This window comes from Melampsora larici-populina, assembly GCF_000204055.1.
Source record: "Melampsora larici-populina 98AG31 unplaced genomic scaffold MELLAscaffold_68, whole genome shotgun sequence".
NCBI classification, from domain to species: domain Eukaryota; kingdom Fungi; phylum Basidiomycota; class Pucciniomycetes; order Pucciniales; family Melampsoraceae; genus Melampsora; species Melampsora laricis-populina.
The window spans coordinates 391,640-460,478 of NW_006768832.1; the positions used below are offsets into that span (position 1 = coordinate 391,640).

The 68,839-nt window shown below is 41.3% G+C and overlaps 14 protein-coding genes across 14 annotated transcripts; 6 read left to right on the forward strand and 8 right to left on the reverse strand.

Moving 5' to 3' along the window:
* Positions 1-7,127: 7,127 nt before the first annotated feature.
* Positions 7,128-8,146, reverse strand: MELLADRAFT_94260 (uncharacterized protein; the record flags this gene model as incomplete). The annotated part of the gene is made up of 3 exons (XM_007417103.1): positions 7,128-7,241; positions 7,331-7,633; positions 7,703-8,146. 3 exons carry the CDS (start codon positions 8,144-8,146, stop codon positions 7,128-7,130), a joined length of 861 nt encoding a protein of 286 aa, XP_007417165.1.
* A 3,826-nt stretch (positions 8,147-11,972) lies between these two features.
* MELLADRAFT_94261 (uncharacterized protein) lies at positions 11,973-12,501 on the reverse strand (the record flags this gene model as incomplete). Its single annotated transcript, XM_007417104.1, has 3 exons — positions 11,973-12,060; positions 12,133-12,286; positions 12,360-12,501. The coding sequence occupies 3 exons, from the start codon at positions 12,499-12,501 to the stop codon at positions 11,973-11,975; spliced, it is 384 nt and encodes a 127-aa protein (XP_007417166.1).
* Positions 12,502-15,429: 2,928 nt separating this feature from the next.
* On the reverse strand, positions 15,430-16,131 carry MELLADRAFT_68515 (uncharacterized protein; the record flags this gene model as incomplete). The annotated part of the gene is made up of 4 exons (XM_007417084.1): positions 15,430-15,504; positions 15,597-15,714; positions 15,774-15,871; positions 15,955-16,131. The coding sequence occupies 4 exons, from the start codon at positions 16,129-16,131 to the stop codon at positions 15,430-15,432; spliced, it is 468 nt and encodes a 155-aa protein (XP_007417146.1).
* A 1,737-nt stretch (positions 16,132-17,868) lies between these two features.
* Positions 17,869-19,304, reverse strand: MELLADRAFT_112629 (uncharacterized protein; the record flags this gene model as incomplete). The annotated part of the gene is made up of 8 exons (XM_007417128.1): positions 17,869-17,955; positions 18,025-18,100; positions 18,171-18,324; positions 18,393-18,538; positions 18,618-18,688; positions 18,765-18,882; positions 18,952-19,029; positions 19,195-19,304. The coding sequence occupies 8 exons, from the start codon at positions 19,302-19,304 to the stop codon at positions 17,869-17,871; spliced, it is 840 nt and encodes a 279-aa protein (XP_007417190.1).
* Positions 19,305-20,612: 1,308 nt separating this feature from the next.
* Positions 20,613-21,318, forward strand: MELLADRAFT_94264 (uncharacterized protein; the record flags this gene model as incomplete). Its single annotated transcript, XM_007417105.1, has 2 exons — positions 20,613-21,083; positions 21,139-21,318. The coding sequence occupies 2 exons, from the start codon at positions 20,613-20,615 to the stop codon at positions 21,316-21,318; spliced, it is 651 nt and encodes a 216-aa protein (XP_007417167.1).
* A 1,122-nt stretch (positions 21,319-22,440) lies between these two features.
* On the reverse strand, positions 22,441-24,811 carry MELLADRAFT_40205 (uncharacterized protein; the record flags this gene model as incomplete). Its single annotated transcript, XM_007417067.1, has 9 exons — positions 22,441-22,685; positions 22,763-22,793; positions 22,883-22,977; positions 23,131-23,433; positions 23,507-23,792; positions 23,886-23,951; positions 24,040-24,323; positions 24,419-24,511; positions 24,613-24,811. Coding segments are annotated over 9 exons (1,602 nt in total), but the record flags the coding sequence as incomplete, so codon positions are not given.
* A 1,303-nt stretch (positions 24,812-26,114) lies between these two features.
* Positions 26,115-27,173, reverse strand: MELLADRAFT_94266 (uncharacterized protein; the record flags this gene model as incomplete). The annotated part of the gene is made up of 6 exons (XM_007417106.1): positions 26,115-26,218; positions 26,278-26,360; positions 26,442-26,575; positions 26,636-26,711; positions 26,791-26,877; positions 27,010-27,173. The coding sequence occupies 6 exons, from the start codon at positions 27,171-27,173 to the stop codon at positions 26,115-26,117; spliced, it is 648 nt and encodes a 215-aa protein (XP_007417168.1).
* Positions 27,174-27,483: 310 nt separating this feature from the next.
* Positions 27,484-27,936, forward strand: MELLADRAFT_68519 (uncharacterized protein; the record flags this gene model as incomplete). Its single annotated transcript, XM_007417085.1, has 2 exons — positions 27,484-27,496; positions 27,563-27,936. 2 exons carry the CDS (start codon positions 27,484-27,486, stop codon positions 27,934-27,936), a joined length of 387 nt encoding a protein of 128 aa, XP_007417147.1.
* Positions 27,937-30,145: 2,209 nt separating this feature from the next.
* MELLADRAFT_68520 (uncharacterized protein) lies at positions 30,146-31,614 on the forward strand (the record flags this gene model as incomplete). Its single annotated transcript, XM_007417086.1, has 8 exons — positions 30,146-30,322; positions 30,403-30,503; positions 30,583-30,706; positions 30,795-30,865; positions 30,942-31,087; positions 31,157-31,310; positions 31,386-31,461; positions 31,531-31,614. The coding sequence occupies 8 exons, from the start codon at positions 30,146-30,148 to the stop codon at positions 31,612-31,614; spliced, it is 933 nt and encodes a 310-aa protein (XP_007417148.1).
* A 1,483-nt stretch (positions 31,615-33,097) lies between these two features.
* On the reverse strand, positions 33,098-33,516 carry MELLADRAFT_68521 (uncharacterized protein; the record flags this gene model as incomplete). The annotated part of the gene is made up of 2 exons (XM_007417087.1): positions 33,098-33,375; positions 33,447-33,516. The coding sequence occupies 2 exons, from the start codon at positions 33,514-33,516 to the stop codon at positions 33,098-33,100; spliced, it is 348 nt and encodes a 115-aa protein (XP_007417149.1).
* Positions 33,517-46,985: 13,469 nt separating this feature from the next.
* Positions 46,986-48,411, forward strand: MELLADRAFT_112636 (uncharacterized protein; the record flags this gene model as incomplete). The annotated part of the gene is made up of 3 exons (XM_007417127.1): positions 46,986-47,426; positions 47,488-47,700; positions 47,776-48,411. The coding sequence occupies 3 exons, from the start codon at positions 46,986-46,988 to the stop codon at positions 48,409-48,411; spliced, it is 1,290 nt and encodes a 429-aa protein (XP_007417189.1).
* A 688-nt stretch (positions 48,412-49,099) lies between these two features.
* On the forward strand, positions 49,100-49,638 carry MELLADRAFT_68523 (uncharacterized protein; the record flags this gene model as incomplete). Its single annotated transcript, XM_007417088.1, has 2 exons — positions 49,100-49,579; positions 49,636-49,638. 2 exons carry the CDS (start codon positions 49,100-49,102, stop codon positions 49,636-49,638), a joined length of 483 nt encoding a protein of 160 aa, XP_007417150.1.
* Positions 49,639-49,753: 115 nt separating this feature from the next.
* Positions 49,754-50,675, forward strand: MELLADRAFT_94270 (uncharacterized protein; the record flags this gene model as incomplete). The annotated part of the gene is made up of 4 exons (XM_007417107.1): positions 49,754-49,930; positions 50,006-50,362; positions 50,435-50,584; positions 50,649-50,675. The coding sequence occupies 4 exons, from the start codon at positions 49,754-49,756 to the stop codon at positions 50,673-50,675; spliced, it is 711 nt and encodes a 236-aa protein (XP_007417169.1).
* Positions 50,676-65,122: 14,447 nt separating this feature from the next.
* MELLADRAFT_94272 (uncharacterized protein) lies at positions 65,123-67,027 on the reverse strand (the record flags this gene model as incomplete). The annotated part of the gene is made up of 5 exons (XM_007417108.1): positions 65,123-65,454; positions 65,512-65,824; positions 65,901-66,289; positions 66,356-66,435; positions 66,510-67,027. The coding sequence occupies 5 exons, from the start codon at positions 67,025-67,027 to the stop codon at positions 65,123-65,125; spliced, it is 1,632 nt and encodes a 543-aa protein (XP_007417170.1).
* Between the last annotated feature and the right edge of the window lie 1,812 nt (positions 67,028-68,839).

Here is a 68,839-nt window from a genome sequence, read left to right on the forward strand (position 1 = left end):
TCATTCCAAATCCCTTCTAACATCTCAACTTTACTCAATCCAACCCTCTACATACACATCAACTTCATTAATCATGTGTTTCAACTAATTACTTGCATTGACTTTTCCAACCCCATACCTCCTTATTCATCTCAATACTATTCACAACCACAATCACAATTTCAATCACTTTCCTCAATCATCAACATCTTTTTCCACATCAAATTTTTTACCAATCAACTGATATCATATTAAATCAATCCCCGCATTATTTTTCATATTACACACTGACTCATTCACCAATTTCCACCTCACATCCAATCACTATGTAACCCTTTCACACTGTTTGCCCTTGCTCACTCCTGTTGTTCCGACATCATTCATAACTAAATTTTCATTTATTGTATCCCTCCCTATACCAATTGCTTACAACACTATTGTTTCTTGTACAAACCATCATTTTTACAATCCCTTACACACCCAACCATCACCTCTCATTCATCCATATTTTTCCAACAGGTGACATCAACACACTGTCCTTGATTAGTAATCTTGTCAACAGGTTGCATCAATATCACCTGGATGATTTCTTTTGTGATCAAATCACTGAGTTACATCAATTATTGATCATTTTTCATTTGTTTGTTCCATCATTTCAATGGGTTGCATCAACGTGATACTCATCACTGGAGTTATATTGCATGCAAAAGCTTGCTACAGTGGGTTTGATTATTGCAACATGTTCTATGAACATACTCTCAATCTATACATCAATAATCCATAAACTGATTGGGTGCCTTTCAGATACAAATGCACCCTTTGGTACATAAATATGGGTTGTGTGTGGGGTTGTTCCTGGGGTGACTGCTTGTCATCTGCTTGAGATAAACCACTGACATGTAGACACCCTAAAAGTACAAGGTAAACTTCTGGGCTAACGTGCCTGCAAAAACCTGACTGATGGCTTACTGTTGCCAAGTGTCAAGTCATATTGAATGTTTCCCTTGTTTTATACACTGTCCATATTAAAGGATGCCACTATTGAGAGCCCCCCGGGTTTTCACCAAAACCCGCATGACCCGATGACACCCCACTGAATTTAGCCTATAATTTCCTTGTTCGGACCTCGAGGGCTCATCGAGGGCTCCCTAAGAGGGCACATAATTACGCTGGAGCCCCGTTTTGATTATTAATCAACATATTTGCAGCCCCTGCATCATTGATGGGGCAACAAATACCACGAAAACAAATGCAGGGGGCTCCCAAATTGTTTTGAGCCCGGACTGGCCCTGGCACCCCTTGCATCATGCACGGACATTGGCCCTTCCACCCCTTGGAAGGAGCACACACAACTTCAAAACATATAGACGCGTCCCCTCTCCCTTCCAACTTTCTTCCCTTGTCCAATTTTTCTCCTTCTTTTCCTTACCCACTAATAACAGCTAATAACATCGTTAAACAACTTTAAACAACCAAACCAACCTTCATAATACAACTAACACAACCCTCTGCCTACAAACCTTCTCATTTGACACATACAGCAAAACTCTACACTATGAACCACCCAAACCACGCAAGCCACCAAAACCCTGATTATTATGCCAATGTTCAAGGTCTTTATTTTGCGCTCAAATCGAGCGAGTCGCCGCTCGTGGTAGGTCAATGAGTCAATGACGGCTCAGTCATCTTTTTGAGTCGTTGACGGCTCAGTCAGTTTTTTGTTATGTAACGTTGCATGAATAGTTTGTTGGGATAGTCCTGCATGACTTTTAATTCTTTATGTAAAAGTCCTGTGAGACTAACCCATGATACGTAGAATCTAAGTGTGTGCTCAACAAACATATTACATCATGTGAAAACCGTTATGTAAAAGTTTCACTATATAAATCCTACTGGAGCAGTCAAGGAAAGGTGCTTCTTCTTCACCTTTCCTTTGTCTCTTTCTCTGACTGTTCCAGGTAGGATTTCTCTCTGTTTTCTGTTTCTCTGTTTTTTGTCTGATTTAGTCCGTGAAATTTACACACCTTTCCTTTGTCTCTTTCTCTGACTGTTCCAGAGCTCAAGAGGTTATGAGCCCAGAGTCTACCGACTGAATTAAAACCATATCTCAATTCCTAGTTCTTCGAACGACTCAATTAGCTTCTTGAATCTACTTTCTAAAACTCTAATCATCATCGCACATCTGCTTCAATCTTCTCTCGTCTGTATCCTTCGTTTCGGAAAGGTCCGAAGGAACAATGACCGACAGTACAGATAAGACAATCAAACTATCTGGGATTACTCCACTCCGTCCCCCCGGTGACGACTCCAATTATCTCGATTGGGAGTTTAAAATCGAACTTGCTCTTGAAGATGCCAAGCTCTCGTACGTCCTACAGCCCATCGTAGCGAAGGACCGTCCATCAGGTTGGGATGTCGACAACACCAAAGCCTGTACCTTGATCTCGAGGTCTATCGAAGACGGTAACCTCAAATACATCAAGCCGCATCGAAGAGATGCAGCAGGGATGTGGGGTTCACTACGTCTTGCGCATGAGGACTCCACGTCTGGAGGCCGCATGCATCTCCTTCACCGTCTCATCACTACCCGAATGGATGGTGACAATGTCATTTCTCACATCGACAAGCTCCACACCGTCTATGAACGTCTCGACTCTCTGATCACGAGCGAATCTCCTCTCACCGTCGATGAAATCTTCACCACATCTATTTTAACCTCTCTTCCGGTTGACTGGCTGCCCGTCGTGACTCCACTTATGCAACGCACCACCGTCAACTCAGCTACCGTCATCCGAGCCATCAAAAATGAAGTGACCCGACGTAAGACCTCGCTTGATCAATCATCTGAAACTGTTGCAGCAAGAGCAAACGCAACTCGAGCTTCCGGTTTTCGACCTCAGTCTGGTCCATCACGTAATACTAAGTTCTGCACTTACTGTAAGAGACGTAATCATGAGGTTGCGAACTGTTGGATAAAAGAAACGGATGAAGGTCGACCGTCCTCCACTTCTTCTCGAAGGGGTGTATCATCTCGAGCGTCAAACAACTCCTCTCGTTTCACTACCAAAGCTGGTAAGACTTCGGTGCTTACTCTCGACTTTAGCGATGATGAAGAAGAATCAGTCAACGAAGAAAACTTCGTTCAAGTCAAATCCGCTAAAGTTGTCTCCGCCAAAGCTGTGAACGTGTCCGATTGGAATATTGACTCAGGTTGTTCGCTTTCAATGACGCCACATGAATCATCTATCACCGGTCTTGAAAACTCGAAGAAAGTCATCCAATTAGCCGACTCATCATCTATTAAAGCTACTCACTCTGGAACAACTGTCTTACCTATGAATGGAAATGATCACCATCACCGTACTCTACTTGTTCCAGCGCTTCAAGAACCGCTTCTCTCAGTTTCTTCAATCTGCGATGATGGTTTCATACTCGTGTTCAACAAATCCTCTTGCTCATTCTATCGAGCTGACGATGTATCCATCACCTCAGCACCGGTCAGCACTGGTTACCGAAGAGGCAACTTGTACTACTTGGCTGCTAAGGTAGATGAACCATGTTCAAATTTGGCTTTGGATAAATTTTCTGATTCCACTCTTCTTCACTGGCATCGAAAACTAGGTCATATAGGACTCAAATCGCTGAAGAAACTTCTATCAACATCCGGGATCAAGCCTGATATCATGAATGAGATAGATGTTCAAAGGTGTCCTGTGTGTGTCAAGTCCAAGATGGCAAGAAGCTCCTTTAAATCTCGCTCAGACCACAGATCCACGTCTGTAGGTGCTCTAATTCACTCCGATGTGTGTAGTTTTGAGGTGTCATCGCGAGAAGGATATAAATATTTTGTAACTTTCATCGACGATTACTCAAAGTTTACTATCATGTATCCCATGAAATCTAAGAGTGATGTCTTTTCTTGCTTCAAAGCTTTTCGATCCAAGTTTGAGCTACACCTATCCGCCTCCATCAAGAAACTGCGAACAGATAATGGAGGGGAGTATCTATCAAAGGAGTTTTCATCCTACTTAACGGACTGTGGCATTGAGCATTTTCCCGGTCCTCCTCATTCTCCTCAACTAAATGGCGTGTCTGAAAGGGCAAATCGCACTATCAACAATCACATCCGATGCTCCCTTCTCAGTTCAGGTCTTCCCAAAAGCTTTTGGGTTGATGCCTTACGCTTTCTTGCTCATTCTCTCAACTCTATCCCCTGTTTCACTCCTTTGGGTTTTAAGTCTCCTTGTTCTCTCGTCTCTACTTCCCCAGTTGACCTGTCCAAACTTCATGCTTTTGGTTGTGAGGTCTACTTTAAAGTCCCTGAAGCAAATCGTCTCAAACTCGATCCCAAAGCCAGGCGTGCTGTTCTTCTGTCATACCTTCCTGATGGAAATGGTTACAACTTATGGGACATCACCAATAAGAAGGTGGTCAAATCTAGAGATGTCATCTTTAATGATGATGTCTTTCCATCGCTCGAAAAATCTCCTCCCTCTCCGTCCTGTAATCCACAAGTAGAAATACCGTGGCCTTCATCTGAAAAGCATCCTCCGTCTCAGAGACATAGACGTCTGTCAACATCCATCCATAATCCATCTCGTAAACCACTCAGCCCATCCTCGTTCTCAGTCTTACCAAAGACTCCTCCTTGTCAAACTCAAAACACAGATCTTAATACCTCTACCATTTCTCCTCCTATTGTGTCTTCTTCCTTGTCTCCCTCTGTTGTGGTGCGCACTCCTTCAATTGACATACCTACTCGTACGAGGCCATCGCCACCAAACAGTGTAATCCCTACTAGGCGTCCATCTACTCCCCCACGAAGAAACCCCTCTCGCTCGAAGAAGATCTGCAATGTTACCTCACCACCTCAACTGTCTCCTGATCATGCTCCTCAACCATCCTCCTCTCCTCGAAATGAATCTCCGTCTCCGCAAGCCAAACCTCCATCATCTACGGTCCCAGGCCATTCAAAACCTCAACCACAAGAAGTCATCAAAGTGCTGAGTGAGGCTGCCCCATTACCACCGAGAAGGTCCATTCGCGCTCGCAACCAACCTCAACGACTTGGCAACTTTGTGAACCTAGCATCCTTGACTGAAGACGCATGCGATACACCGAAGACGTGGAAACAGCTACTGCGTTCGCCAAACAAAGACCGATGGCTCAAGGCAGCTGACACGGAGTACTCCTCACTAATTGGAATGGGTACGTGGCGTTTAGTTCCTCGTCCGGAAAAACGTAAAATCATCAAATCCAAATGGGTATTTAAGGTGAAACGTCGGGTCGATAATACCATCATCAAATTGAAAGCTCGTCTGGTGGCAATGGGGTATGCTCAAGTCGAAGGAATTGACTATACAGAAGTCTTTGCTCCGACCACTAAGTTGGAGACTCTCCGCCTAGCTCTCTCCCTCATGGCATCGAAGAGGTGGTCTGGACGACAAGTTGACATCAAGACAGCTTTTCTGAACGGGCATCTTGATGAACCCGTTTATATGTCTCAACCGCCAGGTTACGAAGATCCCAATAATCCGGATTGGGTTTGTGAAGTTATCCGATCAATCTACGGTTTGAAGCAATCTCCGAGGCAGTGGAATCGGGAGTTGCATGCTGTTCTCATCACGTTGGGTCTTCAACAATCATCCTATGACCCCACTCTCTACTTTCGTCTCAAGGACAAGAAACTGGTTGGAATGGTCACCGTTCACGTCGATGACCTTTCGGTTTTAGGTCCCGATGACTTTGTCAACTCCTTCATCACCGATCTCTCCTCTCGTTTCGAAATCTCATCAAACGAAGAACTTCATCATTTCTTATCTCTCGACATACGACGAGATGTGGATAAGAAACTGGTGTTTCTAAATCAAGCACATTACATCAAAGAGTTAGGTGAAAAGTTCTTGCCATCAACTCATGTCTCGATTCACACACCTACCGACTCCAATTTCAAAGATCTCATGCCTCGACGGGAAGATGAGCCAAAGTCGAGTGGCCACTACCAAAGTCTGATTGGCGCCCTTCTATGGGTGGCTCAATGCACAAGAGCCGACATTTCATTCGCTATCAGTCGACTATCACAGTTCCTGCGTGATCCTTCGGAGTCTCACTGGCTTGCAGCAGTACGAGTGTTAAATTATCTTCTAACAACATCTCATCTCAGGCTCACTCTCGGAGGTACACCAACTATCTCTGGTTACTCTGACTCGGACTGGGCCGAGGACAGGCACGATCGTAAATCAACATCTGGCTACACCTATCGTTGGGGCCAAGGAGCGGTCTCGTGGAAGTCTCGCAAGCAATCGACGGTCTCTCTCTCAAGTACAGAGGCCGAATATAAAGCGCTATCAGATTCAAGTCGTGAGGGTATCTGGCTAAAGAACCTATTGTCTGAACTCCACATCAATGCGCCGTCAGCTATCCCTCTTCATGTGGACAATGAAGGAGCGGAAGCACTGGCAAAGAACCCTCAGCATCATTCAAGAACAAAACATATACACACAAGGTATCACTATGTTAGAGAATGTGTTCAAAACGGGTCAATTCAAGTGAAGCATGTAGCTTCAAAGGACATGTTAGCTGATATGCTGACAAAACCTTTAGGACGTGTAATGCTACAGTCTCATCGAACATTATTTGGCATTGTGTGATTTTCTTTCTTTCTCTTTTCTTATTTAACATTATGTTGATTTTTTTTTTTTTTCTCTCTTTCTTTCTTTATCTTAAATTTTTTTTTTCTCTCTTTCCTCCTTCAAACATTATTGATGTACATGTTGTACGCAAGGGGGGGTGTTGGGATAGTCCTGCATGACTTTTAATTCTTTATGTAAAAGTCCTGTGAGACTAACCCATGATACGTAGAATCTAAGTGTGTGCTCAACAAACATATTACATCATGTGAAAACCGTTATGTAAAAGTTTCACTATATAAATCCTACTGGAGCAGTCAAGGAAAGGTGCTTCTTCTTCACCTTTCCTTTGTCTCTTTCTCTGACTGTTCCAGGTAGGATTTCTCTCTGTTTTCTGTTTCTCTGTTTTTTGTCTGATTTAGTCCGTGAAATTTACACACCTTTCCTTTGTCTCTTTCTCTGACTGTTCCAGAGCTCAAGACACTTGCCTTGCTTCAGCACTATCAAAGTTGTAGTTCCTTAGATCATCTGAAAAATTTCCGGGAACACCCATCTGGCGTAGCAAATCTTGCAGCTTGGTGAGAAATTCATTCGGACCTCGCGTGCGAGTCTGAGGTGTTTGCTGCGGAAAATCTTGCATCCAGATGGACTATATCAAGGATGAATCAAGTCGTCCGATTAGACCAGAGCGCGAGGAAGAGTTTTCAAAAATATTTACATACATTTTCGAGCGTCTGGTAATCAAATTCAACTGGGTTCCCCGTCGATATAGCCACACGAACTCGATCGGCGAAGTAGATGATGAAGAACTTCACGTGCATCGCCCCATGAGCTAGGCTTCCTTTGGCAGTAAGTTTCATCGGTGGATGACAGAGAAATGTATTGGGGCGCTGTTTGAGTTTGAACGTGCCAGCGTCTTTGTCGTGTTTGATGATGAGGAGCGGAGTACCCGGATCGAACAAACCACGTAGCCAGCCGATGTCAACAACATACCCGCTCACCAAAGCCTTGGTGACTTTGTGTTTCTGAGAGTACCAGGCTAGAGGTCAGCTATCCAGCAAGAGCTGTGTAGGTAGTAAAAACTTGGGGCAGACTGGGTAAATGATATCCTCTGCACGTATAGCATCCTGCGAATCAGAGTGCCATTCATTGTAACTCAATTTAATAACTCCCTTCCAATACCCCGATGTTTCTAGTTTGGTGTTACTGGTGCTACTGGTGATTGACTGTTTTGAACGGCTGTTGGAGTCGAGCGAATGCGTTGGGGCCACAGTCTCTTCAGGAATAGGAGAAGATTTGTCGGATGAATCAACCAAAGTACTAGGTTTGACTTCGTTCTTATCGTCACGAGCCTTTCTTCGTGCCAATCGTTCAGCCTCAAGACGTGCTCGGTCTGGTATCAGATCCAGCAGGGAAGAACAGCCCGTGTTGGGTTCGTGGCGAGATTTCTTCTTTGGACGCGTGCTTTGTTCACCTTCATCACTACTGCTGTCTATGGATATCACTTGAGGCGTCTTGGCAGAAAGGTTGGAGGCCATCTTTCGTTTGTGCCGTTGACCGTGGGTACGAATTATCTCGTTGCGACTGGCGAAGGGTGGAGTAAGAATTGTTAAGCCAGCGAGAATTCTCAAAGGACCGCGTGACATCGCGCCTGTGAAGCGCCACGGCGCGACCGCGCCTTGAAGAAATTGGAAAAAAGGGGTGGGCGCGCCTTTTTGAGAATCACGACAAATCTCAGGAATTCTACATCCAATCACCAATATATGGGAGTTGTCAATAACAGTAGGAGGACTTCAATGACAACTATTTGTAATCTATCTTGCCTTCAAATGCAAAGCTGCTGCGGTAAATATTCTTCCAAACTTAGACTGTGTTCAAAGACTTTCACAATATTCATCTTCTTGACTTGAACCTTTATAGGTCAGCTTATATTTCCCAACAATCTTACCCAATTTGTTCATGTCTATTGCAATGATTGCGTTTCTCTTTCTTCATTGATCTCTGTAGGTTAGCTATTCTGGTAGTTAAGACAAGAGGTAATTGGAGACACACCTAGACATTTTTCATTGGTGCCCGCAGAGGCGTCCTCTGCAGCCTGCAGAGCTAATTATGAGCCTGTCTGACAATGATTTTCTTTGTTCAGGTAGCAGTGGACACATTCAGTGGCACTTGAGTGCAGCCCACATGTTACAAAGCAAAGCTATTCCAAAATCCTTTTTCATTCAATCATCTGCATCAAACATGCTCAAGATTCACTTGATCCTCCTTTTTAGTGATCCAATGGTGCAGTGATAAGAAATAAGCTTTTTTGGAGTAAGAGTGTTGATTTTATCAAATTGACTGGAATAACACTATAGCAGTGATGGGTTTTTTTCTCCACGCCTTATCAACAAATATTCTTCTCCTTTATCAAAGTCCCGGTTAGTTTTCTCTGGTATCAGGAGACTTTAACACCAAAGTTCACTATGTTGAATATTCTCAGAAAGAGCTGTCTCAGACACCTCCTGTAAAAGTCATTATATCTACAAATTATACTCTTTCAAGCAATGCATAGCCATTTTTGTGGTTTTATTACCACACTGGCTGAAAGGATCTGAGAGCGCCATAAACTGGGCAACCCATGTCTAATGTAAATCACATACATCTGTCACACATGTTGTTTTGCTGAAACAAACCAGTACTTTGGAATATTTTCTCCTGCAGTTTTGACTTCAACTTCTCAATCTTGACTCAATTATCTATCTGTTTGACTCAGTCTTATTAGCTGCCTGCTTATCAACTTGATTTTTCTCTCTGTTTTGATTCCATTTTTTTGTTTTCCACAAATTTTCTACATTGCTTGCTTCTTAAGCTTTGAGCTGTTCCTTCTCATTTGAAGATTTCTCTTCTACTCTACATTCCCTATGTATTCTATGCTCATACTACAATAATAAAATGCTGGTCAATATTAAAATACACCATCATGATCAAAAACATAGCATGTAGGCATAAAATTGTGGGATTTCTGCTTACATTGTAATTTATGCCTACTTTGCCAGTATGCATCTCACCTTGTTAGAATGGAAGTCCCTGCGCCAAAATCTATGTGCTTACATCAAGGGTTGACTGTAAGTAAAGTTGCAAAGTGTATTGTCTTTGAAACCCCTGAAGGTTGGAATTCAATCAAGACCCGTTCCAATTTTTAACACAGTCTCAATCACTCTAGTCCGCTTCTAGTGTGTCTTGACTCTTTATGTCAATACTGTCTCCACAATCATGGGCCAAATTTCATGTATTGTTACAGGTAGTTCTTGAATGAGTTTCAACCTTTAGTATTAGTACATTGATCAATATAGTTTTTTGACATACAAGAAAATACTCACAATGAAGCTCCAAGATCTAGGAAGAAGCACATTTTTTTTGTATCTTTTGTTCTCTTCCTGGTGCCTCAGTACTTAGCCTCTTGCTTGAGGCACAAAATGTAAGACCTGTCCATGGGATAGTAACATTGTAAGGAAGGAAAACAAAAAGAGAATGAGAAGAGAAAATTGTGACGAAAGCGGATATATTAAAAGAGTAAGCTGAGGCGCATTACATACAACAAAAGTTAGATCTAGTCGACTACAAGCCCACTTCTAGAATCTGTTGAATCTATCCAATTCTCCTCCTTTCTATTCTCCAGATATTTCCTTCACTAATACTATCCTAATTTCTCAATATAACTAATTTCATTTTCAATTTAAAAGACTTCTTAGCTAAAACAACTAATAATCCTTTTTTGACCTCCCATCCACCCAACAGGTTGATGATGAACATAGGGAGGTACCCTTAAATTGAGTGCAATAAATAGGAAAGGGGCGTTGAAGGAAGGTGGCAAGTGAATACCTAGATGACTTTCACCACCTTCAACGCCCTTCAATCAGATAACCAGGGCTCAGAAAGGAGAGTTCAACGGTGGAACTCTCCTTTCCGGGTCCTACCTCCCGCTATTTGACCTTCCCTCACCTAGAAAGAACTAGGCAAGGGAAGGATGAACCTTTTAAATTGCAATGTATTTGATGTTATGAGTTAAATGCATTTACATATCAATGGTTTTCTTTTCCACCCGGAACATGTTATATTTTTTGTAATGTCAAGAAGGTCAACAATTTCATGCACCAATTTTCAACTGCTCTTTACAGTGCATGTAAGGTATAGCAATCACACAAACATGAAATACTGCTTGCTCATCTTCAGGTTTCTTGATGTTTTTATGTTGTACATGAGGTACATTTGTAAATCTTATGTAATTCTTCATTGTGTAAAATCCAATTTTATTTCATTTGGTATGGTTTCTCTCATGAGTTAAATGAAAGTGCTAGACATGTTTCTTGTACATGGACATCTTGGTATATTCAAGGTTGTACAAATGTAATTTCTTTTTATTCTTTATCCAGCTAGTGTCTTTTTTCTTTTTTGCAATTTTGCCAATTTGATTGTCAGATCATTTGTCACGTGTATCTGGACGGATTAAGGGATGTGAAAGCAGGTACACTAGTCTAAAAGACATCTAACACACAACACCAGTAGGCTTTGGCTAGAAGAAATCAAAGATTTCAATGATGATATAAAGCCAAAACACAGATTCCCAGGAGATACAAGATATTTATTCAAAGATCTCAAGTTGTTCATACACATCCTATTGTCATTATGTCACTTTAGATGACTTTTTGGCAAAGGATTCACTTCTTGGATTCTTGTTCTGATAGGAGTCAAACAAACATGTAAAGTTTATGAGTGATAGTAAACTAGGATGGATTCAAAAAGTAAAGGAGGTAAGTCAAGGGTGGTAAACGGCCTATGACGTCAATCAAAAATATTTAGATAAAATAATCTGATGCACTGTTTTTCAACATTCCTATCTGTTGATAACAAGTGACCATTGGTCAAGTTAGGTGTTGCCTTGGCCAAGACCTCTGTGGACCTCGTCCAAAAAACGGGCTTTAGGTGTGCCTGCCAACCAAGGCTGCAACCCAACGTGCATGATGGGGAGGTGTTTGTAAAAGATTTATAGAACTCTGGAGACATTTCATGCTTGGTTCTGTTTGAATGAAAGGATACAAAATGAATTATAAAGATAGCATCCATCCAAGTGTGCTTCAGAAAAAGGAACATAAATGAAAGATCAAGTTTAAAAAGTTGATGTGAGCTAAGATGCTTGAGATGGGAAGAGACTAATCAAAGTTTGTTTGGCTAGCCATTCAGCTACATTTTGATAGAACACCATTGACCCATTCTGCCATTAGTCCATGAGTGAGTTTTTGCGGGTGTCTAGGGAAATAATTCTACAGAAGAGCATGAATTTCTCAGTAAGCATTTGAATACGTCGAAACTTAGTAAAGCAAGTCAATCATTTACGAGGTAAACATCTGGATTTGAACAAGCACCAGCCGTACTAGTGGCACTCTGAAGACATGAATCAGTGGATTGGTACCTATGGTCCAAAGTATTATGTTTCGTCAGATTAGCGGGTCACATGAAAATCTACTAAGCAAGATGTACTTACCCAAACGACTGAGGGTTGGCAGTGATAGCAGAGTAGAGCGTAGTGAAATCGACATAAGCAAATTGTATGGACGGATTTTGCGTTCTGAGGCTCTTCAAACCGGTCCAAATAATGTCATTGAACTGTGTCAGTGGGCCAGATATCATGGGAGGTGCTACAGGTAATCCCAAGAAGATTTGATCAGGCTCTATAAAAGTGGACAAGTGATGATCAGACACTGGGCTAACAAAGTACCACCACATTGCGAATGCCAGCTTGTAAGAGGCGTTCCGTTTGATGAAGGAGCTCCACAGCTGAGCTGGAGAGAGTTTGAACACCACGTCGCGAGGCTGAGGCCCAATCGTTGATTCCATAGGAGATCATCGCCATCGACCTTGTTCAATCAGACTGCATGAGTGTGATGTAAGTGCTTAATGCCAATGAGCAATCTCCATGACTCACGAAGCTGGATCGATGTGATTATGCTGATCCAAGAAAACTTGAACGTGTTCGATCATGTCCGTTCGTCGGACCTATCGCAAGGAGGAATTGTTGATCAAACTCACTTGACCAGTCAACAGAGAGATACTGAGGATTTTGATCTTACCCCATTAGGTGGGCTAGGGGAGAGTGCGATAGAGACTGGCGCGCCGCCCCTGGCATAATCCTTGACGAGAGCGCCGATCTGATTACCAAACTGTTCGATCCATACCAGACCATTAGAAATGCGCCCACTGGTGAAAATCAGATATCCATGAGCTTCAACCCATTCATCATTTGTGGCCAATTACTTGCCCGGACTCTAGGCCGTTGGGGCCTTGCACCGCTGGTGGTGCGGGGCTTCCAGTGGCTTGCCCATTGTAGACGTAACTATCGCCGAATCCATATATCGTCTGGGATAAAGTGCACAAACTTTGCATCAGTTCTGAGGATTTGGTTGGATGGTCCATTCCAAGTTAAAGATAGGACACCTTGATACTTCTCAGGTCGATGCCTGTATTGAAATTATTGAACTGAGGGAAGCCAAGCGCTCCGCAACTTGGTTGAACAGCCAGTTTTAAAGGATATGTGTTGATTTCTTGAGCTGCTCCATCGGAAAACAAGAACGTGAGCAGGGTAACCCCGAAGAAGAACATTGAACGAGACATTTTCCTTCACGCCAAGAAAAGTTTGAAAAATAATGATCAGTCGAAGTTTTCAACGTGATAAGAAACGGCCAAAAATTAGTATGGCTTTCCTCCCGATTTCATTGTGGTTGATATCCCTCTGAGCAATCGATGATTTTGACTCACGAGAGATTCCTAGTATCACCCGTAGAGTGTGCTATGTATCTACTCTGCAAGTTTTTCTAGCAAGAAAAGATCACAGATCCTTAAAACGATAGCAACCACGAGATGGATGGGATAAAGGCTTTTCAAAGAGGGTGCCCGATATCTGTCAAATCCAAAGGAAAAGGTGAAAAGTGAAAGATTCGCGAGGATACATCAAAGGTGCACAGATCACGCACACACTTGACCATGAATCGCCACCAATGGCTCACCTTGCAAGAGTCCAACTTTATCAACTCAACCAAGCTCCAAATGAAATACATCGACAAACACCACAGGACCGCCGTATTTTGGGAATGTAACGGGAAATGAATGTCGGAAATAGAATGTCCAAATTTAATGGTACATATTATCAGTGGCGTACCCATTCGACATTCACAGATACATGTATCAAACAGTGGCTATATTTCTTGGCGTGAAGGGTTGTAAAGAGGCATGTATACACTCTTGAACTCTTTACTTGCCAAATCACAGTTTTCAAATTTATGCAACTGGAGCTCGACATGTGGTACGTGTGGAAGGCTTCATTTAAGAAAACTTCAGGACGTGGCCGCGTGGGAAGAGGGGCTTAGTTGAGCTTAAATAAAGTGATACAAGAGGGTATAAAGGCCCATAACTCTAAGTCAATTGACCGAGAAACACACGGCATGACCTGAGATGACTTTGCAATTTGTGGGTCTGGAGAAGGAAGGGGAAGGAAGTTTGAGACAAAGGAATGTTTCCAACGATGACTTTCTTTGATGTAAAGTATACTGAAATGCTCGGTTCAGTTGAGATCTTTTATAGGATCATTTTCAGATATTAGCAATCCAAGACATCTGTGTAAAAGACTCTACCCTTTAGCACACTTGCGAGTATGTAGAAATTGTTCTGATCCACATCCGTTGATGATGTCACCGACACCAAATAGATTGTGATCCTCTTGAACTTGACGTAGGCCACTCCCTCTCTCAAAACGAGAGTAGCGGAGTGCAACTCTTATGACATGAAACTCGTTACATTTTATCAAATTTTGTTTCCTTGCGTTGTACATCCCACGATCCGTCAGCTTTCAGACAATTGAGGCTTACACAGAATTTGTAAAATACGTGAGAAAAAAGTGAAATTTGTTTGAAAGAAAGAATCTACACATTGATGAAGATGTAATGTTGAAACCATAGAAATATGAATGTATGCAGCAAGTTTGAAGGATCAATGTGGTGTATAAAGTTCTTATACGTATCAAAGGACACTTCATCAGGCAGTTTTCGAGGGACTGCATTTTGATAAAGCATCTTGCACCCATTCAGCCATGAGTCCATGGGTTAGTTTCTGCGGGTGACCGGGAAGGAAATCCTACCAAAAACATAAGGAGGTCAGAAATCGGGAAGAATACGTGAATGCTTCGGAAAGTCAAGTGCTTACGAGGTAAACGTCTGGATTTTTACAAGCACCAGCCATACTAGTGGAACTGGGAAGACATGAACCAAGGGCTTGATACCTGTTTATCAGACAGAGAGTTTTATATTGTCAAAATCGGGCGTCATAGTACAACATATCATATGAGATGTACTTGCCCAAAAGAGTGAGGATCAGTAGTGATAGCAGTGTAAAGCGCAGTGAAATCAACATAAGCGATTTGTAAGGAAGGATCTCGAGCCCTCAAAGCCTTCAAACCACTCCAAATGATATTGTCGAACTCTATAAGTGGATCAGATATGAAGGGAGGTGCTGGGAGTCGTTCCAGAAAGAGTTTATTAGGCTCGAAAAAGACGGCCGCTCTTCACAGTGATGATGGAAGAACTGACAAAGAACAACTACATTCCGCATTCCAGCGTGTATGATACGTTCGGTTTGACGAAGAAGCTCCTTGGCTGAGCTGGCGAGAGCAACACCACGTCGATGAGCTGAGGCCCAATCATTAATTCCGTAAGAGATCATTGCCATCGACCTTTGTTTAACAGATCTTATCAGTAAGAATACCGTAGTACATAAAAATGCACTACATTGCTCACGAAGCTGCATCGATGTGATTGTGCTGGTCCAAGAACGTTTGGACGTGTTCAATCATATCTGTTTGCTGAGCCTGTCAAAAACATTGAGCAAACCAAAACCGGTAAAGCAAATTACTTGAAAAGCAAAACAACAGAAATTTGGTCATGAGGGTAGTTATCTTACCGTGCTAGGCGAGAGTACGCGAGAAACTGACGCGCCCCCGACCGCATAATCCTTGACGAGAGCGCGGATCTGTTGGCCAAATTGTTCGATCCAGACCAGACCGTTGGTGGCCCGTTGGCTGGTAACAAAAATCACACTGGGTATAATCTTCTACTTCACTTGTAATTGATCACTGACCCGTATTTTGGATCGTTAGCGTCTCGCACCGCTGGTGGTGGGGGGCTTCCGGTTCGTTGTCCATTGCTCATGTAGCTATCACCAAATCCGTATATTGTCTGAAGAAATCATTTGCACACAGTCAATTTCAGCTCTGGGAGGTTGATTGATGCAAACAATATATATGACTCAAAAAACTGACTTTGATTCTTTTGAGGTTGATACCTGTGTTGAAGTTGTTGAAGCGAGACGAGCTGAGCGATCCGCATTTTGGTTGAACAGCCAATTTTAGGGGAGATGTGTCGATTCCTTCCACTGCTCCATAGGAAAGCATGGTCATGAGTAAAACAACAAAAAAAGAAAGCATCGGGCTGGTCATTTCGCTTGGGCGAAGCGAAAAAATTGAAAGACGATTATGAGTTGAACTTTTGAAAGTGACGAAAAACGGCAAAGGAAGAGTAATTGGTAGCTTGTCAGATGCGAATGAGGACCCAGAATCGTATGGGACCCACGAAATGGAAAATATATGTTAAGAAAGTGAAGGGTCTCAGATGCGTGAGGGCACGAATCACTCACATTCCCCTGCACCACGGATGACTTGTCTCGAAAGGACCCTACCTCACTGACACCATGTCATCAAATTCCCGGACAGTGGCGTACCACGTTGAAAACATCGGCATATCAAAGACTACTTGGCGTTCAGGGATTGCGAATGGATTGGCACTTTTTAACTCTTCATTGAACCTGAATACTCGATGACCTCAGGTCATGTTCACACTTCAGTAGAAATGGGTATAGGTACATCTATGGATAATGCAAGGCTTCTGGTGCGAAAACATTGAACAACAAGGCTCGTGAGTCGATTCACAGCACTGTGAATGTGTGGAAGGAAGCTTGAAGGCAAAGCAAAAAGGGGCCTGACCATAACATTTCTTGGCAGCTATCGAGATCTTTTTCTGAGGAGATATAATCTTGAGAAAAGAAAATCGTATCTTGAGTAAAGTAACAGAGTGTGAGAAGTGTGGGTGTGATCATACTTCGTTGCATACAGTTGTTTCTAGAGCTAGCTAAGCCGAAAGCACTTCGATCTAAAGCCTTTCCAAAGCTTCCAAGGGGGTTCCTTGGGCGCCAAATATCCCCAGTGGGATTATAAGCTTTTTTCATCTCTGCTCCTGCTGATCGAAATGAATGGGTGTTGTCTTCTTCAAACATATCAAACGCGGTCCTCTTCTAGGTACTGTCTTCCTTCTCCTCTCAACCTCTGCTCAAAACCCTATTGATAAAAGTGGTGCTCTTTGAAAGCCTTCAACTATCCCTGCCAATCTGAACAACAAAAATAGAAAAATGTCAACAAGTCAAGACTTCAAGTTCCAGGGGCTTTTCCATTCTATCATCCTCATAGCAACATCATTAAAAGAAAATCTACAACAAATGCTCTCATACAAATACGCATATACCATTGTTGTAAGTAAGTGATGATATATTCCACTCCAGGTAAAAGCCGTTCAGGAAAGCCTGACCATTTTTGCCCGAAAAACTCAAGCAAATTGGCTGCAGATTTGTGACGAGCTTCCCTGAGTTTTGCTGTACTTATCATTCAATAAAATCTTACCAAAACTTGCAGCTTTCTATATAGGTGATTGTAATAGCTCATGGTGATCTTCAAATGATGTATATTGAGATTTGGAGAAAAACACTGGAAATTAAACGCATCACCTCTGGTGCGGCCGGCATGAAATTCTCATGAAGAGAATCCAGCCATTCTTGAGTATGGTCACTGGGGTACAGGCCCCATAAGTACATCTGGTATGTACAGAAAAGCTTTGGAATTGCTCTCAGTTCAGCCAGAAACACAGAATTTTTGACTGACATAAAAAACAAATGGGAACAAACCAGGCATTCATGAACCAGTGAGGTAAAGGGATGCTAACCCTCTGATAATTTTTTTCAAGCATATATCGAATACAATAAGCCGCAGAGGGAAGCCACATGATAACCCAAGTATCTGAGAAAACAACAACAATGGACATCGTGAATATGATAAAGACTAAAATGATATAAATTTTATGACAAAGTTACAGAACAACATCCATCAAGGACAGTTCTCTGTCTATCTCTAAGATCTACAATTTGATAACACCCCCTGAACCCATTCGGCCATGAGTCCATGGGTCAGTTTTTGCGGATGGCGGGGAAGATAATACTGAGGGAAATCATCAAACACGTTACTTGAGTATCCATATCTTTATCATTGATGAGATTAAGTACTTACGAGGTAGACATTTGGGTTTGAACAAGCACCAGACATACTAGTGGCACTTGGAAGACATGAACTAGTGGATAGGTACCTATGGTAGAAGAGTCGTTGCTATTTGTCAAGATTGTGTCAGAAATAAATAGGAGTTTTAACACACTGACCCGAAGGAGCGGGGATTAGAAGTGATAGCAGAATAGAGCGCGGTAAAATCAACATAAGCAAATTGTATTGCAGGGTTTCTATTCCGAAGTGCCTTGAGACCGTTCCAAATGATATTGTTGAAGTTGACCAGTGGACCAGACATCATGGGTGGTGCTGCAGGTCATATGAGACATCATTCTTCAGTATACATGAATCGAGTGATGATTCAAAGGATAGCTTACAGAGAACAACCACGTTCCGAATTCCAGCTTGGACGAGTAGTTCGGTTTGGCGAACGAGTTCTTGAGCTGCCTTGGGAAGGTTTTGAGTACCATGTCGAGAGGATGAGGCCCAATCATTGATTCCGTAGGAAATCATTGCCATGGAGCTTTTTTCGACACGATCAGTCAAAAAATTGGCGCTCTACGGAATTGAGTCATTTTGTTAGGGATGTAAGTTTAACTCACGAGGACGCATCAACGTGGTTTCTCTGATTCAAGAAAGTTCGGACATGGCCGATCATGTCCGTTTGTGGAACCTATTGCCAGAGAAAGATGTTCGCGAGATTAAGCAAACGCAGTTGAAAAAGCAAGAGAGACTTACTTTCAGCTTACATCGCTGGGAGAGAGTGCCCGAGAGACAGATGCCCCCCCGGCTGCATAATTCTTGACAACAGCGCCAATTTGATTGCCAAATTGTTCGACCCATACCAGACCGTTCGAGGCCCGACCACTAGTGCAAATCAACTAAACATGAGTTGACTCATGATATAGGTTTGATCATTTAGAGTCAGTCACTTACCCGAAGTGTGGGTCGTTGGGATTCCTTTGTACGGCTGGTGCTGGGGTAGTCCCGAAGGTTTGCCCATTGCTCATGTAGCTATCACCAAATGCGTATATTGTCTGAAGTCAATCAATGCTATATTGTCAGTTCTAAGGTGCTGATTGTCACCACATCATATAGTGAAAATAACCTACTCTGATTCTCGACAGATCAATTCCTGAATTGAGATTGTTGAACTGAGACGACCCCAAAGAGCCGCACCTCGGTTGAGCCGCCAGTCTTAGGGGAGAAGTGTTGATTGATCCCTGTTGCCCTGGTCTAGGCATGGCCATGAGTACTAAAATCATAAGAAGGAACATCGGGCTCGTCATATTGCTAGCCTGGAGGACAGATAGAATATTGATTGTTAACAATTGATAATTATCAAGATATGAAAGGGCGTTTGTATCAGAGTGTTCGACTGAATGAGACACGGAAAAAGCTGTTGAAAATTTCGGACTGATCTTCGTATGCTTTATATCGCTACATAAGACGAGAAGATAGTCGAGAGGAAAGCATGGGGTCAGTGGGGTCACTCTGGTGATATCGTGATCTCCTGGAAAGACCTCAAATCGCCAGAACTTTGACACCGCGAGATGAAGAGATCAGGCCAGATCGAGAGACTCATCTCGCCTCATGAGATATCTGGTCACCTTAGAAGCACGTCAGCAAAAGAAGAGCAAAGATTGGCAAATGTGCTTCCTCACTCGCGATCACCACGGATGGTTTCCACCACCCCACAACATTCCTGAGTCGACCATTTTTCCAGTCGAGTGGATTCGACCACGAAAGGCCCTCGAATCTTTCGTCAATCTGGAAATCGGATTACGGATTTGTGATCTACAAAGGTCGGCGCATGAATGAGGCGTGCAATCTGAGTTGCAGTGGTATACGTGCTTCCCGTGGTGTATGGAAATGGTGGATACTGGATGGGCAAAACTCATCACGCCGGACACTGACTTTGGATCTCGCTCATGGGGACCTGATCTTGCTGATTGTCCGTCTGGTTGATAACAAAGCCCCGCGAAGCACAAGGCACTTCGTCGTGGTCGTCTTTGCTTCACAAGCGTCGCAAAAGCTTTGTCACACACCTCACGATGTGAATTTTTCAAATCAAGGGTCAATTTTTGAACTTGATGCTGAAGAGGACAATTGAAGTGCAATCAGTATGTCATTTATGCATTGAGCCCGCTCGAGGTGGAAGGAGGTGAATCAGGATGGAATCTGGATGGTTGCTTCTCGGTCTCGGCCCCGATCAGCCAGCTCCACTTTCAAACCGGGTCACATTCTGCATGGCACATGACCTGCTGACCCGTGACAAAAGCCAGGAAAAAATATTGAAGCCAGGACTCATTCTCATCGAAATAACAATGCCACACCCAAGGACGCTTCAGTTTCTGATAAACCGTCTTCGATGTCCATTTTTCGAATGCACTACCCTACGCGATCGGGCGTTCCGGAACCAATTGGCGAACCTCAGACTGGTCTCCGCACCTTACCATTCCACCTCTCCGCCAGGGTCAATGTCATGCTACCGGCTACATACAGCAGTCTCCCGCTTCCATTCTTCTTCGAGCCCTACGAGGCAATCACATGACTTGAACGAGCCAGATCGCGAATCAGACCGCGCATTTTTGAAGATGGATGAAGAGGAAGAGGCCGAATTACGACAAATATTGCGCTCGAGAAATCAATCGAATTCTTCCAACTGGCAAGAGCCTGTTTCCGTTTGGCGAAATGATCAGACAGGAGAAATTGAATGGATCGGTGCGGAAGACATTCCAGCTGAGACTGACGCATCAAGTGATACCAATCCATGGTTTGTGGACGAGCCGGAACCTGAGCCTTCCGTAGCACCCGAGTTATCTACAGCCTCCATCTCCAGGCCAGCTCCACCAGCGCCCGAAAACCTCCCCTCTGAATTCCTTCCCCTTTATCGATATCTTATAGACTCCCCATTCGTGGAACGTTCTTCAATCTCTTTCATTGACGCCAAGGCTGAGCCATATGGACAGGGCGAGTCGGCTTGGACAGACTGGGTGGTCGTTGTACAGATGAAGGAAGGTAGAGAGGGTGGAATTCGGGGTGCAACAGAGGCTATTCGAGAGATTGTGAGCCAAATGTCTCTAATGTGTTGTAGGACAGGCATCTGACATTACTTTGAAGTTATCGGCCGCTTCCTCGGCAAAAGTTAGAACCGAGGGGATCTCGAGTAATCCCTCAACCTCATGGAGTATGGTAGATGGGGGGAAAATTGTAGTACATATTCTTACAAGGGAGTCCCGTGACATTTATCAAATCGAGGACATCTGGACTGGTCGACCTTCAAATTCAACAAGCAATTGACGATCAACAGGAACGAATTTTCTTTCAAATTACGTTCGATCAGTAGTCTGATAGGTCACTATTGATTCGGTTGGCGTTCCCGCGATTGATGGATTGGAGGTCGTTGCCAACTAACCGCAATAGGTTGCCATGCATTCAAGGACGGTTTTATCTAGAAATTGAAAGAGTGAATGTTCCGCTTTCGTCCATGTACGTGTACTTGACACACGAGGTGAACTTCATGCTTTTGGATGTATGGCTGAAAAAACGCATACATTGTTCTGTCATCAAGTTGCGCGCTTGGTCAATGTCAATATCTCCCTTGAGGAGATTTTTGAGATGAGGCTTTGCTATAGATTATTGAAATTTATTATTGAAACTTGCCAAATTGTTACAGCATGCGTGTTTACTGCTTCTTTACTTGAGTCCCCATAGGAAATATCAACTGCCATCAACTACAGGTATCAGTGGCAAAAGCCTCTTGTGAATGTCACATTCAATCCGACTCTAGATGTGCACAAATTTTCATCAGTAGGTGAAGACATAGTGGACCAGCATATCCAAACTTATGGCCTACACAATAATCCTGGAAAATTCCGTTTTCAAACTCATAAAATAAGTATTTGATAATATGGAAAGCCCCACACCTGAAATCCTGTTTGGTCAGAGTTGACAAACACCTGTTGAAATACCAAGGTTCACCAGTTTCTTTAAACAAATGTTGGACAAATTCTGACGATGTTGTTTCAAGGACAGTGTACATTTTGGGCAACCTTTTCCTCATTTTGGTTACAACATGAAATGTTATAAATGTTTGGTAATTGCTTTGGAGACTAAGCATATATGTCCTCAGGTGGCCACTCAAATACACACCAGACAATGGTGCGCTAAAACGCTCAGATGTGTAAAAAGACAGTGTACAACACTACTCACGTGGCTATCACAGGAGTGATTTAGTACCATGTATGACCAACCTTGCACCCATTAGGGTAGCAGAAGGCTGTCGTGTTGGTAGATACGCATTGAGTACATCCACAAAGGAGTGCTTTAACTGGTTGTTCCCCTCTACAGGCTTTCAAAAATTAGATATGAATTGTGTGTAGATTCATTGAGAGGTTCTATAATCAATTATATGGTATGATATCAAGGCTCGAGACGTCTAGGATCTCTAGGGAACATGCTTGCTTTCCGGATATTACCTAATCCACAAAACAACATCACCACTCTCTCTAATCCTACTCCTCCACCAGCATGCGGTGGACAACCTAATTTGAATCCATCTACATAACCTTTCATGTCATCAGGATTAATTCCAACATTTTTCATACGTTCGATTAAGAAGTTTGGTTCGTGAATACGTTGAGCACCAGAGATGATTTCTTCACCGCCTAGAAAAATTAATTAGATAGATGGATTAGTTAACCCTTCATCTAAAAGCTTCACAAAGAAGGTCAAAGAGGCTTACGCATGAAGAAATCGTAACTGTTACTCAATGTCTGGAAAAAAAGGATCGAACACGCGAAATGAGTATTCAGGGAAATCGAAGGATGAATCTACAGGAGTTATAAAGGCCTGGTAACTCAACTGGATCAACTGCGTCTGGCATTGTATAGAAAGGTCGGATAGATAAAGGAAATTTGTCGATAATATAGTAATCTGCAGGTGAAAGATGATGATAAGCTTATCCAATAATCGGTTGAAAGGGTTTTACAGTCCATTGACAGGTAAGATATAAAGCTCACCAGTATCATACTACAAAGAGAGCCCATCAAAACAGGTAAGTAAAAGCCCATTTTCAATGGAGGTGTAGAAAGAGGGCTTGATCCACAGGACTTACTTTTGCCTTGATGAGTTTACCTAACTCTCGTTCTTGTTCTGTGCCCATATCTTCTCCAAATTCAATAGCATGTCCATTGTCCTTGAGAATCTGAATAGCCTCATGATGTTTCAATCTGAGAGTCTCGTCAAGGAACTTAAAGTTATCAACCGGATGTTGGCTTTTGATAACTTCAATCTCTTTTGAGCAGTGGCTCTGAAGACCTTTGAAGATATGCAAGAACATAGCATCGAGTAGATCGACTGCCTCGTGGTAATGCTCCTGAAGTGACATCTCGAGATCTAGTCCAGTGAATTCAGCTGTTGTCAAAAGCAAAACCCATATTAGAATACAATCATATACTCGAAAATTGCGGTCTAGCACACACTCAACTCATATGTCGATATGTATTAGAATTTTCAGCTCGGAAGACAGGTGCAATCTCATAAACTCTATCAAAATCAGCAGCAATAGCCATTTGTTTAGCTAACTGAGGAGATTGAGCCAAAAACGCAGGCTGATCGAAATATTGAAGCTTGAATACACTAGCGCCGGATTCAGTAGCAGCTCCTTGGATCTTGGGAGTGTGGATTTCCATAAAGCCTTGACCATCAAGGTAAGCACGAAACAGGTTACAAACTCGAGATTGGACTTTGAAGATCGCATTATTGACGGGTGTCTAAAATATGATGGATCTCGCGTCAGCCTCAATTCATTCCGAATATCAATCAGATTGAGTCCAAAAACAAGATTTAAATATGCTCAAGCTGACTCGTAAATCCAAAACGCGATTGTCCAGTCGAGTATCCGAGCCAACTGTCACAAATTGTTCACCCTCCTGGTATAACAGAGCAAGCGAGTCAGGATCGTGATTGTCTCAAAAAAGAGTATGAAAAGGGTAAGGACAACAGTCTTACTTTGGGGACTGCATCAACGCTTCTACTAGCATCTTCAAGAGAGAATGGCAACTTGATGGGTGCCTCAGCAACCAAATAGACCTTATCCAACTTAATCTCAGCATTCGAAATCGAACATCCCTTTACACCTTCAATAGGTTTTTGTATAACACCCTCTACAATGACAATCGATTCTAAAGAAATCCCGGTGGTAAACTTGACCATCTGTTTTGAAATCGTATCAGGAGTAGCCGAGAGAATTGCCTGAATTGTGGATATTTGTTGTCGCAAAACAAGAAAGCATAACTTTGCGCCTGTCAACAGTCAAAGTAATGGTTCATGAGCTCAATTGACTTTAAAATGTTGTATTGGCATTTGAGCGACTGGTGCATGTTTTTCGAATACTTACTTTGAGAGCGAGAATTGTGTACCCTAGCCTGCAGACGAACCCGTTGACCGACCATGGTGGCGTCAATCTGTTCCACTTTAGTCCACGTGTAAACTTTGATACATATGAAAACCCAAAGTCAAATCCGCTATTCCAAAGATATGCGGGGTACCCATCCGAAAGCAGATATCGGAGACCGACATCAAAAAACTTACGATTTTGCTCTTGACTTTGATTAAGTGGAAGTTTTCCATAATTTTGAGCAGCATAATCCACTTCATTTGCTTCTCGTTTGACTTTCTCCTCTTGTTCCTTTTGTTCACGTTCAGCTTTCTTCTTGGCCTTTTCTCGTTCTTTTTCTAATTTTTTAAGAGCTGATTTGGAAAGAGGTTGACCATCTTCCCTAAGAGAAACCCCATCCCAAATGTCAACTTCATATCACTTTTCTAGAGTCGAAGGATTGTCTCGAATAAAAAGTTACCCTAGTGGGACTGCCAATGCCTCTGCGCTTGGTTTCTCGATTTCAGCCATCGAAGGAGATCGTAAATAAGTGTGGGTGGACGAAAAAGACCTCGTATTCAGATGGCGAGTATGGTGAGTTAAGGTATTTGGTGAGATTCGTAAGTTGAAAGCTCTTGGTATGATAAGCCGTCGAGTTGGGTAGTAAGTTATTTTGAATCTCATTCCACTTCAACTTTCTCCGATCAACCAATTCGAGCCACAAAAACTCCAAGACACTCTATGTGTAGCCATATGTGACCTAACCATGACCCTTCAAAAGCCATACCCCCTCCATTCTTGCGGCTTGCCACCAATCAGATTCTGTGTCAAGTGCAGCTGGGCACAAGGCTTCCTGAAACGCGGGGCATTTTTGGAGTGAAACACAGGGAGGTGCATCTGCAAGGTTGCCTTTTGACTTCATGAATGACATGGGAAGGAAGTGGTGTGCAAGCATTTGAAGGAAGGCTTTCTTAATGACTAAAAAAGCCACATATTCAATCCTTGAACATGTGGTTCAAGGAAATCTGCATGCAACTTCAAGGACACCTCAAAATTTCCAGCTTGCTTCTAACCTAGAAGGTGTGATACAACAAGATTTGTCTGATTTCACAGGATAAATTGTAAGATGATAGATAAACAGTCGCACACCAACCAGCTATATGGCTCTAACCTTCTGGAGTAATTGCAAACTTCTTTCAAAGATTGCAAAAGACATCACCCTTCTGAGCTCAAGGTGGGCTAATGGTTCAAGTGATGTGGCCCTTTACAGTCATCTAGATTTGAGCCCATTAGTAATCAAGCATGAGGAAGCATCCCAATCTGATGAGCCTGTGCACAACCAAATAACAGCCAGACGCTTTTGTTAACCAACTGGACATGATATCCGCTCAAAATGGCAGTAGATCAACAGCAAGCCAATTGAGTCAGTGGATTGGTCTTCAATCAACTATGTAGGTTTCTTTCTTGATGGGCCTCAAAGTTGCGTCCGATGTCATTTGTGAATCTCAGCTGGCTTCCATTGAGCTCTTGTAATGTTCTTCAATTCACCCTGATATGGTTTTATCAAAACCTAGACATCCCTCACAAAATTGGGATTGATAGTGAGACCCTTACTAGAAGATTCAAAATACGACTTATAAAACGTTGATTGCTTGAGTTACTCGAAAAAGGTATACCAACACAATTGGGTAACAGAGGTTCAACGGCTTGACAAGAGTTATCCGTCCCAATCATCGTCATCTTGCATGATTTGCACTGAAGGGCTCACTCGAATGCGAGAGCCAGAAGTGCTACCAGCCGTGCTTTCCACGGGCAAGACTCCTTTAAGAAAGATGAGTACAGTGTAATGATCCTCAGAATGTGAGGAAATAATAACTCACCAGATTGTTTTAAACGAAGTTCAAGCGAAGCTGTGCTGAATCCATCAGTTCCCTCTTCAGTCAGGCCTTCAAATCCAATGATCCTACCATATACGCACAATATCTTCAGCTCCACAGACAATGACTCGAGTGCTCAATACGGACTACAGGATCATCAAGCTTACCGGTCTTTGGTTACCCCATCGAGAAAAACAAACACACAAGGTAAGACCTTAATTTCAAGCTTGTTTACCAGCCATGGTACATCCGCAACATCCACTCTCAAAAACCTAGTGGCAAAGTATCTGGTAGCTATCGACTAGATTTATTAAGTGTCAGTAAAAGCTCGCATCCGAGGCATAACCAAGAAGAACCCCACCTCTAGATGATTGTCCATGATCTTGCATCTCCTGAAATCGCCATGGAAAAAATGAACTACTGCAAATTTGGCTTTCCTGTAGAATTATTTGCAAAGTAAATGCCAAATCAGTCATCATCTATCTGTTCCTGAAGATTTTCATAAAGGATACCTACGCGGTAATCTGGATAACCTCTTTTTCATTCTTGATTTGAAGGTATTTACCATGATGATTCTCTTCCATTTGTTGTCTTTTGATAAACCTAAAAACCATTCGAAATCGTCAACAAAGAACCGTCAACCTATGGCAAAAAGAGAGATATCGATCGTACGAGATACATGTTTTGTCGAAATGATGATAGTGCTAGTAGCTTTAATGATGACAAATGACCAACTCTTGACGTAATTCTTCCATCCTCTTTTCTCTCATTCCACCTAGTTCGAAATCCTCTTCTAATTGGTCTAAGAGATCTTCTTCCCTTTCGCTACCTTCCTTTTCGTCTTCGTCATCCGGATTTCTCTTCTTGAGATAGTTGGCTTTCGAGTCTATGATAGCCATAGTTGGTTATAAACTGAAGTCCAACAGGCTTTTGATCTCTTTTGATCCAGTTGACGGTAATTTGCTCTGACTGACTGACTGACCTAAAAGTTAAAACCCAATCGGACAGGCTTTCTGACTTAAATTAAGTGACCTTAATTACATAGTGAAGATTTACATACACAAACCTGTTTATTACCATGGTCAACTTTTTTGCCAACCCATCAAGTCCATCGACATACAATTTTGGATTTGACCTCAAACCATCTCTGGAACTCACGGGTCTCACGAAACCATAAGTTGTGAAGAACTGAAGACATCCGAATCAATAATGGGAAAATCAGGTGTGTTTTCTGGTCCGTTCAACTAACAATAAAGCACTGGTCGACCATTTAACGTCTCTCTGATAGCCAAATTCTACAAAAGACCCACGAAGAAAGAAAAACTTGGTCTCTCATCAAACTCCGCTCAAATTCGTTCAGCTATCAAACTCAGTAAATTCAACCAACCTGAAAAACCTACAATTTTGAAACATGAACGACCAAAACCATTGGCTAGCTCATCAACAACTCAAACGCACTCTTTGATTCAAGAAGAGGAACAAGAGGTCGAAGAAATGGATATCGATGAGCCGACAAAAAAGAAACGAACAGGACTCAAATCTAAGGTTTTGAAGAAATCAAAAGATTTAGATCCTTCAAGAAAACCTAAAGATTATGTTGATCTATATGATCAACCGGATCGAAGGAAAAAAGGCAAAACTTCAAAGAATCTCAGCAAGTAGTTTGAAGTTTGACCATGGCTATGCGATTTAGCAAACTTTACCTTTCCTTCTATCTTATGTGTGAGTTTTTTCCAGATTGACCTCATCACTCTCTGTTGTTGCTTTGAAATTAACAACTCATGCTTAACACACAGGAAATTAGTAACGTTTTTGTGATGATATTGGCAGTTTATATCTGCAAGTGATGTAATATACCTCTTGATATGTGCTGTCGGGATTGTCACTATATGTCAAGTCCCCAGCCCTCTAATACGGATACTAGTTAAATTCTATCCGCGAAATGCAGTAATCTCTAAGCTCTACTGATCATGAACATCCCCATCCTTTTAAACTCGCACCTGGCAGCTGCATGTTTGAGGTGTGTGAAGAAATTTTCAGAGAAACTCACCGCAAGTTCTTCTCTTCCCGCCCTACAATTAATGTTCACGTCTTTGACTCCATGCCACGACACAAATGAGAAAATATGACTTCTGCGTTTGATGCATGCGGCTTTCATTAGAATGTACGTATGTGAAATGCTCTTGGGCCTGCACCCTAAACATATGTCAGATCAATTAATTTAACAATGTCCCTCCTGCGCGGCCCCGGTCGCGCAGGTTCAATAAGGTACCAAAATCAAGTTTATACGGTGCATATATGTTGAGGGAAGCTTAGACTAAATTTTGGGGAGAGATGCGGTATCAGTCTTTCTCTGAGACTACCTGAGAGAAGCAGTGAGACATACAGGTATAGTTCAATCCCGGTCTGTGTGGCGCGTTTTTTTTTGCATGGCGCTTCCTTCTCTTTATAAGCCTTCCACCAACTACAGAACATCTAGACATCCATTGGTCAATTTCATTGGTCAAAAATAATACATACAAAAGACGATCGAGTTGATAAAATGCAAAATGAGATGTCTTGAAAAGCAGAAGTTGGAAGCATTTTAGGTTGGTTGAAAAGAAGTGATATCGAGTGCTTTTCGTGAAGATTATACATACAAAGAGACAGTTTGAAAAGATGGCGACTGAGTCGTTTTTGAAGAAATCAAGACAACGCAACAGATAGAAACCTCTTACATCAAAGTATCTCGCTCCGATGACAATGCATTGTTTTTCTTGTATCGGTTTTGCTTGCTACTTTCATTCAAAGTAGCTTGTTCCAATAACATTTTGTTGTTTTGTAAGTTGCTTCATTATCAATACTTTGATATGTAAGTGGTTGTAGCGATAGAACCCCCTTGACAATGTTTCAGGGGGATTGGAGTGAGTCTGAAGGTATAGATATAAGGTGCACATGGATGACTCGACAAAGGTTCTTGATTCTTGATGAGGTTATCGAAGTGTTAACAGCTTCTTTGAAGTCTTAATGATGAATTTGTTCAAGTCTTCATACATATGTACCAGTTGCCACCAGCCTGTACAGACAGTGTACAAAAAGCCACCATCCGGTTTACTTTTTTGTTTGTCTCAGGATAGTCTCAGAGCGAGTTAGTCTCAGAAAAAGACTGATACGGTTACGCTCCCAAATTTTGTGAGACAACATCCGGGTCATACACAGGTCCACAGCAGAGGGCGGCTGAGCTCACGATCAGCATAAACGTCAATCCCTGATCCACTATCTCGATACACTTCCAACGCTTTATTTTTTGTACACAGGTTCTCGTATGCAAACACAACTCAGATCGCACGCCTCATACACAGGCCGATCTTTCTAGATCAAATATCCGTCATCCGATTGGCAGATGAAAGATATTCGAGCGTCGTGGCGCACTCGTCTAAAATCTTGGTCAACTCAGGAAAATACTTTTGGAGTCATGAAGGCCATGGGTGGTCATGGAAATGACATGACGACGAAGCCGACCCGGTCCCTAGTGCACAGGAATTACACCGAATCACACTCCCAATGTGGTATAACCTTGCCGATGCTAATATCATCGGGTGACCCGAGTTCATCCATCCGGCCTAATATCTTTATCTCATGGAGCCACACTGTTGACGATTTAAAAGTTTCTTGTGGAAAGGCACGGCCTGAGTGTGAGATGATTCTACATGCTTCTCTATAGACCACCTTCGCTTGTTGAATAGCTATATAAAGCCTCTGAAGGCCACCAGTGTTGAATGTCCAACAGCGTTTTCCTTGCCTGATTCCTTCGATCCTCTTTTTTCCTGTTCAAAATTCATACCTTGTTAATTCATTTCCTTTGAATATTCTCCAGTCTCAGAGTAGCATTATGACTTGCTCGATTTTCTTTCCTTTGCTTATCCTATTCATGGTCATGCCTACTCCAGGAGAACAGGCATCCATCAATACCTCCCCACTAAAACTAGCAGTTCAACCCAAGTGCGGCGCATCGTCTTCGTCTCACTTTAATAATTTCAATTCTGGAATTGATCTCACAAAAATCAAAGTGCGTTATTTTCAGTTCATGATAGACGCGTCACTCTAAAGCCCAGAAGTTGCAGAACTGATAAAGTACATCTCCTTCAGACGATCTATGCATTTGGCGATAGTTACATGAGTAATGGACAAAGCACCGGGACAACCGCGCCACCACCCGTGCAAGGAAACCCCAACGACCCACACTTTGGGTAAGTGACTGGTCATGAGTAATGAAGATGCGTGGCATGGTGAGATCACATCAACTCATTGATATCTCATTTGCACCAGTGGACGGGCTTCGAATGGTCTGGTATGGGTCGAGCAATTTAGCAATGCAATCGGCGCTGTCCTCAAGGATTATGCAATGGGCGGGTCAACTGTCTCTCGAGCGCTCTCCCCTAGCACTGGAAGTGTAAGCTTAAAATCCGCATAGATCTCTGTTGGTCCTCCAAATCCGTCTAACTCAATAGTATGAACATCACATTTCCTTCTGGCGATAGCTCCAAGGAACGGACATGATCCAACACGTCCAAACTTTCTTAAACCAGCACAACAAAATTGATGCGTCTTCGTGAGTTAGACCTCTTCAAAAAAACTTTCAATTCCATAAAGGAGAATCTTTCCACTGAGTCTGTTTCAAAAAATAGCTCCATGACGATGATCTCCTATGGAATCAATGATTATGCCTCAACCGCTCGACAAGGTACTCAAAACCTTCCCAAGGCAGCCCAGGAACTTGTTCGTCAAACTGAACTACTCGTCCAAGCTGGTATTCGGAACGTGGTGATTATTTGTAAGCTATAATTTGAATCATCCCTTGACATTATGAATACTAACAAATTCTCTATGATATGACCTACAGCACCTCCCACGTCAGCTGCCCCGTTGAACAACTTCAACGATATCGTCTGGAACGGTCTGAAAGGATTGCAAACGAAAAATCCCGAACTAAAATATGCTTACGTAGATTTCGTCACGCTTTACTCTGCTATCATTTCTAATCCAAGCTCTTTTGGGTCAGTCTCTCATAGTTATTCTTTTCTTGATACGAGATTCTGACGAAAAGAGAGATTCCTCTTATCGCACGATAGGTACCAAGCCGTTGACTCGTGTCTTCCGACTGACAAAAGTATGGCCGGCGCTTGTCCAAACCCAGACGTACACCTCGTAAGTACTTCATCTCACTGCCCATGATGATATGAATGCTGATGCGTTGTTATGGATGATCATTCACAGTATTACCTCCCACGTCATCCCCAAAAACTCACTCACGGACTTATGGCAGAATGGGTTGAGGACGTGTTGTCAAATTGTAAATGATGAAGAGGACACGACGGCATCCCACGATTGATAAATGGTGTTCTGCAACTCTGTCATACAATGTTCATAATCGTAGTCTCCAGCATCTTCAATGTATCAATTGACTGTGTCATCAAATACTTGAGTTGCCCAGTGGCTTTCCTTACGCTTTACGGCCAATTTCTATGCATGTATGACAAATTGTAACCATCAGTTATCATCTCTTGGAAAAATAAAGCATCCAATCAAAAATGTTCGGATCATCACCGATCATCATTATAAAAAAAATCTACAGATGTAAGATCATGACGAATTCAAAGCCATAAAGTTGATGTAGAAAGCACAACAAACAAGATATACAAATCAGATTAACGAGTGGAGACTGGAATGCGTGAGTTGGTGAGAGATATCTTTTGACAAATAATTTTGTCATCAAGTTTGCTTTTCCCTTCTCAAGAATTGACTTCAAGTTGACCCAGCCAAAGCGTGAGTACCGGCCGACAAAGCTGGGACCTATATGTTTTGTGTTCTTCAATCAATATCTGATAGGCCTTGGTCAGTCTTTTGCGTAGTTGAGCTCATCGACCTTTGTTCTGTTTTTTCTATTATTGCTTCTGAACACTTGAGTTGTTAACCGATGAACTCAAAACTACATGTGTCAAATAAGCACTTCTCACCATGCCTGTTTTGAGGTAGCATGTCGACGTGCTCACACCAATCAATTTCCGTAGAGGGTGGATATAACCTACAAACAGGTCTGAGAGCTAAGCATACAATTGCCTTTGTCAAGAGGTTCAGACAGCAAGATTGTTAAATGGGCTCCTTTGTTCATAGTTCCATTGACAAACGGTACATTTTTGATTGTCCATTATTATTAACAAAGGATTTGCATTTTCTAGAGACAAATTGAATAAAGATCCATTCAAATTTATTACACAACTCTCCGTGTGAGCACATCGACGTGCTCATGGGGGACAGGCATGGTGTCTGGTAAGATAGAATGGTCTCAAGAGCTATTCATTTGATTTCTTAAGTAATTCCCTATTTGATCCATCATTGCCAGGTACAGTTGTTCCAGCAATGGTAGATTTATGTCTTCAAAAATCCTCTCCTGTGCAAAACTCATAGTTTTGGTTCTATTGATTTTATTCTTTTCACAAGGTTGAGCAATATGGAAAGAAGAGGATTATCCCATGAAGATCACGTGTCCTTGTGACCATCACCATGTCAATATCCTTGTAGCACATTTGGAGAAAGGTGTGAGGGTTAGGCTTTTTCCCACAGGGTTTCTTACTGCCAACCCGTGGAAAGATGCTAACATGTCAAGAGGGGGTTGAGTCATTATGAGCCACTTATAAGGCTACTCAAAATATGCTTGTACTCAATGTTGTGTGCTCTTAGATGCTGGCTCAAGGATGGCCTGTGCATCCTCATGCTACAATCCAAATACCAGTACTGAAGGACCCTTTATCATCCTTGCATTCCTTCTCATCTCATTGAGTTCTTACACTGTGTTTGTTCTTGAATAAAATTTGAGGAATTTGTCTGATGCCTTTTTCTTGTAGTTGGCAATCCCATCCTTCATTTGAGCTCTGGCAGTGCCGTTCATTAAGAGAGCCATCCCTTTTGGATCTTCAGCTGAAGCATTGTTATTGTAAGTCATGTCTGCCTCCTCCTCCTCCTCCTCCTCTCCTTCTACTGTTTGAGGTTTGATGAGAGTATTCCTTTCATGGTCCACTTCATGATAATCCATGAGGTCTGTGCTTGATTGCTTCAGCCAGGCTGAAGGAAGGGATGAGAACCAGATATCAGTTTGAGTTCAGGATAGAGTTGAGAGAAAATGACAGACACACCTGCACCTGAAAATTCTTGTACTTCCACCATTTGATCATCTTCATGATTGCCTTTGTCAAGTCGACTCATTGAATTCATAAGCCTTTACATGAGGCACGATATGTGGAGTAAGTCCATGTAAACGTAAACACTAGAAAATGACGCGTAAGAGTCAGATGTTAGGAAAGAAACTCGTGTTAATGTAGTGACGAATTAGGAATAACAAATTCTGTTCCGAGAATGGACGTTACGACGTCTGAACATTCAAATGAGGAACACGCGATATGTCATTAGATAATTAACACTCTAATAGCAGCGAGACAAAAGTTATAAGGAGTAAGAAGGGGAAGATACCATTCCCCGCCCTTTTGCCCGTTTCACTCCTATTAGTTTCAATTCCTCAAATATCTTCATTTTCCAAAGCTACTACAGATTTCAGTTATACGTGTCCCAATAAAACTAATAATCCTGATAGTCTTCATTATCTCTAACTTGATAATATTACATAGTTCCAAGTAGCAGGAAAGAAGATATTCTTTTTTGTCCAACCCACCCTCCCTACAATATTCAGGAGGAACGAAGTTCCTCCTGGCGGGAGACCCCGGATCCCCACGCTCTAGTCTTTTAAAGGAGATATTCCTTGTAAGAAACTATGAGTAGTTAAGATAAACTGCTCATAGATTCTATAACATGAAATAGTTCCCCTTAAAAAACTGGCTTTCTAGAATTTTAGAAGGGATATGGAAATTCCCTGAAAATTCTGAAAGGCCTCTAGCCCACACTGGACCTCCTCTTGACAAGTAAAGACTTGGGGAGGGGAGGCTCAATTCTTAAGGAAGACTATTGAGACACGATATAATGGAGTCTCATCACATCAAGATGCCACTATACTATACTGGTATGAGTATAGTTGGGTATAGTATAGTTTAAATTGTACTATACTATACTCAGTATAGTATCAATTGATCAACTATACATGGACAAGTGTTCAACAAGTTTTCCATCAGCATGTTCAACTATACTGCACAGTATAGTATAGTATATGTTAATGTTGTGTTTGTTGTCTTGTTATGTGTGTGTAAACTTGTGTGCGTCTTTCACTAGGATTCACCTGTGACATGTTGTTAGTAGTGTTTAGCTTGTGCTGATGGCGGACTAGCTAGATTTCCTTGTCACTCTACAAGACTCGGGATCTATAGCTAACGTGCCTTGTCCTACCATTGGCACATCACAGGTACTTATAGTTGCAATGTCACTCTACAAGACTTGGGATCTATAGCTAACGTGCCTTGTCCTACCATCAGCACATCACAGGTACTTATAGTTGCAATGTCACTCTACAAGACTTGGGATCTATAGCTAACGTGCCTTGTCCTACCATCGGCACATCACAGTGTTAACAGGTTATGAGCCTGTGTTGAACTGTAGCTGCATCAATACTTTCCAGATATTCTAGATTCATCTAACTTGAACTCAAAACATATTGAATTTATTTATAGAGTGACCACACATCAAAAGAAAACTTAAATCAGATATTCATAGTGGATATTAAACCAAAAAAGACTTGTACAGCGGCAAGAGTGTTTGCAAATTGTTTTGCAACGATGACAAAGGACCTACCAATCAAATTGAACAGTATAGCTAAGCTGGAGGTAGATGGATCAAACTTCTCAATGTGGGAAAGAAATCTCACCAACTATTTGGCCTTGATTCCTGATGTTGCTGATTATCTGGACCCTGAATTAATCACCAGACATGAAAACTATAAACCTGAATTTGCAGAGGTGGTGAATAGTATATTGTATTGTACTATGCACGATGACTTATCTAGGATAGTAGAAGGTATCGAGTATCCAAGTGGGCGTCTAGCTGAATTATGAAAACAATTTTCAAGAGTGTCATTTGCTGGAAGATGTATGAAGATGGTTGAAATGAATGAGTTGAAGTACAATAGTGCTGCTGGAACATTAGAGAATCATTTGAATGTATTAAGAAAGAAGAAAGAAGAGCTTAAAGTCATTGCAACCGACTTATCAGACAATATGTTTGCAATTATTATTAGAAACTCAATGCCATCAGATTTCCCTAACGTTGATACAGCATTTGAAGACCGTCTAGCTCAGAATCCGACAGCTTTGATTACTGCTAGTGATGTACAGAAGGCTATTTATGTTGCTGATATTCAATATTGACAAGGGAAGGCTCCTGAAGCGTTGAAAGTGACAAGTTGTATTCCACCAAATCATGATCAACGTAACCCATCAGCGTCTACTTCATACAATCCTCAGTACAGACAAAGGAGATATTTTAACTGTAATGGTATTAATCATATTTCTAGTCAGTGTTGAAGAAGACATCAATTTCAAACTTGTGATAAATCTAGTACAAGTGGATCAGTCAAGACTAATGAGGTCAAGTTGGGAATGACTGAATTAGACCTTCAACCTTGGGACAATCCAAAGGATGTTACAGTCAGTAACATTTATCTTAATGTTTCAGTTAAAGATGCAATTGTTGTTTCATGAAGATTTCAATCACTGTGTCCTTGTGGCAGTCGCCCAACGACAAGCGCACACGGAATGCCTTTGTGCCTCAAAGGCGATGTGAGGGGTCAGCTACTTTTTGGCTGACTCTTCACTAAAAAGGTGAAGTACGGGTGGAATAAAGATTAACAAAGTCTTTACTTGGTACACACAAGTAAAGACTTCAGTTAGTTGACCTCTAAGGAGAGGGTTTAAAGCCAGTGGGATGGCTGAGTAATCCTTCAAAGGAGCTTACTCAAGAGCTCTGTTGGGGATAGAGCCTGCAGAACTTTACACTCTGATTGCTCAAAGGTTCCGCCGGATACTTTACACTCAACTCAGGAGGTATCCTATGCAATTCTAAAGCTTGGTTCTATAACTATATAGTCCCACTAGTTTAGAACCACCACTTTAAAGCTTACAAGGGCTTGAGGAAGGTTGTAGAACTATAAGATCAAATACAATAAAATCACTATACTCAATATTCTAGGTAAGAATCAAGTAAGTTGTGATGTGGAATTGTGGAATGATAATAAGTTGGTCCTTCTTCTAGAGTGGGAAGAAGAGGAGTTTATATATTCCAGATCTAGGCGTCAACTTGTGGTTGGCGCTTAGGTTTGCTTTTCTTTGAGTTAGGTTTGGGTTAGGTTTACTATTACTAGTTAAGTCCTAGTAAGTCTTGTTACTTAAGTGCCTCTTGAAACTGAGCCATGAGTTGTAATTCTTATGGTTTTAGACAAGTTTCATATAATTACATATGTATTACATATATTTACATGTGTGTTTGTTAGTCCGTGGTCCTGTACACAGGGCTCAGGGCTGACATTCCCCACCACCAGAGAAGGTTATCCTTCTACTGAACTGCTTTATCCCTCTTAGATGCTCGAAAAGCTCTAAGAGTCACCTTTGAGTTAGGTACTTTATCTCCTGGGAGCCATTCATCCCCATCTGCTCCTGTACCTTTATACCTGACCAGGTATAAGATGGTGTCCTTACCATCCTTATCTTTAACCCGTTTATCTTTGAGTATCTTCAAAAATTTCTTCTCTCCTTCTGGCTCATATGGAGGTATGACTACTACTGGTACCGTCCTTGTTTGTCGAATATCACTAGCCTCAGGAGGAGTGTACTTCTTAATCAGGGAAACTGGAAAAACAGGATGCCTCCTTTCTAACTCGCCATGCAATATCAGTTCCACTGCATTCGTGCCAACTAGTTTTGATATCACAAAAGGGCCTACAAATTGATCTCTTAATTTCTTTGGTCCCTGGATATTATTGAAATTAACAGTGGAAAGCAGTACTTGTTCTCCAACAGAAAATTCAGGTTCTCTATGTGACTTATCCCATCTCTCTTTGTTATACTCTACTGATTCTCTGACACACTTAGTAGCATATTCCCTTGCTCTGTTCAGCATTGTGGCAAAACTTAGCGAGGTAGGGTGAATATCCACATCCCTACTACGAAATTTGTCCCTGGGAAGCCTAGGACAAAATCCTCTCTCTACTTCAAAAGGGCTCTTCTTGGTGCTACTGTGTATACTGCTATTGTAAGCTATTTCTAAAGCAGGCAATAGACTTTTCCAGTCATGCGTAATCCTGTCTTTGTCTTTGTATTCTAGCCCAAACGCACAGTACCTCCTTACCATTTCTGATAAGGTCTGAATCATTTTTTCTGCAAGCCCATCCGTTTGTGGATGGTGTGCCGTAGAGAATGCTAATTTGGTCCCCATTATACTGTAAAGTCCTTTCCAGAACTCTGAAGTAAACTTTGGATCTCTATCACTGATTATGACTTTAGGAAGTCCCACATCACTAATCAGTCTTTCCCAAAACAAAAGGGCAATATCCATTGCGGTAGACTCCTTGTAACACAGCAGAAATCTAGCTCGTCTTGAAAACCTATCAACAATAACCAGGCAAGCATTATAGTTCTCTACTCCTGCTGGTGGAAGTGCTGTGACAAAATCCATATTAATTATCTCCCACGGGTATGTTGGCTCTTGGATGTGTTGTAATAGGCCATACCTCTTTCCAGTAGCTTTATTAGCCTTCTGGCATCTTTCACAGCTGTTAACATACATCTTGGTATCCAGGTTTCTCTTGATCCACCATGCCGTAGTACAAACTTTTTCTAGTGTTTTATCTTCACCCATGTGTCCTGCAAGTATCTCATCATGGCATACTTTGAGCACTTGTTCTTTATGAGCTTTATCCACAAGTACTATTACAGAGGTATGCTTTTCTCTGTAATAGAGTAATCCAGATTGCAAAGAAAATTTTCCTTCAGCGTAAAGTTCCTTCCATGGAGAATCCAAACTGGTAACTAAAGACATATCTATTTTATCTTGACTCATAATCTTAATCAACTTTGTAGTGTTAGGATCGTTATTATAACTCTTCTGAATTTCTTCAAAAAATTCATCACTAAGTTCAGCCAAACTCAATCCCATCACTGGGATGTCAAGTTCTACCTCCTCAGGCTCCCATGCTGGATTGGATTCATCATTGGGTAAAGCCATTCTGCTCAATCCATCTGCATTGTTGTGCATTTTCCCAGGTCTATGTGTAATGGTCATATAAGGCCGGTATTCCTGGATTGCAAGCATCCATCTAAGCATATGCCTATTTGGAGTTTTGATATTCATCAAAGACCTGACTCCTGTGCAGTCAGTGATGACCTCAAAGTACGCTCCATCCAAATAATAGTGGAGTTTCTCAAGCGCCCAGACTAATCCCAGAGCTTCAAGTTGTGGAGACCCATATCTGGTTTCACTGTCTTTCAGTTTGCGTGATATAAACACAATTGGTCCCTCTTGCAACTTCCCATCAATGATCCTGGATTGATGAAGTGCTGCTCCTAAACCATCAAAAGAAGCATCTACATAGAGTTTGAAAGGTTTAGTGAAATCTGGTTGCAATAATAGCGGAGCACTACTAATCATCTGTTTAATAGTGGCCCATACCTCTGTCCTTTCCTTGGTCATTTCAAATGCAACACCCTTGCCTAAAAGTTTGTATAAACTACTGGAGATTTTCCCGTAATCTTGCAAGTAATTCCTATAGTAGCTTGCAAATCCCAAAAAGGCTTGCAGTTCACTAATATTCTGTGGACATTGTTTGTTCAGAACTGCTGCTACTCTGTTCTGATCTATGGCAATCCATAAACCAGACACAATATGGCCCAAAGCTTTTACACTGTTAAAACCAAAATGACTCTTTTTAAGGGAAATAGTCATACCCATCTCTCGTACTTTCTGTAGGATCCTTTGTACTCCTTTGATATGATCCTCCCAGTTATCATGAAAGATGATGATATCATCAATGTATATGATGACCCAGCCTTCCCGTAATTCTTGAGAAAACTCTATGTCCATCATCTTCTGAAAAAATGCTGGTGCATTCTTGATTCCAAATGGCATCCTCAGATATTCGAAAATACCTAGATAGCAGATGATTCTCAGGAATTTTCTGCTATCTTCTGCTACTATATTTTGATGGAAACCTTTCATTACATCCATGAGTGTAATATACAAAGCCTTTCCAAGGTTCGTGAGCGCATACTCAATACGAGGAAGTGGGTATCTATCTGGCACTGTGTATGTGTTCAATGCTCGAAAATCACCACATAGCCTTGATTTACCGTTATGCCAGGCTATTATGACTGGTGTAGTTATATCTACTTCTTCATCCTCTCCTACTTTACGGATAACTCCATATTTCAGAAGCTCTTCAATATGCTTTTCAATCTCTACTCTATTCCTGGGGCTAGCGGGATAAGCTGCTTTCCTCAGAATAGGCGGGTAAGGCTTCTCAATATTGAGTTGAACATGGACAGGATGGATTTTGATGCTTCCTAAAGGGGAATCTCCTAGCCCAAATTCTTTACAATACTCATGAATAAGCTTTACAATCTTTCCTTTTTGCTCTGGCTCAAGCTTAGGTGAGAAAGCTGCTTCTTTGATTCCTTCTTCAACCTTCTGCATTTGAGACATCTGTGTCCCCACAGGTTCAATTTCCGGCCGGTCTTCAGACTGAGTGACCCTTAGTCCTGCTAAAATTGGTCTTTGGAGTGGTAGTCCAAACTTCTTTTTCTTAACATCATTTCCAATGGTGAAATACTTTTCTCTGCTGTGGAAAATATCAATACCATACGCACCAAGGTAATCATCTCCAAGGATGAAGTACTTTGTGTGTGAGTTTTCCATAACTACAAACTCTGCGTCAATGCGGACCCCTCCTTGCTTATGGGGAAATATTGCTTTCAAGTTAATAACACCTAAAGGAAACAAACTTCCTCCGCATCCGGAGAATTTCATGTTATCATTACTTGGCATAAGTTTGTGTTTCCAATCAGGAACAATGGTGCCCAAATAAATGCTCCCCACCACAGAACAAGATGCTCCGCTGTCCAAAAGCATCTCCGCTTCTACACCTTCGACAATCACTCTTGTAAGACTATGGAAGCCTAATGTGTGAGCTCTGCCTGCTGATGGTTTTGATTTGAGCAACTTAGCATCTGAGATGTGTTGTATACCGTCTTTAGTATGGCCAATTATGGGCATGTCTGCTTCCGCTTGTAACTGAGAAATATCTATGTCAGTGCAAAAATTACTTTCAATGACTTCCACTTCTCCGTCCTGTAGTAACCCAAAGATATCTTCTTCATCACTAACATATTCAACAAACTCCATGCCTACTTCCGCAATGTCTTGATCATGTGTCTCCTCCATTGCATCAACCTCATTTATAGCTCTGTTTTTGCCTTTACAGGTTTTCCACACATGTGTAGGATCTGTACTCCCACATGTGTGACATGCTTTACTGCTTTTCTTATCAGTTGATCCAACAGTTGCTTTTGCACTGCTGTTGGTTGGAGGCTCTGCTGTCCGTGGAATGAAGGGTCTACCCTTGTTTACCACTTGTGTATTCCTTCTTTCCGACAGTGTCTTGCAAATGTCCTCCAAAGCTAATAAAAAGTCAGTCCATCTGGCTGGCTCCTTGAGTTTGCTCGTGACAAAAATTCGCATGTTACCTGGTAACTGCCACATAACTTTTTCAACAAGTTCCTCTTGTGTTGCTGTAGGCAGGAAGGCCTGTACTCTCTGCTTTTGTTTATTCGCCCACTTAACACAGTCCACGTTTGACCGTGGTATAAAGTGGTCAGCCATGTATAATTTTTGCATTTTGTTCTTCCATGCTTGGTTACCAAATCTTTCATGCATGGCTGCTTTCCATTCCGTCCAAGTCCGAAGATCTTCGTCTTTGGCCAAATCTATGAACCATTGTCGGGCTACACCTTGGAACACAATGCCCAGTTTGGCTACTATAAGTTCATCAGGTATTTGCATAGTTTTGGATGTTCTGTCAACCCAATCAATAAATTCATGGTGATTGTATTCACCCTCACCATCAAAAGTTGGCCAATCTTTAGGCCAGTCTCTGCGTAACGCTTTACTAACTGCTTCTTTGTACTCAAGTGCGTCATTGTTTTCTCTAACCACTACTGATTGTTCTTTCCCTCCACGCTCAAGGGCTGCAATCTGTTCTTTAAGATCACTGAGTAAGTGTCTTACATCCTCAGGATTCTTCCCAGGTGCTGGTGAAACAGTCATTTCAATGTCTTTTCTTAAAAGACTTTCTCTTCCAAAGTCCCTAAGGGGCAGTGGCTTTACTACTTCAGGTTGTATTTTTTCTACACACGGACTTGCCGCAATAGTTTCTTTGATCTGTATAACTTCAGATAAAATCTTTTCTCTTTGAATCCGTCCCTCCTGATCCATATCTTTAAGGAAATTTTCCAAAGAATCCAACCTGGAATGTAAAATTCTTTCAGCTTGCAATTGTTGCATAAGCAGATCTTTGTTTGTAATACCTGCTTCTAATTTATTGCTCAAGTTTTCAAAGAGTTGATCAAATTTCTGATCAAGTTTTGCGTCTAAATTCTTTTCAAAATTGTAAGGTTCTTGTTTTACACTCAAGGTATTATTATTTTGTAGAGTAGACTCAATTTTTTCTTCGAGTAATTTCTGTACTCTATTACTCACTAAATCACTCATCTCTTTTAGAGATTCTTTGTCTAAAGGGATCTTTTTAATATCCAATAACTCAATCAACTCACTGTGGCACTTTTGGTTCTCACTGATCAATTCATTGTGTTGTATTTCAAGATGGTGGACAAGGTCTGACAAGATTGAATTGTAATTATTTAAACCAAATCCAAGTTTACCATGAACAACTTTAATATTCTCATGCATCTTCTTAACACATTCACTGAAATAAGCTAGTTGTTCTTTATCTTGAGACGACCTATGGACTACAGGGTGCAAAGTGGATATAATCTGATTAGTCCATGGTTGAATCAATTCATGATGAAGAATAGAATGAAAAAGGTGAACTAACCGTTCATCCTCTAGAGTCAGTTGCCTTGATGACCCCGTCCGAAACGCTCCCGAGTCTCTTGACAAATGAGGTACTGACCCATGGCTACTTGGGCTTTCACTACGGCTTCGGAGGTCGAAATCGAGGACTTCTTCTTGCGGTTGTTGTCCCATTGATTGGATCAACCGTTGGTAGTTCTCTTGTTGAACTGCTTGGGATGGTTTGTTTGAGGTTGAGGCATGCGAACTTGATCCTCTGGCAAGACCCTGAAGTCGAACGGATCGATCCAGAACGGTCTCCATGAGGTTGTGCCCGGTCGAAACCATCTTGTGATATGGTTGTGGATTGTTTCGTCTGGGTACCTGAATTGAAACATCAGTCGCTTCCAGATCCTTCGAGCCTCGAAGATGGTGTTCTTCCACATCTTCTTGGCGTCGGGGTGATCCTTCCCTAACTCCCTGGCCCCTTCCCAACGCACGTATTGTGCGTTCAGCGAAGTCCATAGGTAGGTCACCTCTGGGTCGATCTGCTGAGGTACTGGTTGATGGGCCTGGTTCACCTGCAATCAACGGATCAGTTGCTGATCTGATATGTTGATGTAATAGGGAGGACTTTCTTACCTCTGGTCCGCGGTCTCCCCCGCCCGGTTGATCCACTGGCATGGCTTGGTCCTCCTGGGCGATTGGTTGACTCACCGGCCTCGCTTCGTTGGTCACTTGCAAGGTCGGTTGTACTAGCTCGTTTCCTTGATTCACTACGAGTCCGAGGTCGAGCAGACATGATAAAGACAAATCTTTGAATTAGAAACCAGAAATAGATTAAAAAAAAAGTTTTCAAAGCAAGGGCTGCTTACTTTGACTCTCCAAGTGGTTGACTGCCTCGATCTGGTCTATAAGTTCGGAATCAACAGTGAAAGATGTTATTAAAGAGTTTATGTGAATAGAAGCTATATAACAAAACTTCAAAAGAAATCACCTGGGTCTTGAATGTAATCAAGAATGTTACCTGATGGTGTTGGTGTATTGGTTGCTTCTGGCTGGAATCGAGATGGTAACGGTGTGGTTTCCGATACAACTGATTGCCCGTCAATTGATGCGATGGTACCGTTGATAGCCGGGGTACTGCAAGGTGAATAGGTCCCGACTTCGCTTGCAACGTCTTGGATTCGATTCGCTAGATCTCGAAACGAAGATTGATCGTTGCACTCTAATGGATCCACTTGAAGAAAAAAAATGAGAGGACGGTTCGAAAATAGGTAACAGAGAAGAGAAAGAATCAAATGCAAGATCAGACTCTGATCTAACAAGTTTGAGCGAATTAAATTACAATAAAAAACTATAATAACCACCGACTTTGTAAATGCTAATGCTTTTTGCTTGGTGGCTTGTAGGAACTGTGATCTAAGGAATAAAGTGATCGAAAAATGAAGAGATAATAAACTGAATATGACAATCTACAAAATGGTAATAGGGCGAGTGGGGAAATACTAACAAGAGTTTGATAGTTGCAATACGATTAAACAGCTGAAATCGTCTGAGGAAGGAATCGTTTAGAGGAGAACTTCGGTAGGTTTTTATAACTTCTGATCGTATTGTTTGGTGTGGTTGAGTGGAAGCTTCCAGAACGAATGAAGTCACTAATAATAACGTGATTCAAACCAAATGTTAAGGCTTTTCAATAATGAGAAAAGAAAAAAAAATAGAACAAGATAGAACAAAATAGTAAGTTGGTTTAACTTACTTCACTTTTTCTTTATCAGAGCTTTCCAGTATTGAGAAAAGAAGATGCGATAATTTGTTTTTAGTATTGAATTTGTGTGTTCGATAATGGCAAAGGTATTTATGAAGGTGGTCGACGTCGCAATTTTGATGATTCGATTGGAATTGAATTATCTTAATGCAGGACGAATGGTCCTGGCGTTTGTAGCGGGAAGCCAACAACGCGTGGACCAAGCAACACTGACAATAGTCTTCAAAAGTTGATGTCGTTCGAGAGATATCAGTCCGAATGTCGTGATCGTTCGGATTATGATGATGTGGGGTGATTTCCGAGGGTAGAGGGTTGTAGAGGTCCCTGTATCAATATGATCGAGGAGCAGGACTAAAGAAAATTACCCGGCTCCGAGGAAAATGTGACAGGTGATCGAATCTGTCAACTCTTGACAGTTCTATAAGGCTAATATGCTTATAGAATTTGACGTTGAAATTTATGAGAATGGAAATGTTGAGTATATGTAAATTACACTACACTTCCTTGACACGCTGTGTAATAAACTACACACGTGCTCTGTCCACTATTTTTGTCAAATAATTCAACACAATGTGGAATTACTGTTGCACACAGACAATAATATATATGTAGCACAAATACTAAAAGACAAGTAGTATAAATGATGCTATATATGTATGTAATAGCTTGTTAATTCTCTTTTCTCAGTGTGTACATGAAATATCACACTTAATTGAAAAAAAATGGGGTGTCTTTTAATGTAATTGAGTAGACTCTTCTGAAGAAGAATTGTGAATATTTCAATTACAGTTGAACAACACTTTAGTATATTGAATCTACAAACTGAGGAAATACTTGTGATCACAATTAAATGTGATCTTAAAAAAAACAAGAGGAAAGAAAAAATGGAAATTCTAGAATTTGAAGGAAAAGAAATAGATATTTTTTGTATTATTTTTCAATTTTATTATATAAAAGAGAAGTAAAGTAAAACAAAATGAGACTGGACAGAAAGAGGTCTGTAGGAACAAAAACCGGATGAGGCCCCCAAGTTGTGAGGGGTCAGCTACTTTTTGGCTGACTCTTCACTAAAAAGGTGAAGTACGGGTGGAATAAAGATTAACAAAGTCTTTACTTGGTACACACAAGTAAAGACTTCAGTTAGTTGACCTCTAAGGAGAGGGTTTAAAGCCAGTGGGATGGCTGAGTAATCCTTCAAAGGAGCTTACTCAAGAGCTCTGTTGGGGATAGAGCCTGCAGAACTTTACACTCTGATTGCTCAAAGGTTCCGCCGGATACTTTACACTCAACTCAGGAGGTATCCTATGCAATTCTAAAGCTTGGTTCTATAAATATATAGTCCCACTAGTTTAGAACCACCACTTTAAAGCTTACAAGGGCTTGAGGAAGGTTGTAGAACTATAAGATCAAATACAATAAAATCACTATACTCAATATTCTAGGTAAGAATCAAGTAAGTTGTGATGTGGAATTGTGGAATGATAATAAGTTGGTCCTTCTTCTAGAGTGGGAAGAAGAGGAGTTTATATATTCCAGATCTAGGCGTCAACTTGTGGTTGGCGCTTAGGTTTGCTTTTCTTTGAGTTAGGTTTGGGTTAGGTTTACTATTACTAGTTAAGTCCTAGTAAGTCTTGTTACTTAAGTGACTCTTGAAACTGAGCCATGAGTTGTAATTCTTATGGTTTTAGACAAGTTTCATATAATTACATATGTATTACATATATTTACATGTGTGTTTGTTAGTCCGTGGTCCTGTACACAGGGCTCAGGGCTGACAGGCGACTCGTGTGCCTCAAAGGCGACTCGTGTGCGCTCGTCGACGAGCAAACACCACACCTACATGGTGAATATTTGCATTGGCTTGTTATTTTTATACCTGTTACCAAGGCCAAGAGCGCCGGCCTGGCATCCAGTTGCAAGACCAAGAGAGATTGTAAGCAATCTTAAGATTTTGATGTCCCAATGGGAACATCCGGTGTAAGCTAGTTTGGCCAGTTTTGCCGTTGTCATGTGGCAGATGGCCTTGACAGTAACCTTACGGAGGGGACAATACTTGACCTTACTAAGAGCACCCACATCCTCTGTTTCTCAGATTGCTGAAGCCAAGGTGTTTTGATTGACTTGGTCCATGACATAACCCTTATCACAGCCCCCAATCACAAGTCACTGGCAGGCCAGTGCATCCCACTGACCCTAGCAAGTTATGAGAAAGTTATGAAATGGATCTCAAATGGATAACACCCATTGATTGAGAATTTGTTGAGAAGTGGTTGGAATACCACCAAAATTGAGATGATTTCATACAGCATCATAAATCTGTACAAACCTGCTCCTGTATTTCCTCACCAAGAATATATAGTTCATTAACCTTTGTGACGTAAATTGACTGAATTATTGACGTTTGAAAAAAAAACATGGACAAAAAATACTATTTTTGTACTATACCTAAGAATTGATTCTGGAATATCTTCCAGCTTTATAAATATACCTACTCTGGCCTTTTACTTTTGGCCAATAGTATCCGGAGGTAGAGAAAGTCCTATCACTGGATACGTTCCGTTTCTGCCCTTAGATCTAGTTTTAGATCTCAAGTTAGAACTTTTTGGTTTTTTTTTCCTCAAAGTCTGTCAATAGTCCAAGTACCTAAACCTCACCACCATCCCACCAGGCTCACCACAACCCTACCACGCTCACCACAACTCTACCAGGCTTACCCGTTCACCAGTAAGTCCACCACAGGTGAGAAGCCCACCAAAACCCAACCACAACCCCACCAGCTCACCACTTTTACCCCGCCCCGGCCACTGTACCCCCTCACACTGTTTCCTTCTTCTCACGACTGTTTCCTCGTCCAGCCCCCTATTAACACACATCACCCTTTCACAAAGCACCCAAACCAGTCGTTTCCATGCAAGCACCAACTACCAGCAACACACCTTCTTCTCTAATGCTACCACCACCACCCATATCGACTCTGCCCGATCCTAATCCAATGGTCACTGAGCCTTTTGAACAACGCAAACAACTTGACAACTTCGTCAAAGAGTTTGCACCACATCAAGGGTACGGTATCATCATCGGTCACTCTGGACGAGATCCGTACCTCTACTGCAAATACGACTGCCATTGTGGAGGAAAACCTGCCAAGCGAAAGGGCCAAACTGATTCGAACGAGTGTGATCCACCGAAGAAGACCAGATCAATCAAGATCGGATGCCCCTTCAAGATGAAAGCTACTTTCCACAAAGAACGACGCACCTGGACTCTCCATCACGAGAACACATATCACAATCATGGGCCAATGGAAATGGAAATTCCAGATATCACATCCAGCATTGCACCAACCTCTGTGAGTCCAGTACTTTTTTTTAATACTGTACATTTCAGGTGAGCTGACAACTTGTCTTCAGTTTCCAAAGGCCGAGCAAACACTTGATCTAGATCCAAGTCACAAACCGATAGACACTAGCCTTCAATCACAACTGCTATCAATCAGTAACCGTATCCTATCAATGACGGCCTCTCAACAAGATGAGATTATACAATCAATCCACAAACTACTTGATGCGGTATGTAATGTACCTGAAGATAAGATTCCCACCAATCTTCCTGACCCCCATCAAGTAAGTCTGCTTCATCAGCCTAGTAAGCATTTGATTTTTATCCACTAACCAAAACCGAACTTTAAATAAAAACAGGACGCTGCTATACAACTTTTAGACGACTTAGAACAATTCAACGAACTCATTCAATTTCAATCTCCCTTGCATGTTAAAGATAACGATACCAGTATTATGTATTGCCAGGAACCAGAAAAATCTCCTACTCGGCCCAGCAGTACTGATATCGATGCTCTCAACATCACAGTTATGAACAACCAGCCACTTATGAATGATCAGCCCTCCTTTGATTCAATATACTCTTTTCTTCTTGAAGATCTCCTCCAGCCTTCTCTACAACCAAGCGTTCAGACCAATTGCCAGGTTCTTGATGCAACACCTGAAATCGATGTTAATAGTGCTGCCGAACATCATGAACCTTCCTCTCATGACCATGCAAGAAACATCGATCAGGAGGCCTCTGTCCCCAGCACGCTACCCAGCTTATCATTCAACAAAGTTCCGATTTCACCCCACCCGGTTGGCGATACATTGCAAGTTCCAATACCACAGGCCAGAACCACCAGATCCACTATCAAGAAAACTGCGAGTGTATCACCCTGTCGAACCCGAAGTAAAGTAGATCTAGTTACAGGAGTCGCAGCGCAGAGTGGTGTCAAAAGAACTCAAATTTCTAGAACCTGCAGCACTCTCAGTGCAAAGAAACACAAATGATGCGTAGATTCTCATATATGTTGCTAACTATAACCTACCGAGTTATGCTCATGTCCAAATGCTCGCTTTATGTATTGATAAGTGAAATGAAACAAGTTGTATTGATGCAATGAAACAAGTCTGCCTCATTATTTCGTGATTGTTATTTCATGAATGAGACAAAATGTTCGTGATTCCTGGGAAACACACATTGAGAAACAAGTCTGCCTCATTATTTCATGAATGAGACAAAATGTTCGTAATTCCTGGGAAACACAAGTTGAGATTGTTCAATCACAGGTCAGAGTTTGACATTTGACATTATATTCTCCGCTTTAATTCATAAGTAGAATGAATCAAGTGAATTTAATCAACTAAAATGAAATGATTCAGTAAAACAAACCGATTCACAGCAGTCGGTAGCTAGTAACTTGCAGAGTGAGTCTCACAAAATAAAGAAGCGCAGTACAACAAATTCATGAATAGGTGATTTCCGATTTGATTCAGTAAAACAAACCAATTCACAGCAGTGATTTTCGATTTCAAGGAGGCTAATATTTGAAAAGATTAAGACACCTGTAAGCATACAGATCTGTAGGTGCAAACCTAATTCATCTGTGATTTGACGGATTTAAACAGAAATGAACTTTTTCATTTGGCGCAGTTAATCTTTCATCTTCTTGCATTACATTTTCCCCATATTTCAATCATGGCTCCAAAACCAACACCTTACAAACCTCTCAACAAGCGGAAGCGGCCAGCCACTGACCTGCAGGCCACCTTTCGGAAGCAAGAGGAGAAAGATGCCAAGGAAATGAACAAAGTGCGTAGACAAACTTCGGATACTCAGGCTTTGGGCATCAGGAAAGATGGATCAGCAGCACCTCACGAAGACAATGTTGACAACTTTGAAGAACATGGAATAGATGATAGGAATGAAACCGGATATACACATAACAATAATGATTGGGAAGATATTGATGAAGATGAAAGAATACCATTTAATGAACTTTCTGAAGAGGAGCGACAAATTATTTTGGAACTCAACTCAAACCTGTACCAAGCCCGAAGGCTTGCATACGAAGCCAAATGGGCCAGCGCTGTTCAGGCAATGGTTGACGCATATATCATTGCTCAAAAAAAAACTAGCAATTGGGGAGATGTCGTAATTTGGAATCATGATTTTAAAGTACCATGTCATTGTGCAGTGTCCTCACGTGTGGTAACCTTAGTAGACATACACAGTAAGTATGTATATACTCTATCAGGAAGACGAAAACTCCCACTAACAAGATTCTTAGCTCGCAGGAAACTATCTATAAGCTTCTGTAAATGCCTTCCGGACGTGGTCAGGCTCATTCAGATGGGGTACTTTCCCGCTTCTCCATCTTTTCCTCGCACAGCTTTTTCAATCCGGCTGCTGCTGTTCCACCACATTCTATGGAAATATTGTAGTGTTCGAATGCTCGGGTTCTCGCAGGCTCTTGATGAATACCTTGACGCCAAAAACCCACTCATGCTGAGTACAAAGACTGGTCAGGTAAGTTTCGAATTGTTTGACCAACTTGACATTTTGAATCTGATCAATATTATCACTTACTTGTGAATGTTTTAGCCACGTCAATGGCGAAAGCCACTGACATATGCAGTTCGAGCCCATCGACAAGTTCTCAGTTTGATTCGACAGAAAGAGCTCGAATTACTGCAATTATCACAACTCGATCAGCTCGCCAGCAACTGCCCACGTTGCTTTGGTCTGCCAGTGGACAAAACTCCAAACCCGGACGAACCACACATCATATTATGTATAGACGGGAACTTCCAACATAAACGTCACTTAGCTGCTAGCCACGAAATCCCTGGTCATAATCCTGAACCGCAGGAGCTTTTCATGGATCCAGAGCGAGTGGAAAGAATGGCAGTGGCAATGGCAGGCGGTGGCACGCGCAATCCACAACTAGATGAACTGGTGGTAAGTCATCAATCATTTCTAATAAAGGCTCAATACCAATGGTCAGAGTAAACCCAATCGATTTCTATGTAGGATCCCTGTACCGACAAACACACCGCAGCGGACGATGTTAGGGGAAAGAAATCATTCCCAGGGATGGATGAGACAGGATTGGTGGTCATGGCATGTCGCCATGATCACATCATTAGATTTGTGAACTTAGTACAAAGTGGAGAACAGCTTGTATCAATCTTTTTTTTCATGTTGGTTCACGCTATTGACATAACTTTACATTTTGATAACACAGGAGTCACTTCGCACTGGCCCTCATTGACTGGATCCTGGAAGTCACTTCTGATCATCCGGATGGCGAACGAAGAGTTGGCATACTTTATGATATAGGTTGTAACATTGAGAAGGGGGTCAGGAATGTGATTCGATTTATTGTTTCTAAAAAAACAGTATATGGGCTGACCAAGTCTCCAACATACATATCGAAAACAATTTGCTGCTGAGCGCGCTGCTGGACGCCTAAAGTTTGGCACCAGTGTCTTCCACGCTTATGTGCATGATTGGCTGTGCCAATTAGACTACAACCCTCGGCTCAACAAGGGTTGGGGCCTCTCGGACGGCGAAGGATGTGAGCGTGTGTGGTTGGACATCAGAGTATTGGTTGCAATGCTTCGATACGCAACCAAACAAAATCGACTGGTATCACTGAATGAACGTGGCCTCCATCACAATGAGAAGGCGCTGTTCAGAATGAGTAGGCAATTTGTATTGTGTTCTCATGAGGGCAAGCAATTGATCTCCCACTTTCGCACCAACTAGTGTCAGGGATGCTCTCCTGGACCACGAATGTAGAGAAGAGGCTTGTAAAAGCCTCAGAAACATTAACTGATTTGGCCAAATCAAATCCTAAGTACAGCACGACTTTCTTTGAACAACAATGGCAGCAACAGCGACACATCCAGCGTAACTTTATTACTGCCACTACTCGTAGACTCAAAGACCGATTGAAGGTTCTATTGGCTCTGGAGGAAGACTTGATTGAAGCCCAGTAGGTACTTTTTCCATCCTATCTCAACTCGTGTAGTTGATTCTAAAACATTAGAATCAACTTAGTACCGAGCTGGCCAATTTGCAAGCAAGCACAGCCCCGTTACGCACTCAAGAACAACAGCACGAGCTACTGGACTTGCCGAGAACTCTGACCATGTTGGAGAAACAAATACAGAATGTTGCCGATTTGTTAGGATCCCATCAATTTTGAGAGTTAACTGGAATGACGGGTGAGTTTCTTCATTTGATTACGAGTTACTTGCCTTTCTAATAATGCAAAAACAGACAACCGAGCCAAACCCTTGATGTTGTTACAGATTGCAAAGTCCAAGCTGTACCATTCAAAGGTTGAATGCATAGAAATGCGCGGTCGAGCGGATGGCACCACCGGTATGGGTGGTTTCTTATGTTTCCAAGATTAAGCCACCAAAATCTCACCATGGTCTAACCACCCAAACAACTGCAGACCAAAAGAATCGCGCACGATATCAGCGTCTTACGTCTGACAAACAGAAAAAATTGGCCTGCTGCCATAGGACTTACCTGCGACATGCTACGCGGTTCAACGAGACATTTTGTCCTGCAAACTTGGTCCCCACTCCCTTGTTTGAGTCTATTAATAGAATGAAGATTGATGATCCATTCTGGGAAATAGACGATCTAACTCATCCAAATGAGGATTGGGCTGTTGACCCATTGACCAAATCAGGAATTGACGCGTGGCGGATTCAATGCAGCTCGCGTGAGGAAATGCGCAGAATTGGTCGAGAGCTGCGACAGCAATTGCAGTGGGCTCTAGGCTATTCAAGCAAGGTGAGAGACCTGGAACGCAACAGCAAGCCACCTGATCAGTACAAAACGTGTAACAAAAATCAAATTTATTGCTAATTACATTTAAAGGTATTGATCCAATAACACTCTCCCTTCAATTGGGAATGGCGAAAAGGGCATGTAAACTTTGGATTACATGGAAAAACGGAATTGAGGATGTGATGTTGCGAACAGGTTCTTACCTTCAGCTTCCTGATGGTTTCGATCACGACTTGTTATCCAATTGGCAAGTGTTAGTCAGTTCTTGGCCTAAACAATGGGAACAAATGATTGGTATGCCTAACGAGGAGGACGACGATGATGGGGACGAGGGGTTGTTGGATTTAGACATCCTTGAAGATCTTGTAGAAAACCACCAAAATGCATTGTAGAGTGTTTTATTGTTTTTTTGACAGTCGTTGTGCATGATTATTATATGATCTATTGCGCAATCATAGTAAATATCGTTGTAATAGATATGTGTGATTTCATGATTAACCATATTAATTGTTAGTCAAGATAGTTGTTCTATCCGCAAATCACAATGTTTGACTACATCAGAAGCCCTTTCAACTTGAACAACATCGTATTTTGATATTTGATCAAAATGGTCCGATGTGATCAAACAAACATTGGGACTACAACTGAGTGGCAGTCAAGATGTTAATTGATTGGACGATCTTAATCTAAAGGAGTCATTGCTGCAAGTTGATGTTAATGTGATTTTATTGTTTTGTTGGGTGTTAGAAACTAAACGTTGCAGTACTGCACGTTTTGATAAAAACAACTCACATCAATTACATTCTGCTCAGTGATGTTACGCTGAGCAGTGAGACATTGTACTGGATGGCCCACTTGCTCAAAGTCTCACTTGATGGTTCACATCATTTGAATCACGGAAAGGAATGCAATGGGGATAATCAAACAGGTCTTTATCCAACATCAGGAAATGTCAAGTCATCAGGTCAATCCTTCAACATGTACCAGTTATTCGTACATCAAGTCCTATTATATATACCAATATAAAAATTGGATTGGAAGTTCCGCACAGTGATATGTTGTTCAGACGTCAGTAAAAAAAACAGTGTATATCATTAGTTAATACTTTCTCAATGACTTTTGCAAGTAAAAGTCAACAAACAATAATGTCAATCATTAGTTGTTCCTCATTGGAATCAGTTAATAAATTATTCTTATATGTGTTATGCCAGCAAGACAAGTAATCAATATAGGTTCATTATTTAATACATTCTCATTAACTTGTGCAAGTAAAAGTTAAAAACAGCATTATATCATTAGTTGATCCTCAATATAATCAGTTAATATATTCTTATTATATGTGTTATGCGAGCAAACCAAGTCATCAATATATCATGAGTATATATATTCATCTGCATGATTTTGTGCAAATCAGTAAGGTATATACCAGTGTATATACTTGGTTAATGTATTCTGAGTATATATAAGATCATAAGAGCCATGAGAAAAACAAAATCCATCATGATGTTGTGCAAATCAGTAAAGTAAATACCAGTGTATATACTTGGTTAATGTATTCTGAGTATATATAAGATCATAAGAGCCACGAGAAAAACAAAAGCCATCAGCTTATTGATTGTATAACATATCTAGAGCCACAGTGTTTGGTTGATGAACAATTTGTGCTCTTTTATCATCCATTGAATGGTCATGACAAGTCATTGCTTTTGGAACCCAAAACCTGATCAACTCAGCAAATTACTGACACATGATATTTAGAAGCAAAAGCAAAAATCATTCTCATCCACAAGTGATCACAATCCAAAAACTAAAGGTAAATATTACTAATGCCTTCTCCTATCTCCTTCAATAGGTTTCTACATCTACACAACATGTTGCAATTTCCTGAAAGTTTTGAGCAACTGACACCACCAGCCTCCAACAATATGATGAAGTCTTCACATAGTCTTCTGCTAAAGGGAGGGTTAGATTACTGCAGTCTCTTGTAAATTATTCTTGTTTCACTTTAACACACACTACTCATCCCCTTCTTTACAGTTTTATGAAATTCTTTAATCACTAAATCTTCAACAAGTTTATAAACTTTTAGAATAATCTGTCATATATTATCATCTTAATCCAATACTCCATTTTGTCTGCAGTCACTTGTAAACACACTACTGATCCCATATTTTACAGTTTCTGAAATACTTTGATCACTAAATCTTCATCAAGTTTATAAACTTTTATAATGATCTGTCATCTATAATCATTTTATTACAATACTCCATTTTTTCTGCAGTCACTTGTAAAGTATTACAGTTTTTGAAATACATCACTATATCTTCATCAATTTTATAATCCTTTATATTGATCTGTCATCTATAATCATTTTATCACAATATTTACTCCATTTTTTCTGCAGTCACTTGTAAAATATTCACCTGTGCCTACCCGACACTTCGGACACTAGCCGAAGGAAAATGTATCATTCTCATTGGTGATAAGCCGAAGACCTCCCTTTTGACACGCTGACGCGCCTGCCGCGTCGGCGGCTGAAGAAAATTTTCAACTTTAACACCCTCAGGAACACCAAAACACTGCTCTAACACCTCTTCTGCACCATATTCACAAAGAAAAAAACATTGATTTAGCTGAATAAAGGACATATAAACGTCTTATAACCCATCAAAGACCTGTAACTCCATCCCTGTGTGACTTGAGATTATCATGTGGGACCAGAGTCCCACATGTGGGACATAAGCTCCCTCATGTGGAACGTGATATGTGGTAAATTGGATCCCCCATGTGGGACATGTAGTTCCTCATGTGGGATTAGCGTTCCACCTTAGTCTTTGTGAGACGTAAGATTACATATGTGGGAAATTAGATATCTCATGTGGGACATATAGTCCCTCATGTGGGATAGCGTCCCACATTAGATGTGAGATTACACATGTGGGAAATTGGATATCCCATGTGGGACACATAGTCCCTCATGTGGGATTGGCGTCCCACATTAGTGATTGTGAGACGTCAGATCACATATGTGGAAAATTGGATATCCCATGTGGGACATATAGTCCCTCATGTGGGATTGGCGTCCCACATTAGTGATTGTGAGCTGTGAGATTACACATGTGGGAAATTGGATATCCCATGTGGGACATAGAGTTCCCCATGTGGGATTGGCGTCCCACATTAGTGAATGTGAGATGTGAGATTACATATGTGGGAAATTGGATATCCCATGTGGGACATATAGTCCCTCATGTGGGATTGGCGTCCCACATTAGTGATTCAAAGTTACACATGGGCGGCTTTGGATTTCTATCATTCATGTGGGACATATAGTCCCTCATGTGACACCCAGGATCCCACATGTGGAACATACGATCCCACATGTGGAACTTAAGATCCCACCTGTGGAACACATGATCCCACAAGTGGGACACAAGAATAGTCATTGAAGTTCGCCTCCCTCTTGGATTAATGTGTGACAGAGATCCCACATGTGGGAATTCAACTCCCACATGAAGAAATGGTACCATCAATCCCACATATGTAGGTTCGAATTCCACATGTGGGAACACTCAAATCCCACATATGTCGATATAATCACACATGTGGGACTCGTTCGTATCTCCTATGTGTCATTTACATCACCCCTAAGTATATATGTACTTATGTATGTACTTAAGTAACCACCCACAGCTTCGCCAGGGACCGAATGAGTGAAAGACTTGAAAAATCTTTCCCATCGATCCCACAACATCAAGAATCCCTCTCACCTTCAATCACACAACATCTCTAGGAAAAATATTGAATTTTCGATGGACTCTTCCACTTCAACCACCAAGGATACTTCCCCCCCCTCTGTTCCCACGACCACCGCAACAACTACCACAACAACTGCCACCCTCTCTACCGGCGAGACTTCGCTTGCAACCACCACCAACCCACCTACTGAACCGGCCCAAACCACGAGTCTAACATCTACCGAGGACGCAGGACCCCCTACCTCTACCGAGCAGCAAGATGCCACTATCACCTCCTCGGAGCCGAAAACGTACACCAAGATACCACCTCCACCTAGAGAGGGTACCTTCAAGACCGTCGATGATGTAGAAGCCCACCTCACCGCCCATGCCCGTGCTAACCAATACGAAATCACGAATCTAGACGTGCGGAAAAACCTATTCTCGACTTGGAAATGTGCTCTTGGACCGAATCGCAAGCAGACCCGGGCTAAGAAAGCAGCTGAAGCACAGGGAAAAACGCTTGATATTCCCACATGCCCATTTGCAATGACTGCGAAACGAGATCCGGTTACCAATACTTGGTACATCAAGATTGAGGATAACAAACACAATCATGGGCCAATACTCGACCTGAAGATAGATCATGATGCGCCCTTGGTGAAGCCTAAGAAACGGAAACGAGGAGAAAATGAATTGAAGGCCAATTCAAATTCAATTCATACCTCGAATGACATCAAGATAGCTGCCTCAAAGACTGATACAACCGTATCAGCCCCAAAGGAACCGAATGAAGCATTATCTCCACCTAAAACGCTCTCTGCAATACCTCAGCGATATCATGCCTTGATCACGCATTTGCAAGAACTTGACCAAGCTACCGAGCAACGTCTACTCGCGGTCTTTGTAAGGGATTGTCAACTAGCTAAAAATCTAACTGAGCCTGTCATCAACAAAGTACGTCATTTTTTTTTCTTTGATATAAGTTACCAATCAATTATTTTTTTTTTCATTCTTCAATAGCAATCGACCACCACCACCGCTGGACGATCCCATTCTCGATCAGTAGAAACTGATCAAGAACCCCAATTACACGAACAAACAAAAGACAAGGAAGAACGAAAAAATGAAGAGGAAGAAAATGCGACCATTGATGATAACAACTCCGATGATATCCCTACCACTCTCTTAATTGAAAAGCATACTCCAGCAAAAACTACTGACACTCAGACCAAGAATTCAACAAAAACAACTAGTGAAGAAGCGCCTTTAGAGCAAGCTATAGGTACTGAGACCAACAAAACAAGGCCACCAACCCGCAAATCCACTCGAGTGAATTCACATTCAGATATTGTAAGCCTATCATTACCCTCCAATATTATATTTATCATCTACTGATTTGTATTCTATGATATTCTTATCATATTCATCATCCTACATAGATTGAACCAGCTAAGAAGAAATCTAAGAAAAATACAAAAAGCGTAAGTCCATCAAAAAGTGTAAGTACATCTGCAGGTAAACTGTGACATGAACCTAACGCCTAATAAGCAGCATTCCATTTCTACTCCTCCGCATACAGGAACAAGCACCCCCAACGAGACCGAATTCCCGAATAACGAGAACCCAGAAGTCTTAAAAGTATGCTACATTTCCCGAGAATTTTGATTGATCTATGCACCCAACTAACAAATATATTAGCGATGGGATTTTGTTAAAACTCTCCCAAATATCATTTATCCCTTTATAAAGCTCGCCACGAATGTCCCCGCGAAGGGACTCTGTACCTTCGCAGCAGTCGCAGTATCTCTTGGAAGAACGGCAGAAGAAGCAATGGAGGTTCGAGACGAGCTTGCGAAAGAAGTTAGAAAAAATTATGATTGGTATAAAAAAAATCTACCGAAACTTAGCTCAAGTCGAATTAGTGTGAAAAAGATGCTCACCATCCTAGAACATCCGGATGATTGGGCACCACAATCCTTATGGTATCCACTACCAGGTGGTAGCTGTGTGATCGCAAATACTTACAATAGACCCGTTATCTTCTATTCCAACGTGGCAACAGCCTGCCAAACCACCCCACCCCTTCTATTGGCTCCTGGTCTAAAAGCGAAACCAATCATACTTGGTATCATCGATAGTTGTCATTGTATATCCCTCGAACTTTCCTTCTTACCAAACCTACCTATCCCTCACTTCAATCCTGACTGGAAGAGGTTGAGAAGTGCACTCGCCGAAGAGTGGGAATCTTATTATGTTGAAAACATCCAGGTTTTCAAAGAATGGCGAAATCAATGCAACTCAATTGTAGGATCTAATTGTGAATGGGTAGAGGAAGTTTTGTAATTCATAAGTTGTAAAAGTTGTTTTCAAAAGTCATATATTCAAATGCTCTTCTTTCCTTATTTTTCAATTATTATTCTAATATCTATTTAATCTAATATCTTTTTGGAATTTGATCAAAATATTGAAAAGTGGAAAAATGTGGTCCCAAATGTAAGATTTACCATATATGTAATCACGGTTCCCACATGTGTGATCAAGGTTCCCACATGTGTGATCAGGGTTCCCACATGTGGAATCAAGATTCTCACATGTGTGATCAAGGTTCCCACATGTGTGATCAGGGTTCCCACATGTGGAATCAAGATTCCCACATGTGTGATCAGGGTTCCCACATGTGGAATCATGGTTCCCACATGTGTAATCAAGATTCCCACATGTGTGATCACGATTCCCACATGTGTGATCAAGATTCTCACATGTGTGATCGGGATTTCCACATGTGTGATCAGGTTTCCCACATGTGGAAACAAGGTTCCCACATGTGGAAATCCTGATCACACATGTGGGAACCTTCATCACACATATGTAATCCCAATTCCCACATGTGTGTGGGATCCCAATTCCCACATGTGAGATCCCAATGCCCTCATGAGGGAATTGGGTTCCCTCATGTTGGATCCTATTTCCCTCATGTGGGATCACATTTCCCTCATGAGGGATCCCATTTCCCTCGTGTGGACACATTCTCCACACGTGTGATCATGATTCTCAAATGTGGGATCCTGATTCCCACATGTGAAATCATGATTCCCACATGTGGGCAATGTGATTAAGGTGAGATTACATTTCACACCTGTGGCATTGCATCACTTTCATTAATGTCTTAATATTAATCAAATTAAAGCTTTCAAGCTATAAAGCTGTCACAGCCACTTATGCCATATAGATGAGATCCTACATTTGGGACTAATTTGGTCATATGTGTAATTACTTCTCAATTACACTTTTCACATGTGTGATCAAGATCACTTATTCCACTTCAGAAATGTGGATCATTTGCGGGATTATATGTCCCACTTGTGGGATCACTGATTCCACATGTGGGACTCCACCTTAAACAGATTCCACATGTGGGATTACCTGGAATTAGAAGTCCAACATTTGTGATTCCACCTCTCAGATGTGGGATCATTCATTCCAGATGTGTGATTACACATCTCACATTTGCCACATGTGCTCCCACATGTCCCACATGTGGGATCATATCTCACACACTGTGGGATTAAATGTGTCACACATGTGGAACATGTGGGACTTGTGATTACACATCTCACATGTGATCCCACATGTCCCACATGTGGAATCATATGTCACACACTGTGGGATCAAATGTGTCCCACATGTGGAACATGTGGGACTCCATCTTAAATATGTGGGATTACCTGGAATTACAAGTCCCACATGTGGGATCACATGTCCCACATGTGGGATCACATGTCCCACATGTGGCATCACATGTGGGATCTTCTGTCACACTCTGTGGGATCAAATGTGTCACACATTTGGAACATGTGGTAGTGATGGAACCACTTTTCAATCCTTTTCCTAAATTTCAAAATTTCAAATGAATAGGATCTCACATAAACATAAAAACATACAAAAGGTGTTGGCAATCATATAATTGATCCATTGTATGTCAAGGAAGTCAAACTAGTGATTGCTTTGCATTTCTAGCTTCTTTTTTCTTCTCCTTTTCTTTATTCTTTAGCTCCTTCTTCTCAACTATCTTCTTCTCCTTGTAGCTCGCCATTTCCTCATATGTTTTTACCCTCTCTTTACAATACTGCTTCCATTGTAGATCACTTATACCCTTCTTCTTATCACCTAATAGTTTAATACGATTAACTAATGATTGGGATATCTGACAAGAGGATCCATATAAAGTTACCCCACATTTTTGGTGAGGAATTACCTCTCCTTTTCCATCGTAAGCTACTGACGAGGTAGTGTAATGATTAATCTAAAAACCCAAATATTAAACTTATATAAGTAATCTTTATGAAGATCATGTTCAAATTGGTCATTAAACTTACTGTGGAATCCCATAATACATTGTATACTCCATTACATACATCCAAAGCTATCTCAACACCAAATTCATCAACTTGAAAATTAGCACCTCTCACCTCACCTAGCTTAACACCCTCTTTTTTACCTACTATCGTACCCTTCTCCTTATCATATGGCATTCCAGACTTCATTACAATTAATCCCCACATCCCAAAGGCATACCTAGTATGATCTTTATCTGTATGTGGACGATTATGAAATCCTAAACATGTCACCACCAAGTTTGAAGCAAAAACTAGTCCATTTTGAGTACCTTGCCATAAAAGATCATGAAACCCAGGTACCGAGGCCTCAAAGGCTAGAGCAAGATTGGTTTTAAATACGAAAAGGGATAATAATGAGAATCTTCCCGCCCAGAAATCACGAATTTGATGAAATTCAATCATTCTTTCTTGATCAGTTTGAATACGTGCCGGATTTGCAGATGTAAATGCATTGAAAGAGTAAGGTCCTAAAGAGATGAATTGCTAGCATAAGAAAAGCTGTCATTTAATATATGACCTTGTAAGATACTGACCTAGCGATTTATCCTTATCACAACCTCCTCGCCAGCCAGCACATCCCATCCAGCCATCCAGTGGTTCGCCATCTGATTCTTCACACTTTTGGAGAGAACAATGAATCTTGCATTTGTTTCGTGCTCTTGCATGTTGGAAAGTTGTTGATATAGAATGATCATATTGAGCTCGAAGTTCTGGTGTCATGTCTTTGAAAGGAATACACTGAACAGATAATACTATGGAGAGATCACGCTTATTAATAACCACCACTGTCCCATGAGTGATACTTATTCTTTCTCTTCCAGCTAGCTCAGGATGATCTTTTACACTATAACAAAAAATAAATTTGGTATTTAATGGTAAACCTAAATCCTTAGTAAGCTGTGCCTTCAAAGCAGTCCTTTTTGCATGATGACGATAATAAGGTTTCCCAATCATCTTCTCCTTACGATAGAGTTCTCTTGATTGATGATAGCTAGGTGAAGTCCTCGAATTGAAACATTTGACTTTATGACCTGCATCCTTTTTACGTTGATTACTTCTTGATCTAGTCATAATGACGAAATACAATAAGAATCTGATTTAGAAATAAACCACCAGAAGTCAGTTAAATTTCTTATCTTAATCACATTTATTTAAACATTAGTAGTCTATTATGTTTCTTACCTACCTTGGTCCTATTCCCATGAGCGAATAATTACTCCTTCGATCCTATTCCAGTCACCCAGTAAGTAGTATTATCTATCTATCAACCCTTCCCTGAACAGTAGGCCGAATGACTCCCAGAGTTTGTAGCACGGAGTCCAACAACTTGGGAGCAAACAGCAACTAACTGGGGGATAGATGGGGAATATTGATAGTTAGAACTAAATGTTCAATCGTTCGATCACTCTGAAGGAAAAAAAGTGTTCCAAGTAAATATCATATTACTAAGTCTTTAGGAATATGATGAATATACTTACAATGATCCAATTGGCGAATATGAGATATCCACGTTTGTGTTTATGTTATCAATCGAACTCCTAGATATCGTAGCATCCACGTCCCTTCTATTTCGGACTTTACTGAAACAAAATTTGCTACGTATATCAATATACAAACATAATTTCAACTTTAAATTTATCGACATCAATGAATTACTCACATTGTTCGATTTATTCCAATAGAAAACGCGTGCAATCGTGGCCAGAGAACGATAGAAAAGCCTGCAGAGAGTGATGAATTTTCACAGCCAGGCTTTGAGTCAAAATTTGATATAGCTATATCAAATTTCGAATGAATTTTGATATACCAAACCATACCAAACCCTAACCCTAGAGAGATTCCGCTTGTATCGCTAGGGTTAGTAAGTTTGCTACAGTCTCGGCTATCACTTCCCTACTCTTACACCTATTTCTGACTTCTTTCCCCTCCAAGACTTTGGTAACCTCATAACAACGCTCTACAAATTTCACCACACTCATACGCCTCACTATGTCAATCGATATTGATAAAGAAGAAACTATGCGAAGACTTAATGTGATCAATCAGGAGATTGATCAAATGCACCTCCTCTTCGAACAACATGAAAATCGATGTTGATCAAATGATGGTGACTTTGTCCAGGAGCAATTTTGGCAGGAAATAGCTTACCTTTTGAATGTGAGATTATAGATTTCCTTTATTATTCAATCACCTGATGTGAAAGAGATGATTCTAAATATCGTTTGATATATACACTTCAATATAGGAAAAAAAAAGATTTGAAAACGCTTTGGGATATAGCCCCCAGCCATTTAAGCCCTCCCCCAAATTGGAGCTTGCAATCAAGCATTACAATTCTAAGTAGTAAGCAATGATAAATAGTTTTATATAGTACAACATTTGCTTACTCACAAAACTCCCTATTAATATCTTGCATTTCAGTCGATAATTGGTCCCAAAGTTAAGATGTATCTCAGCTTAATGCAAAGATTAAAAGTGTCTTTTATTTCAGATATCTTAGGAAAATATTTTGATTAATGATGTGAAATTAATCTTTTAATGAAGTGCCTAGGTGTTATCAGATTACAAAAATACAAGCGCAACTACTATACATTCTTGACCTATCTTTGTGAAATGCAATAATACAATGGTTTCATTTCCTATATTTGAAACTATCTATCAGTTCCCATAATAATATCATATGATGAAATTTGTGGCAGAAATTGTGAGTTCACAATTGAAGAGAAAGATGGGATACGAGAATTCATCCCCAAAATCACCCCCCCATGTTTTGCCCAAATAATTCATTTATCAATTGATTTTTGCGCATTTGTTCAATGAATAATTTTTTTTCACCTGAGGGTGGAGTACTTGCAGAGCTGAATATTTGTTATCCAGCACTTTCCATGTGTGTAAAATGATAAATGGGAATGTCATATTTGGGCAACTTCCATACACCTCGGTGATTTCATCAACTTTTTTCAGTTGATCTTTTGAAGTATAATCCACCACAAATTGCAAGTGTGGTATAAAGATGGAGTCATACATACACTATGCCATCATGTTTATCCCACACTTTCCATGTGTGGCAGAAGAAATGAGTGAATCACACATTTTGACCCCTTGAACGCACATATGTGATTTCTTCATGCTATTTAAACATAAAGAGAATGAAGATTTGGTTCTGATGCAGAATGGAGTGCATTTTTGAAATCAGGATGCATGACTTACACTAAGACTTAATTCATGTCCAGGTCTTTCCATGTGTGGCAGAAGGATTGAGTGAATCACATATTTTGATCACTCCAACGCACATATGTGATTTCTTCTTGTTATTTAAACATATCATTTGAAGTATTGGTTCAAATTCAGAAAGGAGTGGATTTTTGAAATCAGGATGCATGACTTACACTATGACTTCACTCATGTCCGGGTCTTTCCTTGTGTGGCAGAAGAATTGAGTGATTCACATATTTTGAACACTCCAACGCACATATGTGATTTCTTCATGTGTTTGAAACATATCATTTGAAGTATTGGTTGTAATTCAGAATGGAGTGCATTTTTGAAATCAGGATGCATGACTTACACTATGACTTCACTCATCTCCGGGTCTTTCCCTGTGTGGCAGAAGAATTGAGTGATTCACATATTTTGAACACTCCAACGCACATATGTGATTTCTTCATGTTATTGAAACATATCTTTTGAAGGTTTTGTGCTAATGCAGAATGGAGTGTGTTTTTGAAATCAGGATGCAAGACTTACACTATGACTTCATTCATATCCGGCACTTTCCATGTGTGGCAGCAGAATTGAGTGATTAACATATTTTCCCCAAATATACGCTTATAGTTTTCCTTGTTTCTTTGAATTATTTTCGCAGTTTTTTTGATGAATACAAATGGATTGCACCAATTAAACCAGGATGTATTACTTACACTATTACATCATACACATGCAATATTTTCCCGGTATAGGGGATGAAAAGGACAAAGCACCTAGTACCACGACATATAATAACACCAGATCACACATGTGTGATTTCATTTCACACATGTGTGATCTCATCACACACATGTGTGAAATGAGATCACACACTATTACATCATAGACATGCAATATTTTCCCGGTATAGGGGATGAAATGGACAAAGGATCGTGTAGCATGACATATAATCACACCTGATCCCACATGTGGGATAAGAGATTACACATGTGTGAAAATGCATTACACATGTGTGATCTCATCTCACACATGTGTGAAATGAGATCACACACTATTACATCATAGACATGCAATATTTTCCATGTATAGGTGATGAAATGGACAAAGGATCTAGTAGCACGACATATAATCACACCTGATCCCACATGTGGGATAAGAGATCACACATGTGTGAAATTGCATCACACATGTGGGATATCTTATCCTCACTTGAGTGATCTCATTTCTCACAAGTGTGATCTCAGATTACACGTGTGTAATCTGATGTCTCACTGGAGGGATCTTATGAGCTACATGCACATGCGTGATAATATGTGTGACCTGTGGGACCACAGGATCACACATGTGGGACCACAGGATCACACATGTGGGACCACAGGATCACACATGTGGGATCATATGTCACTCATGGGGAATCTCATGTCACACATGTGTGATACGAGATCACACATGTGTGACCACAGATCACACATGTGTGACCTGTGGTACCCCAAATATGTGACTCTAGTTTTCCTCTTATTCAAAACATTCTAACTAAAATTATGTAATTCTAATTCTCGAAATCATCAAAGTCCTACTCCGTTCCATTCTTCCTCCTCATCTATCTCATTTACAATCTGCGTGTTGATAGCATCTTCATCAAACTCATGCTCATTTTCATTATTTCCATCAACATCCACATCAGATGCGATCTTCTCTAACTTAAAAAGATCTGCATTAATATCATCCAGCCATTGTGATCGACTCCTATTCATTCGAGCAAATCCAAGCTTGAGAGTTTCATGAGGAAGTGTCGAACCTGGCATTTGTACTAACTTGATGTCGTAACCTCTAGCTTTGAAAATGGCTTCGGGGTCTGGGCCATGGGGAAAGCCTTGATCATGTCCTAGTAAAGAAGCTGAGAAAGAAAAGTTCATAAAGCAATGAAGAGAGGATGAATAAAACTTGAACTTACATAGTTTGCTTCTTAAGGTCGCCGCAAGCTTTGACTTCACTACATCACCAGCATCAGCTTTTCTCCCGCATTGTTTATGCTTGACTTTTCCTCCAATGGTTTCCGCAACTGTCTCAGCGACAGAAAGTCCTTGTGCAGTTGCTCCAAACAATGTTGCAAAGTTACATTTTTTATTAACATATGTGGCCATATCTTCATGCGAAGTGTACTCTTTGCACCACCCGCGTGAAGAGGTATCTACTTCGGTTGAAGCATAAGTGCTACATGCTAAGAGATAGTAACTGAATCCCATATTTTTCGATTCGTCTTCAATCTGTTGACGTGTTGATAGATGTGAATATCTGTGAATATCACTAGGTAAGGATGAAATATATGAGGGCTTCACAAACCTGTTTGTGAAGCCGCTCAATACATTTGAGCGACTGCCGGTTAAAATCCGGAAGAGTAGGACCTTGAGATTTACCGGATACCGATTTGCTATACTCTTTAGCTACTTTCGCCTTCCAAACCAGCTCATCATACAAAGCCTCAAACTCAGCACGTTCCCCTGGCTCAAATTCAAAAGCATGAATAGCCTCTTCGACTTCGGCTTCATCATCAGATTCTTCTAGGTCATCATTAACTTTAATAACTGCTTTAGTATAAGTGAGGCCGGAGAGCGCATAAAATACCGGGGGGGGAAATACTTCTCGGTGACGTAGTGGCATTGCCGTCCATTTTCCTCCTAGTATACGATTTTGGTTGGCTAAGATACCTTTCTCACCGCCCTTTTTTGGCACTACATTTGAATACATGGATTAATATCTTTTGATCATAAGGAAGATGTGTAGTAATAGAGACTTACTGCGCTCAGGTCGGATCTCATTGCTATACTTCAGGAAGATTTGGTAACCGCTAGGTCTGCGGCGACCTCCAAGCTCTCCTCTTTTTAATAAAAAATGCAAACAAAAACTTCATCAACATCTAACCAAGGAGAAATCGTAGAAGAGAATACGTACAAAGCCTTATCAATAGTAAACATACTAACATTGCCCATGATTGCTAGCAATGACTTTTGTTGTTTGTAAAGTGATTGAATCGCTTTAGCTTCCTTCAATATATCAGGTGGTACCACATTTTGCTTTTGCTTTTGTTGTCGTTCAACCACAGCAATCCGTGGAAGAGGCCATTCATCAATAACTTCCTTATAGTTTGTAACACTCGGTAGGTTATCTATGTCTTCTATTGAAGAGTCGTGCTGGGTGACTTCGGTGGTATTGTTGACAGGGTCACGTGTATTCGTCGCTTCAGGTGAGATTTGTCTGGAAAGCCGGTCTAAAAGTTCATCATCATCGACAGATTGAACGTGTGTTTGACGCCGATTGCGTCTGGTTGAAGATCCACGGGGCTTGAGGTCCACATCGGTGTCTGATGAGTCACTGTCTTTGGATGGTTTGTAGTGGTCATCATCCTCCTCCGTATTTGAGATACGGCGCAAACGCTTGCGCGAAGTTTGATGCAAGTGACTTTTGCCCATTGAACGATTTGGGCTTGCTTGGATCGGTGAAACAGGTTTTCAAAGGGGACGTCGAGTTTTTGGCATATTGATGGTTGGGAAGAAGTGGGCGGACAAAGGCGGTTGTTAAGGAGAGTATTTCAAAATCGTGAAAAAATGGAGAACCATTCCTTGTACAGATACAGCGTACAGGAACTGGGTAATTCTATATGTACAGTACACCATGAATATCCGAGTACACCTTATTTTTCATTGGGAAAAACTTCTCACACTAGTCCAAGCAAGGGGTTCAAAGCACTTTATTGAACCCTTGTTTGATATATGGGGCCAAGATATCTATCCGGTTGAGAACCGGAGATGTCTGTGCGAGCTGCTATGAAATTTAAATTACTCATTTGCCTTGCTCAGCGACTATCAACTTTGACTCCGCATCCACTCGTCGCAACTTTCGAAAATGGGCAAAGGAAAGTCGATTTATTGTCCGCTTGGTCAGAAGAAGAAGAAGAGGCGTGTGGAATCTCCTCGAGGCTCAGCAATCGTTGTTGCTCGAGTTGAAACCAGCCAAGCTCAGTACGTGAAGAACCGGCTTGAAGAACTCAAAGTGGCTCTCCAACAAGCTGGTGCTGGTTTGAATAATCCTACTGGACAAGGTCGAGACGATGCTATAGCTGACCTTTCCCACGGCAACAACCGTGGAAGTGATGAATTACCCCAGATTCATACGGATGACAATGATGACAATGATAACCACGATTACGAAACTCATGCGGATGCTGCCGTTGTACCAAATGTCAACATTCCATTCACCCAATACGTCGAAGGGTCTTATTATAAAAGCAAGAGATTGAAAGAACATGCAAATTGGAAAAAGTCCTTACCTGAAATGTTCATTTTGTATATGACATTATCACAGGTAACCTCACAATGGGGTGATACTTCAAAATGGGATCAAGATTTCAACGAGGAATGTTGCTGCGGTGTTGGTGATCTACGTGCTCGTAAGGTTGATATGGTGGATATCCTGGGTGTGTTTTGCTAAATCAATCGACTTCTTATGTTGAATGAATAAATTGATTGTTATGATGGCAGTACGAAAGCAAGAATTGATTCAATTCTGTAGTTGTACCAAGGATCAAGTTCGTCTTATCAGGCTGGGATACATTGGGGGTGCGCCTGTTCATCCACAAGCAGCTTACTCCATCAGGCTTTTAAGGTTGCATCATGCTCTATGGAAGTATTGCACTGTTCGAACACAAGGTTTTACACTGGGTTTGGACGAATTCCTAGATGCAGCAAGCCCACTGATATTGGTGGAAAAGACAAAGCAAGTATGTAAATGATATGTTGTCCAACATTTGGTTTCAGGTATACTAAGATCTCTCTCTCGTGAAAGCCACGACTGTGGCGGAAGACATTTTCATCAGCAATCGACGCCTATAGATGGATTCTCCGCAAGGAGAAAGAACTCACGATTTGTGCATTATTTCTCACAGCTTTGGAACAGCTGGCTATGAACTGTCCAAGGTGTTTTGGACCACTTCAAGCAAATGAAGATGTGGACGAGTGTGACTATCATGTCTGCACTGATGGCAACTTTCAACATCGCCGGCATATGGCTGCAAGTCGTGAGTATGAGGAAATAGGGTTGGAGACTCCTCCACTTTTCCTGGATAATAGAAAGGTGGAGGAGTGGGCGGTGCGTGCTGGAAACCAAGGAAGAGATATTGATCCTGCGGTACTTACCTCTCTTATTTTTTTTTCTGCTTTTCGCATTTGTAATGCCAATTCCCACATGTGTGATGCGGATTCCCACATGTGGGAATGCGTGATTTC